Genomic DNA, 70,594 nt, shown 5'->3' with positions numbered 1-70,594 from the left:
CGGCCCCGAACCGTTAACGGCCCACCGGGAATTCTCCCGACTCTCCCGATTACCACTCCGCCTGTGTGTGTGTGTGTGTGTGTGTGTGTGCGTGTGCGTGTGCGTGTGTGTGTGTAGGCGTTATTCAAAAGCCTGGTAATGTGTATAGGCCTACGTACGGTAGGAATATTCATACTAGTTTAAATAATAAATGTTATAGTATTTCCCATCTTTGCTGAGCAAGAGTTTTGTTCGAAAGTTCAGTGATTGAAACAAATAAAAGCCCGGGCTATTGAAGTGTTACGGTACCACTGTCATGCACCTACCCGATGTCAAGTGGACCGGGTTGAACTCACTGCGGGTCTCTCTTCTTATAACCATCTTACCAAATATATTTTATTACTGTCCTTCTCAACACTCTCTGATCTCACTAAAAGGCTAGCAGCACAAAATCGAGGGATATTTAGAATAGACAAAAATGTGTGATTAATCGCGAGTTAACTATGACATTAATGTCATTAATCGCGATTAAATATTTTAATCACTTGACAGCACTAATGTATAAACATATATCCAACCCTATTATATACAATGGGTTTGATCTCACAGATGCATGCTGGGATTGGGTGTCATCGAGTACAAAATTGAGTTTCCTCTCATTTGTTTATTGGTTCTCTTTCTTTCTCCCTCCCTCCCCCCCTCCCTCAGTGGCAGGGAGCTCATCCGCTCAGCAGGAAACAACCTCAGACTGCTGGTGGCCAGCAGCCACTCCAGGAGGTCCAGCGAGGACACCATGATCACCAAGTGCTGAGGGCTGGAACCATGGGCTGCTGGTGGGGGTGGGGGTTGTGTAGTGGTGGAGGTGGTGTTGGTGGTGGTTCTGCTTGTTCTGCTCACCCTCAAGTGAACTCGGACCCAGCAGAGGAGCGAGAGGGGGTCTGCAGCACGGTCCGCTCCCTAGGGTCCACGTCCGCTGTTAAATGTTCTCCTACTCCTCACTCCGATATCCTCCCAGAAGGAGAGAAGGAGGAGAAGATCTCAGCAGCTGGGAAGGAAAGGAATGAAGGAAGGTAGGAAGGAAGGGAGGGAGGGAGGGAGGACGGTAGGTCGCCTGAGGTCCTCAGCTCTGTTTCCCTGGAAGCTTTTCACTGTATTGTATGTTTTCCATGAAGCTGACTGGGTATGGAACACATGCCTCTGTGTGAGGGCCTCTGAGGAGTTACTGAACCAAAGATTGAACCACAGAGCAGGGGGACCGGGTGGTTCTCAAACCAAGTTCCGACTCGCGCGTCCTGCCTCACATTCGACAACGTCTGCCTGGCGGGAACTCAAAGGCCTCCTGAAGAGCAGAGCGACGGCTGGCCCTCCTAACCCTAACCCTATTTTGGGTCTCCTAGAGCCACTGGCCTGTTGTCACAACCTGAACGGAGCCCTAACCTATCTATAGAGAGAGACACAAACACACGCACACACAGTAGAATCACCAAATATACCTGCCAAAGATATTTATATTTAATTGGAAGTGGGAGCCGATCAATCTTTAGACGTGTTTCTAAATACCTTCTGAAGTGTCCAGGACAGCATATGAAGACTTATGAGCTGTTCTTTTTGGGAGAGAGTTTGTAGAATGATTTTAAAAGAACAAAGCAGTGACTGAAAGACAAGAAAGGAGTGTAAACTGAAAGAGTGTAAATCCTGGAGGTTTCCGGTTCCACAGAAGACCAGCCCTCAGCCAATCAAACGACTGGAATAGAAACATCTGAATCCGGCAGAGTAAACTGGACATGGATGGACCGTGACGATTAGTTTAAGAGTTGGGGTTAGGGTTAACCCTACAACTTGTGTATGGATGCGGTTATTTGAAGCGCTTCCATGGATGGAAATGAAGGCCTATTCTAAGTATTCGGCTGAGGTCTGGTGCAAGACCTTCGTTAAAATACTGTAAGCCTGATACCTGATGAGCATCGAGGCCATCAGAACCATCACAGACACATGGATGCTTAAACAAAGCATCTACAGCAGCCAAAGCCGACGTATTCTTCCTGAAGCCAAGCAAGAAACCAGTTGGACACTTTAATGTCAAGAGAGGCCGAAATATTTGACTGTATTTATCTGTAACAAGCGGTTTAACGCCATACTCTGTCATCGTGAAGTCTGTCATTATCTTTCCATTTTGTAATATTTATATCGCTCCGTATTGTATTATTTTTTTAAACATACTGAATAAATTCAGTCTTTGGAGCTCATCAATTTTTGTTTGTTGTCCTTCTTCCTCACGTTTCTCTCCTTCCCCAACACAGATGTTCACACACGGCGCTTTACGAGCAGAACAGGAGTCTGTTGACAGGCTCGTCGGTGGGGGGGGCGCATGTGTGAGCACACCAGGAAGGGCGTGGCGGCGACCCAGGCAGAGCTCAGCCGCCCGCTGCTGTTTATAGCTCTGTGGTTTAGGGGTTCCACTACTGCTGTTCAACTGCACCCTTAGCCCTGTTCTGCCCCTTAGCCCTGTTCTACACCCTTAGCCCTGTTCTGCAGCCTTAGCCCTGTTCTGCCCCTTAGCCCTGTTCTACACCCTTAGCCCTGTTCTGCCCCTTAGCCCTGTTCTGCAGCCTTAGCCTGTTCTACACCCTTAGCCCTGTTCTGCCCCTTAGCCCTGTTCTGCAGCCTTAGCCTGTTCTACACCCTTAGCCCTGTTCTGCCCCTTAGCCCTGTTCTGCAGCCTTAGCCCTGTTCTGCCCCTTAGCCCTGTTCTACACCCTTAGCCCTGTTCTACACCCTTAGCCCTGTTCTGCAGCCTTAGCCCTGTTCTACACCCTTAGCCCTGTTCTGCCCCTTAGCCCTGTTCTGCAGCCTTAGCCCTGTTCTACACCCTTAGCCCTGTTCTGCAGCCTTAGCCCTGTTCTGCAGCCTTAGCCCTGTTCTGCCCCTTAGCCCTGTTCTACACCCTTAGCCCTGTTCTGCAGCCTTAGCCCTGTTCTGCCCCTTAGCCCTGTTCTACACCCTTAGCCCTGTTCTGCCCCTTAGCCCTGTTCTGCAGCCTTAGCCTGTTCTACACCCTTAGCCCTGTTCTGCCCCTTAGCCCTGTTCTGCAGCCTTAGCCTGTTCTACACCCTTAGCCCTGTTCTGCCCCTTAGCCCTGTTCTGCAGCCTTAGCCCTGTTCTGCCCCTTAGCCCTGTTCTACACCCTTAGCCCTGTTCTACACCCTTAGCCCTGTTCTGCAGCCTTAGCCCTGTTCTACACCCTTAGCCCTGTTCTGCCCCTTAGCCCTGTTCTGCAGCCTTAGCCCTGTTCTACACCCTTAGCCCTGTTCTGCAGCCTTAGCTCTGTTCTGCAGCCTTAGCTCTGTTCTGCAGCCTTTGCTCTGTTCTGCAGCCTTAGCCTGTTCTGCCCCTTAGCCTTGTTCTGCAGCCTTAGCCCTGTTCTACACCCTTAGCCCTGTTCTGCCCCTTAGCCCTGTTCTACACCCTTAGCCCTGTTCTGCAGCCTTAGCCCTGTTCTACACCCTTAGCCCTGTTCTGCCCCTTAGCCCTGTTCTGCAGCCTTAGCCCTGTTCTGCAGCCTTAGCCTGTTCTGCCCCTTAGCCTTGTTCTGCAGCCTTAGCCCTGTTCTACACCCTTAGCCCTGTTCTGCAGCCTTAGCCCTGTTCTGCAGCCTTAGCCCTGTTCTGCACCCTTAGCCCTGTTCTACACCCTTAGCCCTGTTCTGCCCCTTAGCCCTGTTCTACACCCTTAGCCCTGTTCTGCAGCCTTAGCCCTGTTCTACACCCTTAGCCCTGTTCTACACCCTTAGCCCTGTTCTGCCCCTTAGCCCTGTTCTGCAGCCTTAGCCCTGTTCTACACCCTTAGCCCTGTTCTACACCCTTAGCCCTGTTCTACACCCTTAGCCCTGTTCTGCACCCTTAGCCCTGTTCTACACCCTTAGCCCTGTTCTACACCCTTAGCCCTGTTCTACACCCTTAGCCCTGTTCTACACCCTTAGCCCTGTTCTAGACCCTTAGCCCTGTTCTAGACCCTCCTCCAGCCCTGTGTTAAAACACCCCCCCACCCCACCCCCCCCATGTTTAAACCGACCCCCCATGGTGCCCTTTCAGTTCAGCTCTTAATGGTTCATTTCTAAGGGTAGGATAAATGTTTAAACGTGACGGGAGTGCTGAGCTTGAAGACTGATCGCTGTATATGTCTTACATAAATGTTTTGGGGTATTTCTCTAAGTATTTATTTTTGCTGGTTTTGTTGTGAAGACGTGTTTGGATAATTGTTCCCAGGTTAGACTCCTAAAGCAGCACAGCTGGACCTCCATCTCCAAACCTCTGGTTCATCAGAGCCTAGAGAAGCAGTGTTCCCCTGAGCCGCGCCACCCGCCCTCACAGGCAGTGTGGTGGGAGAGGAGACCTCTGGCCCAGTCCTCTGGGCCTCCAGAGAGGCCCCACCCTCTGCTGGATCCTCTGTGGGCAGAGAGGAACGCTGTGTGGGCAACAAGTCGCTGAATCCCTCCCTTCTGGAGCCAAGGGTGGAGCATTTGATTTGACTGAATAGAAATCCATTGACTTCACTTTGACTCTGATAAATGTAGTTCACTTAAAGCAGCTGTGGGTAAGACTTAAGAGCTGTTGGTTGAGGATCATTTGTAAGAAGAATCATCGCCGTCCTTCAGCGATGAGGGAGACCTGATCTGTGGGAACAGTCCTAGCGCTGGAGACCTTAACGTGAGACCAGCGCTCGCTTTATCTGGCCAGAGGCTCTCAGTTGGAGATGTTTGGTCAGCAGTGCCAGGTTGTATTTAGATCGGTGTTTGGACCCCTTGTATTGCATGTTCTCTTGCTTCATGTGCATCAATCACCCAGCTAAATACAACCCCTTAGGTCTGCATGTTGCCAGCTTAATGGTGTCAGGAATAACTGGGTGAACCACAGAGCCAGTTTTGTTAACATTTGTGGCCTGCTCTCCCCACACACTTAGATTGTGTCGCGCTCTGCCCTTTCCTCGGTGCCACCTCAACCAGAGACGTTTGTGAAACAATTCCGCGGTGCAGACAAATGTCAACGCAGTCTGGCGTCGCTGGGCTCTGGGACGGCCTCTGGTCGTCGCGTGGAAGCCTGAAATAAACCTCTGGAACGGATCAGTCAGCGTCAGCACTGCGGCCAGATGGATGTGTTTGTGGTTGTTGTGAGGGCTGCTCTACACCGAGGCATAACAAGGGATGTTGGAGAGACTTCTTCTGGGACATGTCTGGTGGGTCGGGGCCTTGGACCCACTGTGAGGACCCATCAGGGGGTCAACACACACCTGGACCCAAATGGTTAGGCCGTCTTCAGCAAAGGAGCAAGTAAGGCATAGGTTCCCCACGTGTGCAACAGGCTACTGCAGGTATTCCACCAGATGTGGAGGTGGTGGTGGAAATATAGGACTATCACATAATACAGATGTTTCACCATGCTAGAGGTGGAGGTGGTGGAGATGGTGGAGAGGGGGGAGATCAACACCATCAGGTCCACGATGAAGGAGCATTGGAGCACCTCCCCTCTCTCTACCATTTGAGAAGGGAACCAATGAGATCACGGGTAGGGATCCAGTGCTCTGTTTCCACACGAGGTAGTGGTACTGAATAGTCATATCCCTTCCTTCATTTCCTTAGTAAGATAATGATGTTCTCATTCACCGTTTAGTCATATGAAAACTCATATAAACATACATTGTTCTATTAAATTCCACAGTCTGCTTTATTAACATTTTTTCCCCATGAGGTAACTGCTGCCTTATTTACAACTGTATAAATCTCCATTCCTCGTCGTCGTCATGGTTACATCACGATGGCTCATCCTTCCTGTTCTCCTCGGAAACAATGGAGCCGGAAAACCATGACAACGTGGTGACCCCTCCTAGCTGAAGGGCTTACTGAGCTAGCAGAATGGTGGTGGTAGAGATGTGGTGGAGGTGGTGCTGATGGAGGTGGCGGGGACTTCCTGAGGCACCCTCCCACAGACAGGACATCCTGTCTGCCAGGGGCCAGAGACTACAGTCACACACGTTCTTAATAACAGATTCACAACTGCTGCTGCTCATTCTATGAAGATCGGTCGTACAAAAAGTGCAGCAAAACTTTGAAGAATGGAAATATGGAAGAATAAATTTGATTCTCGAAATATTCTCAGGAAACTTCTTGAGAATGTTCTTAGAAGAATGAGTCCAGGATGGATGAGGCCGGAGGTTGGTCTCACTGACGCTGGGTGAGAGTGATGAGGTACGGTGGTAGAGAACCAGACGGACAGACACACAGACACACAGCGAGACACCGTCAAATACCAGACTGGGACTCCGCTCAGGACAGGAAGTCGATTCCAGGAAGTCTAATCTATGCACTTATGAGAAGGCTCACGATGCAAGGGTTAGCTACGCTCACAAAGCTAGGGTTAGCTACGCTCCTGATGCTAGGATTAGCTAGTTGTGTGACGAAGCTAGCAATGGCTTCCCATGAACCCTGACCCACACGCGGCCCGCTTCATTCTGTTCCTCCCATGTTTGTCGGCTGCATGTCCGGCAGAACCAGAGATCTGAATTTTGGATTGAAATCAGCAAAGCAGAGACACAAAACAAACACCTTGCAGACCATGAGAGAACGCTGAGGACCAGCAGGGAGGAACGAGGATATAAGAATCCGCAATGAGGAGGAGGTGATAAATACTGTGCAGTACTACAAGTGGAATCCTTATCCTCATAGTAGATCCAAACAGACCCACACTCTCAGCAAACAAACAGCAGTAAACCAAGTATACACTATATCAACTCCTGATGAATAAATATGAGATGAGATGATTATTATGAGATAATAATGCAAATAAAACCTGGTCCATCCTAAATTAAAAGCAGGGTGCAGGTTAGGCCTGGCAGTCTGAATCGTGTGTCTCTCCCATGGAAATGTTAACAATCTAATATCAGAAAATAAGAAAATACATTTATCCGGTGCATATATTTTGTTTTATTATCGACTAGAGTCGTATAACAATTTCCTAAAGTCCTATTTAAAAGAGAAGTCTGATCCGTATAGTAAACCAATAGCTCCTTCCTAGACACAATAACAATGAGTGAACAACGTACGGTTTGGTTTTAGCGCCATCTAGAGGATAAGTAGAGCATGTCGGATGTTTCGCCTGCTTGGCTCTATTGAATTGCATTGTAAGTTTCCAGCATCTATCTTTTGTAACTGCATTAACTGTAACCTCACATGGAGCGTTCAAGCGACGCGGATGTGAAAGGAAAGAAATCCCTCTAAAGATGATTGTTCAAGGTGTCCATGCGCCCTCTGTCCAGTAGATGTCCTCGTTCAGCCACGATCCAAAGAGACGGATTGGAAATATCGCGCTAATGTCTAAAGTTTGCATAAAGAAAAAGCAGATTTTAAATTTGTCTTCGGAATTGTATGTTTGATATTTTGTATGTGGTTGATATTAACTAAAGTAATTTATCTTAAAGTAATACACCAACTTGTTTAGTTAGCCATGCCCTATTATAATCACAGCACGCTTGAAAACATGCATTTAGCTTTTTCTTCAGCTATTTTTATTATTATTCTCTACGTTGATCTCTTAATCGGCATTGTCGGTTCTAATATGAATACGTATTTCCGTGGGCGTTAAATAGTGATAAGTCCCGTCCTGCACGGTATCATTGAGCTCACGCCCCTTCTTGTCCTCCCCTCTCTGGGTCCCAGGGTGTCGCTTCACCCCCAGGGTGCGCTGCACCCCAGGGTGTCGCTGAACCCCAGGATATGGCTGCACCCCAGGGTGTCGCTAGCCTGCACCCCAGGGTGTCGCTGAACCCCAGGATGTGGCTGCACCCCAGGGTGTCGCTGCATCCCTGGCTGCCCGCGCCTCTGCGCCCCGTGACGTCACCGCATAGCCGCGCTGGACCCGAGACGCATCTCGGTCTGAACTCAGTCAATAACGGGCGCTGTTTGAATATAGGCGCTGTTTGAATATAGGCGCTGTTTGAATATCGGCGCTGTTTGACTATAGGCGCTGTTTGAATATAGGCGCTGTTTGAATATAGGCGCTGTTTGACTATAGGCGCTGTTTGACTATAGGCGCTGTTTGAATATCGGCGCTGTTTGAATATAGGCGCTGTTTGAATACAGGCGCTGTTTGAATATCGGCTCACTCTGATATTTTCTGATCCCACTGATTGTTTGAATGGCGGACGCCACTATGGAGAAATACAGAAAGAGAGCATCTACAACCTACGGGTCCGCAGAACACACCGAAGCCGCTGACAAAACGGGTGAGAAATGAATGTTTATTTTTCGTTAATAAATATGTGTATGTATGTACGTATGTATGTATGTATGTATGTATGTATGTATGTATGTATGTATGTATGTATGTATGTGTGTATATATATAACGCTATATATAGCCCTATATTTAAATATTTATATAGAAATGTATATTGGTTTATACAACTATTCAAGATCCAAAAATATAAAGCGCAAAGCACATTATAGGGCCTTTCGAAGTTTGTGAAAGTGTCCAATCTTGTGTTCCCGTGAAGACGTTCAGTTATTCATTGTCTGCATTTCATCTAAAGCCAGGTATCAACAACAGGCCGACAGTCACCTTCAACATGGAGTTGATAGAACCAGAGAATACTTCATAAAACAGTCCTGGTTAATGCAACCTTTAACACAACACTGCATTATCTACCAGCGACTCACCCACTATTAGATCCTTCACTCTATACGTACCATTCACTTTACATGTTTTTAAAGAAGACTCCTGTAGTTTATGAAATGGTATCACAGAAATGTAAAATAATAACCTAAAATAATTCAAAAAACACCTTGTAGTCGCAAGACATGAGGCAGCGGAGACGTTCAGAGATAAGGGGAACATAGCGAACGAAGGGGAGGAGATAAAATCCTGAGGAAACAAGAGCTTATTGGGCCGTGTGTGTGCGTTTGTGTGTGTGTGTGTGTGTGTGTGTGTGTGTGTGTGTGTGTGTGTGTGTGTGTATATAATACTGTGCAGAGGTGAATAAGGGTTTTGTTTCCACCCAATGGCTGAGTGATTATGTGAGTGTTGATGTGTGCGCTTTCATGTGCATGTGCGTGAGTATGATTGTGTGTGTGTGTGAGTGTGTGTGTGTGTGAGTGTGTGCGTGTCTGTGTTTGATTTCGTGTGTGTACGTGCGCATCTCGTCTGAATGATTCCTCGCCAGTCAAGGTCCACTCATGAGGACCCAGACCACCACAGAGTCTAACCCTAACCCTAACCCCCCTAGACCAGCGGCTCATCTCCCCGTTCTGACGCAGGACGCTGGCGGTGATGAGGTTAGTTGGTTAGGGTTAGTTTGGTGATGAGGTTAGGGTTAGGGTTAGTTTGGTGATGAGGTTAGGGTTAGGGTTAGGGTTAGTTTGGTGATGAGGTTAGGGTTAGGGTTAGTTTGTTAGGGTTAGTTTGGTGATGAGGCGTTCAGTCAGACATCGCCCCCTGCTGACATCACACCGCAGTCCAACCAATAACTCTTTGTTTTGTTTATCAGAAACTTCATCATCGTCATCACCATCATCATCATCTTCGTCGTCTTCATCTTCATCTTTTCCATAACAACAATATTAATAATAATTGACGGTAAATAACATTGTTGTTATGAAAGATGATGATGATGATGCTCATCATCCTCATGATGAAGGTGCTGCAGGGCTGGTAAGAAGAGCCTCACCCTCTTTTTCCCTCTCCCTTGTCTCCCAGTAATGCTGGAGTTCACTGGTCTACGACCAGTATGACCCCCCCCCCACACACACACACACACACACAGCTGCAGGCCTCCTTAATGAGACAGCGCTTCTCTGGTTTAATTAACAAGCGCTAACACAACTCATTATAGATTCACATGAACTTGCCTGTGAAGGATCTTCACACCACTGAGTTTCCTGCACTATGAGTCATCACCATCATCAGCACCACCTTCGTCTTCGTGGCCGTTCTGCCAATTTCCTTCTATTCAGGGTTAGGTTTAGGATTAGGGCTAGGGTAAGGGCTAGGGTTAGGGCTAGGGCTAGGATTAGGGCTAGGCTAACCCTAACCCTCACCTCCTATTCATCTCCCTCCTCTCCGCGAAACACTTTTCATTTTTCTCTCATTCTCTTTCTTTAACGTGCAGCCATATTTATCAGAAGAAGCGAGCAATTTCCCAGTTTGAGCAGTTGAACCAAGTTCCCAATACATCACATCCCTGCTACTCCAGCAGAAACAGATGAGGAGAGGAGACGAGAGGAGATGAGGAAGAGAAGAGAAGAGAGGAGGAGACAAGGGGAGGAGACGAGAGGAGGAGAGGAGAGAGGAGGTGAGGAGAGGAGGAAGAGAGGAGAGGAGGAGACGAGAGAAGGAGAGGAGGAGACGAGAGGAGGAAGAGAAGAGAGGAGAAGAGGAGGAGGAGGAGAGGAAGAAAAGAGAGGAGAGAAGACGAGAGGAGAGGAGAGGAGGAAGAGAAAAGAAGAGAAGAGAGGAGGAGACAAGGGGAGGAGATGAGAGGAGAGGAGACGAGAGGAGGAGAGGAGCAGGAGGGGAGAGAGGGGAGGAAGGAGAGAGGAGAGGAAGAGAAGAGAGCAGAGGAGGAGACAAGGGGAGGAGAGAGGAGAGGAGGAGACGACGAGGAGACAATAGGATAGGAACATCGTTCTCCAGTTCAGATGAACCCCAGCGCTTCACGTTGGTTCTCTTCAGCTCTGTAGCGTTTTAAACACTACAGAGCTGCCCGTACCATCTTCTAAAGACCTGCTGTTTAGAGACCATTAGGATTAAGTAGCAGGTCTTTAGACAGTGGTACCAGTAGCTCTGTTTAAAGACCATTAAGATTAAGGAGCAGGTCTTTAGATAGTGGTACCAGTAGCTCTGTTTAAAGACCATTAAGATTAAGTAGCAGGTCTTTAGACAGTGGTACCAGTAGCTCTGTTTAAAGACCATTAAGATTAAGTTGCAGGTCTTTAGACAATGGTACCAGTAGCTCTGTTAAAAGACCATTAAGATTAAGTAGCAGGTCTTTAGACAGTGGTACCAGTAGCTCTGTTTAAAGACCATTAAGATTAAGTAGCAGGTCTTTAGACAGTGGTACCAGTAGCTCTGTTTAAAGACCATTAAGATTAAGTAGCAGGTCTTTAGACAGTGGTACCAGTAGCTCTGTTTGAAGACCATTAAGATGAAGTAGCAGCACCTTTAGACAGGTGAGGAGGGGGGAGCCAATACGACACATAGGACACGCCTACTCGGTATTAAAGCAGGGCCTGGAGCCAACGAGATCAGAAACATCCGGCAGTCCATACTAGGGAGTTAGGTAGAGAGGCCTGCTGTTTGTCGCTCACACGCGTGCCATACAATTCCCCTCCTTTTGCTTCATAGTTACCATACCGAAATACTTTAACAAATAAAGTGAGTTCAAAGCGATCCTGATTAGACTACTTTCTTCAAGATCGCAACAAAAGTTAAAGTAAAAACAAGTGTTATCTGTATTATGTTATTTCGTCTTTGGCAACATGAGCCACCTGCCTGGCCACCTGCCAGGCAGGTTTTTTGAAACCTGCCTGGCAACGGACAATCGTGTCGATGACGTTATGTTTCGAACGCGGGTTACGTAGGTGGTACAATTTTCGGCCCCGGTACAATTTTGGTGTGACAGTACCCGTAGCTCTGTTGAAAGACCATTAAGGAGCAGGTCTTTAGACGATGGTACCAGTAGCTCTGTAGTGATGGTATAGACGTGTGTTGCATGAGTCTTAGAACAAATGTGTATTTTCCTCGGGCAGGTGTGATTCAGTCCTCAGTACGGGAATGATAACGAGTATCCCTTCGTCCCCCGACCGTTCATCCTAAAGCTGTACATCGGTTTTCTGTTCAGAACATTTGGTTTCTGTCTCCCGGGGAGCGCAGTAGCATTCTGCCTCCCGTTACCGTGGCAATGTTTTGATGACAGCACTGGGTACGCACGGCGCATGGCGAGGTGTGGAGGGATGGAGGACACAGGAGGGCATCTGATTGGCTGAGCAGCAGCGGGCCTTCTCTCTATGGAATCACAGGGAGGAGGTCTGCTCCTTGGAGGCACGAAGGCAAGGAGTCATGGAGGAGAACTGTAAAGATCATCCAACGCAGGGTGGAACCTCCTCAGTGGACGGAGAAGGAGTAAGGCTGTTGAGGAAGGTTCTCAGGGCTGAGGCTCAGCAGGAGAGGGTTGAGTGGAGTAGGAAGTAGAGGATGAGTCTTCCAAGAATAATGACCTCTCCTTTTATGTATTTATTTATAGATGGACAGATAGATATTGATCATAGCATTACATTGTTTTCACATCTGAAATAGATCGTTTGTTTTGATCCAAACATCCATTAAGTCCGGAGTTTATTCTGATCAGAGGACATCTGAGTGTTAACAGCCTGAATGTGCGATCATAACGTAACACCAAGTGAATGGAGAGCAATCACAGCGTAACACCAGGAGAACGGAGAGCGATCACAGCGTAACACCAAGTGAATGGAGAGCGATCATAGCGTAATACCAAGTGAACGGAGAGCGATCACCGCGTAACACCAGGAGGACGGAGAGCGATCACAACGTAACACCAGGAGAACGGAGAACGATCACAACGTAACACTAGGAGAACGGAGAGCAATCACAACGTAACACCAGAAGAACGGAGCGCGATCACAACGTACCAGAAGGACGGAGAGCGATCACAACTTAACACCAGGAGGACGGAGAGCGATCACAACGTAACACCAGGAGGACGGAGAGCGATCACAACGTAACACCAGGAGGACGGAGAGCGACCACAACGTAACACCAGGAGGACGGAGAGCGATCACAACGTAACACCAGGTGTTCTGACTGTGACCTTGAGTGACTCACCCTGTGTTGACAGTTTCTATGGTTACCACTACAGCGTGATGACGTCAGGGGGCGCGGGGAATGCTGGGGAACACATTGGTTGTTGTGTGTGGTTCTTGATTAATAAAAGCTAACGGGTGCTACACCGTGACTGTTCACAGTCTTCCTCATTCATGCACATCTACATGGTGTCAGAAGTGAGCCGAATCTAATCTAAGATGGCACAAGGACTCCGCTGGATCGAGCCGCTCGTCTTTAACGAGGATATTGCTCAAAACTGGGAGAAGTTCAAGCGGGAATGGCATGTCTATAGCAACGCCGGGCTGACGACGGCTAGTACGAAAGTGAAAACCTACACGTTTCTCAACCTCGCCGGTCCGGAGGCACTGGATAAACTCGACACGTTTGATTTTGTGGCCGGCGAAGATCGCGAGGACCCTGACGTGCTGGTAAAGAAATTTGAGGAGCTATGCCTGCCGGTAAAGAACGTAATTATGGACAGACATGCATTCAACACAACTGACCAGAAATGGCACGAGTCAATCCAGTCAAACGTTTCCACGTTGAAAGTAATGGCCAAGAAATGTGACTTCGGGACTCTACATGATGAACTGATTAGAGACCGTTTGGTCTGTGGTATTCACCGTGACACTGTCCGTGCACAGCTTTTGAAGGAAAAGAAACTGACTGTAAATTCGGCCGTTGAGATCTGCATGCTGCATGAACAATCTGAGATGGGCAACTACTAAAAAAGGAAGCAGAGGTGTGCACAGTGCAATTCGACCCATGCACAAACTGTGGTGGCCAACACGCACCTGACAGAAACAGATGTCCAGCGCTCAACAAGCGCTGCAACACGTGTGGAACAATGAACCACTTCTCTAGATGCTGCAGATCAGGCAGACCGCTTGCCCCCAACAGGCCGGGGCAGGTTCCGCCCCCCGCTGCACGCAGGGGCAGATACACACACGTGAGTGAACCTGACACGCAGCCACTGCAGGAGCCAACTGATGTGTTTCACTGAGAGACTGTAGAAATGTTTTACTGTGAGAGCATAGACAAGCCAGAGGATGTGCATGAGCAAGATTAAATGTTTGCTGAACTGTCTGCATGCAGCACTGGCAGGCAACTGACTGTGAAGATTGACACTGGCGCCAAATGCAACGTCATATCCAGGGCTCTTCTACAGCACATTGATCCTACTGCTCACATCAATCTCAGCAAAAGAGCAAATCTTGTAGCCTACGGAGGTCATATAATCCAGTCTCTTGGTGCGGCAGACATGGCCTTTAGCTGCGGTTTGCTGCGATTCCAAGTTGTGGACAGAAACGTCAAACCACTTCTGGGTCTCAGAGACAGTGTCAGACTCGGCTATGTGACTTTTGGACCAGAGGTGCATGCCGTCATCCAGCAGGGAGCGCCAGGGCTGACAGAGTACAAGGACCTATTCGACACCAGCAGCATTGGCAAGCTGCCTGTGGTGTATCACATGCGCCTGGATGACACAGTGCACCCCACTGTATGTGCTCCAAGACGGGTGCCACTGGCCATGAAGGACAATATTGTGACAGAACTGCATAGAATGACCCGACTGGGAGTCATCACGCCAGTTCAGGAGCCCACTGAATGGGTCTCAGCCATGGTGGCTGCGAGCAAATGAGATGGTAGCGTGAGACTATGCATCGACCCCGTCAACCTCAACAAAGCCCTCCTCAGACCCCACCACCCACTGAAAACTGTGGATGAGGTGATCGCTGACATGCCTGATGCCAAACTGTTCTGCATTCTGGATGCTGAGTGTGGCTTCTGGCAAGTGCCGCTCAGCAGAGTCCTCAAAACTCACCTACCTTCTGACTCCTGTGGGCCGCTATGCTTTCCTACAGATGCCCTATGGCATCACCACGGGGAGTGAGGTGTTCCAAAGGTGCATGGAGCAGCTTGTGTGGACAGCCGTGTGCAATTGTGATCGATGACATCTTGGTGTGGGGCCGCTCGAGAGAGGAGCATGATCTACGTCTCCGCCAAGTCATGGACAGGATACGGGCTGTCAATCTCAATCTGAACCCTGAAAAGTGCAGTTTCAGGGTCACTGAGGTTGCTTATGTCGGTCACCTGCTCACCGATAATGGTGTTAGACCCCGACCCTGCCAAGACCGCTGCCGTCTGCCTGATTCCCCCGCCAGAGGACAAGCGCAGTCTCCAAAGGTTCCTGGGCATGACCAACTACTTGGCCAAATTCATACCAGACTACAGCGAGGCCACGGCACCCCTGCGCGAGCTGTTGCGCCAGGATGTAGACTGGTGCTGGCTGGAGCTCCACACAGCGGCGTTCACAAAGCTCAAGGAACTTATCGCAGGTCCCCCGGTGCTGTGGTACTTTGATGTGCACCAACCTGTTGTATTGTCAGCTGACGCTTCACAACACGGACTGGGTGCTGTCTGCCTCCAAAACGACAGGCCGGTGGCTTTCGCTTCAAGGGCCCTCACAGAGACTGAGTCATGCTACGCTCAGATTGAAAAAGAGCTCTGGCCCTTGTCTATGCCTGCAAAAAATTCCATCACTACATATATGGACGGGCTGTGACTGTCGAGACTGACCATCAGCCGCTCATTACCATACTACAGAAGCCGCTTCTCACAGCCTCTGCATGCATCCAAAGGATGATGCTCCGCCTGCAGCGTTACAACCTCAACGTCATCTACAAGAGGGGCAGGGAGCTCTACGTCGCTGATGCTCTCTCCCGTGCACATCTGCCCTCCACTGACCAAGCTGAGGAGGTGGAGGAGTATGAGGTCATGGTGGTGGACGTCCTCTGCTCACACAGGGTTGAGGAACTGAAGCGTGAGACGTTGGCTGATCCAGTGTGCCGGCATCTCTCTGAGGTTGTTGTTGCAGGCTGGCCCGATACATTTAGGGAGGTGCCACGTGACCTGAGGCCGTTCTACGCCATGAGAGAGGAACTCACGAGTGACAGTGGTTTGCTCCTCCGTGGACGGCGGTTCATCATTCCACACTTCCTCCAGCGCTACTACATGCAACAGCTGTACCAGGCCACCCTGGTCTCAAGGCCACAAAGCGCACGGCCAGGGAGACGATTTTCTGGCCGACCATCTACAGTGATATTGAAAGAGAAGTTTCCAGGTGTGCCCCCTGTAATGCTCTCAAGCCACACTAGCCTAAGGAGCCCCTTCAACTGCATGACATCCCTGACCTACCGTGGTCCCTCACCGCAGCAGATGTTTTTGAGTGGGAGGGAAAGGAGCTGGTGCTTGTTGACTCTTACTCTGGCTGGTTCGAGATAAACCGGCTCCCGGGCACAACAAGTGCCACATTGGTAGCCAAGTTTAAACGCCACTTTGCTACTCATGGAGTGCCACAGCAACTCATGACAGACAATGCTGCTTACTTCACAAGTAGGGAGTTCCAGGAATTTGCTCGCAAGTGGGATTTCTGTCATGTCACCAGCAGTCCGCTGTACCCTCATTGTACCCTTGCGGAGAGGGCTGTGCGCTCGGCAAAGCACCTGCTGGAGAAATGTGCACGAGATGGAACGGACATAGATGCAGCTCTCCTCAGCCTACATAACATGCCTAGGGACGGGCTGCCATCACTAGCTCAATGCCTGCTTTCTTGGCGCACCAGGGCTTTTATTCCCATGACAAAAGCCATGTACTCACACAGAGTGGAGACACAGGTCCAAATGGCCCTGACACAGGCGAGATAGAGATGAAAGGCCTACTACGACAAATCAGCTAGGCCGCTGGCTCCATTGCGAGCTAGGCAGACAGTCAGAATGCAGACATAGAGAGGACATGACAGGCTGGCAACAGTGCTAGGGGCAGCACCACAACCCAATAGTTACCAGGTCAAGGCTGGGGATGCTACATATGTCAGGAACACCTGAGACCTATGTTTCTGAGTCCACGGCAGGGGACCCACCTGCTGTTGTTGCTATCACACATCCATGAAGCCCACAACATGACAGTGTGGGACCAGAATTGTCACAGGGACAGCGGCCTGTGATTGTTACTAGCTCAGGGAGCGCATCAAGACCCAGCTCTCTCTACAAGGACTTTGTCACAGACGAGCTCTGTGATGTGCAGGCACACTGACTTTTGACCCCTCCTCATGTTTCAGCCTGTTCTGGCTGTGTGGACTGTTGGACACTCTTTCTAAAAAAAAAAGGTAACTAAAAAATAAATCAATAGAACCAGGGGGAGGACAACAGATATATGTTACATGTTCTGCATTAGATGCATGTATACCACGGATGGTGTTTCGTTATATGCAAGTCTGTGCTATTTTTCTGTTATGTGCTTCGTTGACATATAACTTAAGAAGGGGGATGTAGACTGTGTTGACAGTTTCTATGGTTACCACTACAGCTTGATGACGTCAGGGGGCGCGGGGAATGCTGGGGAACACATTGGTTGTTGTGTGTTGTTCTTTGTTAATAAAAGCTAACGGGTGTTACACCGTGACTGTTTACAGTCTTCCTCATTCATGCACATCTACACCCTGCATCTGCGAGTTCAACATAATAAATTAAGAACAATCAAAGAATTTTTTGAGGAACAGTTCACTGGTTCATTGAACTGTAGGTGCACTCGTGTGTACGTGAGTGCACATATGTGTGCCTGTGTGCGCACATGTGTGCGTGTGCTTGTTTGTGCGTGTGTGTGTGTGCGCGTGTGTGTTTGTGTATGTGTGTGTGTGTGTGTTTGTGTTCAGGACTCAGGTGTGTCCATGCTCCTCTGGTAACCCCCCCTCTGCTCGCCGACTTCTCCATCACCGCGGAAAACATCGAAGGCCAGCTCTTCATGTCATGGCTTGGTACACAGGAAACTAGGGTGACTCAAGTGCGAAGCAAAAACAGGATTGGTGTAAGGTATTTATTCCTCATTAATAAAGTTCCAAAAGCTCAGAAGATCCAAAACACAAAACACAAAGTCCAAGTAATCCAAAAGGCAAAAACACAATCAAAGTAAATCCAAAGGGTAATCCAAAACTCAGAGTATGGGAACAGTCCAGGGTCAAACAACAAGAAATCCAAAACGTAGAGTTCAAGACCAAGGTCTACTCACATGGGTTCAGTGAAGACTCAACAGAGACAGAGTGAAAGAACCAGGCTTAAGTACTGTGAGACAAACACGGCGGAACCAATCACATGACTAATTAACAGGGCCAGGTGAGTCTGCTTAACAATCGACATTAGGTGGAAACTACACAGAGAACAGAAAGACAGAATTGGCGCCATCTAGTGGTCTAAGACACAATAGTCCAACATTATGACACTTCAAGATCGAGAGGATCCGAGACATCCTGGTGAGGCGCGAGTCAGAGCTCAGATACATGTAAGAACCGCTCAGTGACACTTCAGATACATGTAAGAACCGCTCAGTGACACCTCAGATACATGTTAGAACCGCTCAGTGACACCTCAGATACATGTAAGAACCGCTCAGTGACACCTCAGATACATGTTAGAACCGCTCAGTGACACCTCAGATACATGTAAGAACCGCTCAGTGACACCTCAGATACATGTTAGAACCGCTCAGTGACCCCTCAGATACATGTAAGACCCCCCCCCCGTGTGTGTGTCACCCCTGCTGGTCTCTGAACCCAATCCCCCCCCACGGAGCTCAGTCCCCCCCTATGTGGGTGAACCGCTCCCCACTGGGATGGCTTCACCATGACAACGATCGGCTGGCCTTACGCAGTGCTTTCTCCAACCGTCAATATGGTAGTATCTGATCAGAGCAGTTTGCTGCACTGAGAGGCTGCTGAGGTACCGACCTGCTGGACACCACCTCCTCCACCACCTCCTCCATCCTCCACCTCCACTCTCCTGACCACCTCCACCCTCCTGACGGAGAGAGGCTGACACCACTGCCTCCACCTTCCTGACAGAGAGGCTGACACCACCGTCTCCACCCTCCACCTCCACCCTCCTGATGGAGAGAGGCTAACACCACCGCCTCCACCCTCCTGACGGAGAGAGGCTGACACCACCACCTCCACCTCCACCCTCCGCCTCCACCTCCACCCTCCACCTCCACCCTCCTGTTAGAGAGAGGCTGACACCACCACCTCCACCCTCCTGACGGAGAGAGGCTGACACCACCACCTCCACCCTCCTGACAGAGAGAGGCTGACACCACTGCCTCCACCCTCCTGACAGAGAGAAGCTGACACCACCTCCTCCACCCTCCTGACCGAGAGAGGCTGACACCACCTCCACCCACCTCCTCCACCCTCCTGACAGCTGGCCGCCTCTGGCTGGAAGCTTCACATCTCTAACTGTCAGATCCTTGTGACTCATTCGGATGTTTTGCCACTTGCTACACTGCAGAAGAAGTCTGCTAGGATGTCTCCTAGGATGTCTCCTAGGTTGTCTCCTAGGTTGTGTCCTGGGTTGTCTGCTAGTTTGTATCCTGGGTTGTCTCCTAGGATGTCTCCTAGCTAGTCTCCTAGGTTGTCTCCTAGGTTTTGAAATGTGTCACTTGGTTCTGAGGGATGTTCTTACAGCTTGTTTGCTTGTGTTTCCTTCCTCAGGATGGATGACATTCAACTGTGCAAAGAGATCAGCCGGCTGAAGAAGGAGCTGCAGACGTTGACGTCGGTCCCAGGTGAACCTCCTCCTGTGTAGCCACGTTAGCAAAATTAGCCATGTTAGCCTCGTTAGACACGTTAGCCAGTAGGATACTGTACTGTGATCAAGTATCATACTGTACTGTACTGTGATCCAGTCTCATACTGTACTGTGATCCAGTATCATACTGTACTGTGATCCAGTAGGATACTGTACTGTGATCCAGTAGGATACTGTACTGTGATCCAGTATCATACTGTACTGTGATCCAGTAGGTTACTGTACTGTGATCCAGTATCATACTGTACTGTGATCCAGTCTCATACTGTACTGTGATCCAGTATCATACTGTACTGTACTGTGATCCAGTCTCATACTGTACTGTGATCCAGTATCATACTGTACTGTGATCCAGTAGGATACTGTACTGTGATCCAGTATCATACTGTACTGTGCACATTTCTATTCTATAAAATACAGCAAACCAGAGCCTAATTCAGATCATAGTCCTCTTCCTAAATCCCCATTAAAGCAGTAAAGCATTGTTGACCCGCGTCCTAGATATAGCTTTAGCACTTGTCTTGTACACAAGACAAGTACACGTCCTGGCACTTAATGTACACACTTATTGTACACACTTATTTATAGTACTTAATTGTGTAGCATCTGCAGTAGCTTATATCACTGCTTTACACGGGGAATGGGTTAGCCTAGCAATTGTAAAACTTGCACTTGGTTCTATGAACATCTTTACTGTACCGACAGCGATATATTGTTTCACTTCTTATGACAAATGTACTTATTGTAAGTCGCTTTGGGTAAAAGCGTCTGCTAAATGCCCTAAATGTAAATGTAAATGTATACAACCAGGAAGTATCTGTGAGACGTGTTGTGTGATTGGCTGTCCAGACCAGGACAAGTCCCCTGAAGACAAGCAGAAGGAGGACGAGCTGCTGCAGCAGATCCACAAGGTGGTGGAAACCCGCGACTTCCTGGTGGACGACGTGGAATTTGAGAGGCTGAGGTGAGACCAATTAAAACCGTGGTGAACGGACCAATTAACATCATGGTGAACGGACCAATTAACACCATGGTGAACGGACTAATTAACACCATGGTGCACTAACCAATTAACACCTTGGTGAACTGACCAATTAACACCGTGGGGAACTGACCAATTAACACCATGGTGAACGGACCAATTAACACCATGGTGAACGGACCAATTAACATCATGGTGAACGGACCAATTAACAACATGGTGAACAGACCAATTAACACCATGGTGCACTAACCAATTAACACCTTGGTGAACTGACCAATTAACACTGTGGTGTTAATTGGTCCTGACCAATTTACACTGTGATGAACTGACCAACTAACACCTTGAACTGACCAATTAACACCATGGTGAACGGACCAATTAACACCATGGCGAACGGACCAATTAACACCATGGTGAACTGACCAATTAACACTGTGGTGAACTGATCAATTAACACTGTGGTGAACTGACCAATTAAAACCATAGTGAACCAACCAATCAACACCATTGTGAACTGACCAATTAAAACAATAGTGAACCGACCAATCAACACCATGGTGAACGGACCAATTAACCCAGCGACATAGAAAGAAGAGGAAGAGAAACCAATAAGGACCTTCGGCCGAGCACTCCCAGTAATAATTTGGATTGGTCCTGCAGGGAGAGGGAAGAGGACAGAGGCATGGCAGACTTCCTTCAGTCCAGGTTCCCCAGGAGACTGGACAGGAAAGGTGAGCCTGGGCGGTTGAGTTGTGCTCCAGAAACAACTAAAGTAATAAAAGGAAAGTCATGATTATTCACGTAATAAACAGGTTAAGTGGGAGTCAAATTAATATTCCACCAGATTCACCTTTGCAGTCATACCCACTTTATTTTTATCATGATAGTCAAACTGACCATTGAGATAGACAGATAGAATCCAATTTGTATGCCTTGATCATGTTTCTGTTTTTCAGGTGTTTGTCGAGCCTCTGGGGATAAGGAACCTAAGTCCTCCGTCACAAAGACGGGCCTGGCACTGCTGAGGGAATGCTGCGGCCTCACCTGCTCCGTCATGTGAACGTGGTGTGTGTGTGTGTGTGTGTGTGTGTGTGTTTTTGTAAATGTATGACTTGGTGGTTTGTATGCTTGCGTGGTTCGGTTGTCGTGTGCGCTGTTTATTGTGTAATATAAGAGGCTGAAATGTATGTTCAGATCTGCTGTGATATTCTGTGTGTTATGCATTAATGGACAACTTGAAGATGGATGGATTGTTTTAGTTTTTCTTCAATATCTAAGAATATAATATCATTATTTTTGACAAATAAATATCTGAAAAATAAGAAATACTAGTAGTCCTCTCTGTGTTGAAATGTCAGATAAAAGTAACTGGGCAAAGTGATCCTTCCTCTCAAGATGAGATGCTTGGAGCACTGGTCATGACACACCAAGCCAGTTTAACGGCTCTCTCTCTAGCTCCCCATGGAACAGATCAGAGCTGTGACCACATGTTGTACCGAATGTACCCTCAGTGAGCTGAGACAGCACTGTCAGCCCAATGCTGTTCGGTTCAAAGTGAACCAGATGTAATTCAATTAGTGTCGACAACTTTGAGCTTCATATTGGCCAGAGAGAGTTGAACATGGATGCAATTTAAATTCCTCAAATACTGGGATGGATTTAGAATACAGCGTCTACAGCGTTTAATTTAAATACAGAACGTTTATGTATGCAAAATATAATAACGTGTGTGTGAAAGTGTGATCATGTTGCCGTGTCATCAGGTATGCAAACTAAAGACCTAGACACCTGTAGGAAACTGTTTGACTTATTGATCCTGAACCTCTGGAACACCTTGCTGCGATTGAACCAAACTTAAAACACGCTCACCACACGGCCAACTAACACAGCCAGCTAACCCTAACCCTACCCCGGTCATTAGACTGAACAGCTTCACTCCCACAGATCAAGGGTTGACGCAGAGTCCTCCTAACACCACCTCTATATCACATGTTCACATGTGTAATACGACAGGAAACTCCCCATCTCATATGCAGTTATTCGATTTTATGTGTGCCATGATGGGCACACACACACACACACACACACACACACACACTGAGTGAAGGTGTAGAGTCTCACTAGCCCTGCGCTGCTGTGACCTTTTCTGAAGAACATTCTGCCGGGTGATGAGGTGTGGGGCTGCCATGACAACAGATACAGGGGACCACTGTCATCACAGAGAACCAGCTGTTTACACTGTCACTGTGGAGGAGAACCAGCTGTTTACACCGTCACTGTGGAGGAGAACCAGCTGTTTACACCGTCACTGTGGAGGAGAACCAGCTGTTTACACCGTCACTGTGGAGGAGAACCAGCTGTTTACACCGTCACAGTGGAGGAGAACCAGCTGTTTACACCGTCACAGTGGAGGAGAACCAGCTGTTTACACCGTCACAGTGGAGGAGAACCAGCTGTTTACACCGTCACTGTGGAGGAGAACCAGCTGTTTACACCGTCACTGTGGAGGAGAACCAGCTGTTTACACCATCACAGTGGAGGAGAACCAGCTGTTTACGCCATCACAGTGGAGGAGAACCAGCTGTTTACACCAACACAGTGGGGGAGAACCAGCTGTTTACACTGTTACTCTGAACATACTCGGAAAGACAAAAAGGCACACACACACAGACCCAGTGCAGGAGAATGTTGCGCTGTGATGTGTTGTGTTGTGTTGTGTTGTGATGTGTTGTGTTGTGTTGCGTTGTGTTGTGTTGTGTTGCGTTGCGATGTGTTGTGTTGTGTTGTGATGTGTTGTGTTGTGTTGTGCTGTGCTGTGATGTGTTGTGATGTGTTGTGTTGCGTTGTGTTGTGTTGTGCTGTGCTGTGTTGTGATGTGTTGTGTTGTGTTGTGATTAGTTGTGTTGTGTTGTGCTGTGTTGTGATTAGTTGTGTTGTGTTTTGCTGTGCTGTGCTGTGATGTGTTGTGTTGTGCTGTGTTGTGATTAGTTGTGTTGTGTTGCGTTGTGCTGTGCTGTGCTGTGATGTGTTGTGTTGTGCTGTGCTGTGTTGTGATTAGTTGTGTTGTGTTGTGCTTTGCTGTGATTAATTGTGTTGTGTTGTGTTGTGCTGTGCTGTGTTGTGATTAGTTGTGTTGTGTTGTGTTGTGCTTTGCTGTGATTAGTTGTGTTGTGTTGTGTTGTGCTTTGCTGTGTTGTGATTAGTTGTGTTGTGTTGTGCTTTGCTGTGCTGTGATTAGTTGTGTTGTGTTGTGTTGTGCTGTGCTGTGCTGTGATGTGTTGTGTTGTGTTGTGATGTGTTGTGTTGTGTTGTGCTGTGTTGTGATTAGTTGTGTTGTGTTGTGTTGTGTTTTGCTGTGCTGTGCTGTGTTGTGTTGTGTTGCGATGTGTTGTGTTGTGCTGTGTTGTGATTAGTTGTGTTGTGTTGTGTTGTGCTGTGCTGTGTTGTGTTGTGCTGTGTTGTGATTAGTTGGGTTGTGTTGTGTTGTGATTAGTTGTGTTGTGTTGTGTTTCACTGTGCTGTGCTGTGCTGTGTTGTGTTGTGTTGTGATTAGTTGTGTTGTGTTTCGCTGTGCTGTGTTGTGCTGTGTTGTGTTGTGTTTCGCTGTGCTGTGCTGTGCTGTGTTGTGCTGTGTTGTGTTGTGTTGTGTTGTGTTGTGCTGTGTTGTGCTGTGCTGTGTTGTGTTTTGCTGTGTTGTGCTGTGTTGTGTTGTATTGTATTGTGCTGTGCTGTGTTGTGATTAGTTGTGTTGTGTTGTGTTTCACTGTGCTGTGCTGTGCTGTGTTGTGTTGTGCTGTGTTGTGTTGTGTTGTGCTGTGCTGTGTTGTGTTTTGCTGTGTTGTGCTGTGTTGTGTTGTATTGTATTGTGCTGTGCTGTGTTGTGATGAGTTGTGTTGTGTTGTGTTTCACTGTGCTGTGCTGTGCTGTGTTGTGTTGTGCTGTGTTGTGTTGTGTTGTGCTGTGCTGTGTTGTGTTTTGCTGTGTTGTGCTGTGTTGTGTTGTATTGTATTGTGCTGTGCTGTGTTGTGATTAGTTGTGTTGTGTTGTGTTTCACTGTGCTGTGCTGTGCTGTGTTGTGTTGTGCTGTGTTGTGTTGTGTTTCGCTGTGCTGTGCTGTGTTGTGTTTCACTGTGCTGTGCTGTGTTGTGCTGTGTTGTGCTGTGCTGTGTTGTGTTTTGCTGTGTTGTGCTGTGTTGGCCTTTCACGGGGCTGTAATCTAAAGCCAACAGCAGGGGGCCTGGGTCCTGGTATGCACACTGAACGACCCACCACCACACCAGAGGACGGTCGCTGAGCAGGAAGCTTGCTGCTGTGTTCTGTGTGTTGAACATACAGCAAGCTTGTTATCCTGCACATCACACATGCTATTTTTACTGCCTGTGTGAAGCTGGCTGCGCTGCTGCCACGGTGATGCTGCTGTCTCCAGCAGCACCACCAGGGGCTGCGTGAGGCGCTTCTGTTCTTCTACTGAAAACAACAAACACAAGCTTACAGATAGATGCTCCAGAAAATATAAATACTAATTTCTGTGACACTAATGCAATTAATTTTCCTTTGGTCCAACTCCACTTTGTAACGTAATAAAGGACAGATTCTGTTATTACACTAGGATACAGATCAATGAATACCTCCTGCTGCAGTCTCCCTCTCCCTATCTCTCTCCCCCTCTCTCTCTCTCCCCCTCTCTCTCTCTCCCCCTCTCTCTCTCTCTCTCTCTCTCTCTCCCCCTCTCTCTCTCTCTCTCATTGTTCCTCTCTCTACATATCCCTGAGGGTAAATTTGGTTAATCATATCATATTATTTAATTGTAATGTTTTTATACCATTATGCCGCCCATGTGCCCTTGGGGGTTCAGGGTGAATATAATATCGTAATACCGGCCTCTGAGGCCCTTTGAGACTTTAGGGTTAGGGTTAGGGTTAGTTAACCCTCTGAGGCCCTTTGAGACTATAGGGTTAGGGTTAGGGTTAGTTAACCCTCTGAGGCCCTTTGAGACTATAGGGTTAGGGTTAGGGTTAGTTAACCCTCTGAGGCCCTTTGAGACTATAGGGTTAGGGTTAGCGACCCCTCTGAGGCCCTTTGAGACTTTAGGGTTAGGGTTAGGGTTAGCGACCCCTCTGAGGCCCTTTGAGACTTTAGGGTTAGGGTTAGGGTTAGTTAACCCTCTGAGGCCCTTTGAGACTTTAGGGTTAGGGTTAGGGTTAGGGTTAGTTAACCCTCTGAGGCCCTTTGAGACTATAGGGTTAGGGTTAGGGTTAGTTAACCCTCTGAGGCCCTTTGAGACTATAGGGTTAGGGTTAGCGACCCCTCTGAGGCCCTTTGAGACTATAGGGTTAGGGTTAGGATTAGTGACCCCTCTGAAGCCCTTTGAGACTTTAGGGTTAGGGTTAGGGTTAGGGTTAGTTAACCCTCTGAGGCCATTTGAGACTATAGGGTTAGGGTTAGCGACCCCTCTGAGGCCCTTTGAGACTATAGGGTTAGGGTTAGTTAACCCTCTGAAGCCCTTTGAGACTATAGGGTTAGGGTTAGTTAACCCTCTGAGGCCCTTTGAGACTATAGGGTTAGGGTTAGGATTAGTGACCCCTCTGAAGCCCTTTGAGACTATAGGGTTTGGGTTAGGGTTAGTTAACCCTCTGAAGCCCTTTGAGACTATAGGGTTAGGGTTAGGGTTAGTTAACCCTCTGAGGCCCTTTGAGACTATAGGGTTAGGGTTAGTTAACCCTCTGAAGCCCTTTGAGACTATAGGGTTAGGGTTTGTTAACCCTCTGAAGCCCTTTGAGACTATAGGGTTAGGGTTAGGGTTAGGGTAAGTTAACCCTCTGAAGCCCTTTGAGACTATAAGGTTAGGGTTAGGGTTAGGGTTAGTTATCCCTCTTAATCTTTTTGAGACTTTAGGGTTAGGGTTAGGGTTAGTTAACCCTCTGAAGCCATTTGAGACTATATGGTTAGGGTTAGTTAACCCTCTAAAGCCCTTTGACACTATAGGGTTAGGGTTAGTTAACCCTCTGAAGCCCTTTGAGACTATAGGGTTAGGGTTAGGGTTAGGGTAAGTTAACCCTCTGAAGCCCTTTGAGACTATAAGTTAGGGTTAGGGTTAGTTAACCCTCTGAAGCCCTTTGAGACTATAAGTTAGGGTTAGGGTTAGGGTTAGTTAACCCTCTGAAGCTCTTTGAGACTTTAGGGTTAGGGTAAGTTAACCCTCTGAAGCACTTTGAGACTATAAGGTTAGGGTTAGGGTTAGTTAACCCTCTGAAGCTCTTTGAGACTATAGGGTTAGGGTTAGGTAACCCTCTGAAGCCCTTTGAGACTATAGGGTTAGGGTTAGTTAACCCTCTGAAGCCCTTTGAGACTATAGGGTTAGGGTTAGTTAACCCTCTGAAGCCCTTTGAGACTATAGGGTTAGGGTTAGTTAACCCTCTGAAGCCCTTTGAGACAATAAGGTTAGGGTTAGGGTTAGGGTGAGTTAACCCTCTGAATCTTTTTGAGACTTTAGGGTTAGGGTTAGTTAACCCTCTGAAGCCCTTTGAGACTATAGGGTTAGGGTTAGGGTTAGTTAACCCTCTGAAGCCCTATGAGACTATAGGGTTAGGGTTAGGGTAAGTTAACCCTCTGAAGCCCTTTGAGACTATAAGTTAGGGTTAGGGTTAGGGTTAGTTAACCCTCTGAAGCCCTTTGAGACTATAAGTTAGGGTTAGTTAACCCTCTGAAGCTCTTTGAGACTTTAGGGTTAGGGTTAGTTAACCCTCTGAAGCCCTTTGAGACTATAAGGTTAGGGTTAGGGTTAGTTAACCCTCTGAAGCCCTTTGAGACTATAGGGTTAGGGTTAGTTAACCCTCTGAAGCCCTTTGAGACTATAAGGTTAGGGTTAGGGTTAGTTAATCCTCTGAAGCCCTTTGAGACTATAAGTTAGGGTTAGGGTTAGTTAACCCTCTGAAGCTCTTTGAGACTTTAGGGTTAGGGTTGGTTAACCCTCTGAAGCCCTTTGAGACTATAAGGTTAGGGTTAGGGTTAGGGTTAGTTAACCCTCTGAAGCCCTTTGAGACTTTAGGGTTAGGGTTAGTTAACCCTCCGAAGCTCTTTGAGACTATAAGGTTAGGGTTAGGGTTAGGGTTAGTTCAAGGGTAATTCCGGTGTAAAATGGATTTCGGATATGTATTGTATGATAACGAGTTGAAACGTTCGTTTTGGAGCACAAAAACCGCATGTAGACGCTTTCTTCAGTTGGCTGTTTTGAGCCGATTCTATCAAAACGCTATAAACTTGGAACGATGGGGGCACTGGTTATGGTAAAAACTAAATCGCTATTTTAGACCACTTAAAAGGCTAAAAGTAGCCCGACACTTCTTTGGTAGTATAATAAGTGTCTTAACATATAAAACGAGGCATTGAGAACTTTGTTAGTGTACAGATTGTTTATTAAAAAGGACATTTTATACACACAATACCATCAGTAGATCACACGTCGTGGTTTAAAATAGCGATTTAGTTTTTACCATAACCAGTGCCCCCATCGTTCCAAGTTTATAGCGTTTGATAGAATCGGCTAAAAACAGCCAACTGAAGAAAGCATCTATATGCGTTTTTTGTGCTCCAAAACAAACGTTTCAACTCGTTATCATACAAAACATATCCCAAATCCATTTTACACCGGAATTACCCTTTAACCCTCTGAAGCCCTTTGAGACTTTAATTCTGAAATCAAACATATTTCAACTCTGACCTTTAGCAGGACCTTGAGTGACTCAACATTTGACTTGAAGGTAAGAAACCATCTGAAGGTTTTAAACTAGCAAACCAGTCTGGAAAATGTGTAGAAGGCTTGCAGCAGGTGACCGTTCTTTAAGAGTTGTCTGAATTTCCTCATGAGACAGAATCCTGTCCGGCTCTTCTGTAGGAGACCAGAGCTTTCCTCGTGTCTTTTCTTCATAACATTTGTTGTTGGAAAAAGCAATTTGATCGAGTGGATGCCAGATTGGTTTGTGATTCCCCTCCTTTACAGCAGCAGACTAGAGAGGGCGAGTTCTTGCGGCTAAGCAGTGGAGCGAGAACAGCAGGGTTAGCATTCGGGTTAGCGTTAGTGGTTAGGGTTAGTGGTTAGGGTTAGGGTTAGATTTAGGGTTAGGGTTAGATTTAGGGTTAGGGTTAAGGATCAATGAGAAGGATCGAGCGTTGGTGCAGATATGAAGCTGATACCATCAGAGCCCCTTTCAGACCTTGTGTTGCATCGGTCTCTCATATGAAACACTGTGGATCCTTCTATGGTGATTGTTCTGTAGTATCTGCTGCTTTCAATGTCCTGGACCTTTAAATTAACTAATATATAAATACAATAATGCAAAAGAAGAGACACTGTATACACCTGCTCCACATGCAGAGTTGAGACATCTCCACAGCATCTGAATCAAACATCAGGGACAGCATATCATTCCTAATGTACCTCAGAGAGTCACACATTTAAACGCTGTGTTATCAAATGCCTCAATCTATTCAAGACTAGATCGATGTACATTAAATATTCAGAGTCAATCATTTGTTTAGAGTTTTCAGTTTACAGCCTGTTGGCCTAGACAGTGTTGAGTGAAATACTGTTTTGAGAAAATTGCTTTCCCTTCTCTTATCTTTCATCCGAATATCTTACAAACATTACGCAATGTGATATGAAGTGAAACAGCGTCCCCGTGTGCAGATATATATACGTGCCGCACTGTTTATTGCGATTTACAGAGGTAAAAAGGATCCAAATAATTAACTAAATGTGTTGATACATCAATGTGATGTTCATCACATTGATTTGTTTATATTCGCAGACACTATATTATAATGCAACAATTTTCACTATAAGTCACTCAATAAATATAATAGAGCGAATGCCTTCTCTCTTTACCTTGTTAGATCCAATTGGGCTTCATACATATAAGGAATTAATTATGCTAATAAAAATGCATAATGTACGACCTTGATCAAATCAGATGTCATTTAACTGGGTGGACTGGTACTGGTAAGAATGACAGCATCACAGTGCGTGGTACTGCCCCTTTAAGGAATGACGCAACCCGGTTGAACTGGGGCTCTGGGTTGTGTGTGTGTGAGCGGACTCTGAATCAACCGCATCTATTGTCGGGACGGGACTCTGGCGCTGGCCGCTCCGGTTCGTCTTCGGTCGGTGGTGCGAAGGAGAAGATGGAGTTTTTAATCGGGAACCTTTTCAGCACGCCGATTGGCACTCGGATTGGTAAACTGCGTTAATGGAGCACTAGTGTCAGTCTGTTATCCTGGGAGGCACACAGACGCCCCTCACAGCCCGGGGAACACCTTCCTGTTACCCGGGATCCTCCAGTTGCCCCGGGAGCCAGGGGCGCGTTTAGGGAAATGGGTTTAAATCCATGAAACGATATTTAATGCATTGACAACCGAAACGCGTCCGAGGCAGGGCTGTAATTATGCAGATCGACAGCTCAACGCATGTTAATTGCTTGACTGACGCGTTCACGACACAATAGCAACACTTCTGGGGCGGGACTGAGAGCTGTAATCCCCAAATTGATTGGCTGTAAATCCGTCCTAGTGGGACCGAGCGAATGTGGCACACATCCTCACGATTCAAACTGGGTCAGGAAGATGGACCGACGTTGGTCCGTCCAACAGATACCCACGAAGTGCAGTCATTGGTTGAAATGTGTTTATAAATTAATTGTAATGACTGCCCACCATGTAATGAGAATATAATAATTAATTAAGTGACGTGGTGTGTGTTCTCCAGAGCTCGCCACCAGCTCCAGCCTGCAGTCGGAGAACTGGGCCCTTACCATGGAGATCTGCGACCTGGTCAACGGCTCGGAGGAGGGGTGTGTGTGGACTGCATTATGCATCATGCATCAGCTGATCATGGATCTGCAGGATGCATTAATAACGGGTCAGGACGCTAAGTGTTGTGTGAATCCACAGGCCCAGAGACGCAGTCAAAGCAGTTAGGAGGCGGATTGTGGGCAACAAGAACTTCAAGGAGGTTATGTACACACTGTCGGTGAGCATTCCTTTAACTCATAATAATGGCTAATCACTGTTCTCCTGTACGACCTGATTGGTTTAGCTGCCCTCTCCTGTAAACCCTGATTGGCTGATCATTCTGCTCCTGTAAACCCTGATTGGCTGATCATTCTTCTCCTGTAAACCCTGATTGGCTGATCATTCTTCTCCTGTAAACCCTGATTGGCTGATCATTCTGCTCCTGTAAACCCTGATTGGCTGATCATTCTGCTCCTGTAAACCCTGATTGGCTGATCATTCTGCTCCTGTAAACCCTGATTGGCTGATCAGCTCTTGTGAATCTTATTGTTTCATGCTGTGTTTCCATGAGCTCTATTGGTTGGCCCGACTCCGTCTCTCCTTGGCGGCCTCAGGTCCTGGAGGCCTGTGTGAAGAACTGCGGCCATAGGTTCCACGTGCTGGTGTCCACGCGGGAGTTCATCGAGGCCGTCCTGGTCCGGGCCATCATCCCCAAGAACAACCCTCCGCTGGTTCTGCACGACCGCGTGCTCAGCCTGATCCAGGTGAGCCACGCGTCAAGTGACCTTAGTCACATGACGCTTAGTCATGTGACCTTAGTCACATGTGAGGTGATATGTAATGCATACACTGACAATAAGTTCTAGTGTGTCTGGTGTGTAATGCTGACGTCTGAGGTGAAGAACCTCTCAACATAGCTGCTCCTTATTGCACAACGTCTGGTCAGATGTTGTTCCAGCTGTTGTTTTGAACAGGGTTCTGGGTTCTCTTCTCACTGCCTCTTCCTGATTTTCTTCCCGACGGCGTTCCGGGTGAAGGCTTGGGCCGATGCGTTCCGCAGCTCCCCCGACCTGACCGGGGTGGTGTCGGTCTACGAGGACCTGCGGAGGAAAGGCCTGGACTTCCCCGTGGTGCAGCTCGAAGGGAACTCAACCAGCAACCCCGCGGCGCGCAAGGTGACCGGAGAGACAGCCTAGCTGTTAGAGACGTGCTAGAGACACCTGACACAGAACCCATGACACAGAACCCTGACACAGAACCGATGACGCAGAACCCTTACTCTGAACCCATGACACAGAACCCTTGCTATGAACCCATGACACAGAACCCATGACACAGAACCCATGACAGAGAACCCATGACAAAGAACCCATGACGCAGAACCCATGACGCAGAACCCATGACACAGAACCCATGACGCAGAACCCTTACTCGGAACCCCTGACACAGAACCCATGACACAGAACCCTTACTCTGAACCCCTGACACAGAACCCGTGACACAGAACCCTTACTCTCAACCCATTACACAGAACCCTTACTCTGAACCCCTGACACAGAACCCATGACACAGAACCCATACCACAGAACCCTTACTCTCAACCCATTACACAGAACCCTTACTCTGAACCCGTGACACAGAACTGTGATCTGGACCTGCGAACCAGCTGTGAGCTTTGTTTGTTGCAAGCTTTGTATGATGGGGGGAGGCAGGTTGTGTTACTGGTTGAAGAGTGGAGCATGACAGCCACTATCCTAAAGAGCTGGGGAGGAGCTAATGTTTATGAGACCCACAGAAGAAGAAAGTTACCCAGAACTAAAATAAAAGGGTTTGGTTGGAGGTGATATGATGAAGTAGAGGAAGTCCTCAGCTCTCCGTCCCATGGTGTCTATAACGCATGTCCCGGGAGGGGGTCTGGTCTAGTCTGGGTTCTCCTTTCTGGTTTGGGTTCTCCTGTCTGGTCTGGTGCGGGGTTCTCTGGTCTGGTCTGGGTTCTCCTGTCTGGTCTGTTGCCAGGTTCTCCTGTCTGGTCTGGGTTCTCCTGTCTGGTCTGGTCTGGTCTGGTCTGGTCTGGGTTCTCCTGTCTGGTCTGGTCTGGGTTCTCCTTTCTGGTCTGGGTTCTCCTGTCTGGTTTGGGTTCTCCTGTCTGGTCTGGTCTGGGTTCTCCTGTCTGGTCTGGTCTGGGTTCTCCTGTCTGGTCTGGTCTGGGTTCTCCTTTCTGGTCTGGGTTCTCCTGTCTGGTTTGGGTTCTCCTGTCTGGTCTGGTCTGGGTTCTCCTGTCTGGTCTGGTCTGGGTTCTCCTGTCTGGTCTGGTCTGGGTTCTCCTTTCTGGTCTGGGTTCTCCTGTCTGGTTTGGGTTCTCCTGTCTGGTCTGGTTTGGGTTCTCCTCTCTGGTTTGGGTTCTCCTTTCTGGTCTGGGTTCTCCTGTCTGGTTTGGGTTCTCCTGTGGTGACTCTGTGCTTTCGCTCACCAGAGCTTGCCTGTGAACGGGGCTCTGTCCATCCCCCCCCACCGGCCCCCCTCCCAGCAGGACCACCGTGTCTTCAGCCCCGACCAGGTGATGGTGCCCTCAGGTCCCTCAGACGCCCGGGTTCGATGTGTGATGAAACTGTTTTGACTCTGAGACGGGTTGACCGTCTGAGGCCTTCAGCTCTTTCTCTAAGGTTTCTTACTTGGTCGTCGTTCTCTCTCTGGCTCGTTTGCCGTTAGCCTAAAGGTCTGTCATGGTTTAGCGGAGGCACCCTGAGTTGGGTCCATTGTGCTCAGACTCTACGTTCTGCGCAGGTAAAGAAGCTGAAGGCGGACATGGGGGGGGTGCAGAGCGACCTCACCGTCATGGCCGACATGATGAGTCAGCTGGACCCCGTCACCGCCACTCACGCAGACGTGGAGAGGCTTCAGGTAAGACCGCAGCGTTCTGCGGCAACACTGGTTCCTGTGTTTCCACCGTCAGACTGATCGATGCACTGGGCCCCGCCCAACTGGGCGGACCACATATCTGAATGTGGTCCAGCCTGCTGGGTCAGGTTCTGTTGCTTACGTTCACGCTGAAGCTTTTGCTAAACTTAGTGGCCCTTGTGACTCCGCCCCCGGCCTCCTGCTGGTCCTCAGGTCTTCAGGCCCTGTGTCTGAGGTTCTTCTGTGTCCCAGCAGCAGCTGTTCCTGGTCCTCAGGTCTTCAGCTTTTCAGGCCCTGTGTCTGAGGTTCCTCTGTGTCCCAGCAGCAGCTGTTGCTGGTCCTCAGGTCTTCAGGTCTTCAGGCCCTGTGTCTGAGGTTCCTCTGTGTCCCAGCAGCAGCTGTTCCTGGTCCTCAGGTCTTCAGGCCCTGTGTCTGAGGTTCCTCTGTGTCCCAGCAGCAGCTGTTCCTGGTCCTCAGGTCTTCAGGCCCTGTGTCTGAGGTTCCTCTGTGTCCCAGCAGCAGCTGTTCCTGGTCCTCAGGTCTTCAGGTCTTCAGGCCCTGTGTATGAGGTTCCTCTGTGTCCCAGCAGCAGCTGTTCCTGGTCCTCAGGTCTTCAGCTCTTCAGGCCCTGTGTCTGAGGTTCCTCTGTGTCCCAGCAGCAGCTGTTGCTGGTCCTCAGGTCTTCAGCTCTTCAGGCCCTGTGTCTGAGGTTCCTCTGTGTCCCAGTAGCAGCTGTTCCTGGTCCTCAGGTCTTCAGGCCCTGTGTCTGAGGTTCCTCTGTGTCCCAGCAGCAGCTGTTCCTGGTCCTCAGGTCTTCAGCTCTTCAGGCCCTGTGTCTGAGGTTCCTCTGTGTCCCAGCAGCAGATGTTGCTGGTCCTCAGCTCTTCAGCTCTTCAGGCCCTATCTCTGAGGTTCCTCTGTGTCCCAGCAGCTGCTGTACCTGGTCTGCAAGGCTATGCAGGAACGCATCCTGGAGATGGTCCCTTGTCTCAGCGAGGAGCAGCTGATCGAGGAGCTGCTGGCAGTAAACGATGAGATGAACACCACCTTCGCCCGCTACCAGAGGTCCGTGTTGGGGACAGTGGAATGTTTTTATATTATTAAAAAGAAAAGTTATTTATTTTTATAAATATGTTTTTAATTGTGTTCAGTAACTATGAGTCCCATCTTCACAGGTTTGAAAGACAAATGACCAACGGGGAAAGCACAACGCCAAAGGTAAGTCTGTTCCGGAAATGCGTGTTAAATCCACACGTTCCCCTGTAATGCCACGCATCATTTAATGTGTCATTATCTCTCAGACCCCCACTTATGTCAACTTGACTGAACTGGGGCTGGCCAGCAACTCTGTCGACCAATCAGACGTCTTTAACCAATCCCCGGTTGAAGCTGTGTCCAGCCAGTTTGTTAACCTGAGTAAGTAGCTACAGCTAACATGTTCGTAGCCACATCTCCCCCACCCAGAGGACTTATCTGGCAGGTTTGGCACTTTGCTGCACAGAAGTTATTTTATGGCCAATGGAATGAATCCCTGAATTCCTAAGTAAAAGCTTAACATCTGGACCCTCTAGCTGTAGTTGGCATGAAGAAACCATCCCTAACATGTTTAGTCACCTCTAGTGTTCATATAACTAACTACTTACTACTTACTAACCCTCTCTGTACAGGTACCCGGGAATCGGACTCAGATGCAGATTTTCCTCAAACAAACTCTGAATCTCATCTCAGACGAAGGTAAACATCTTGACACGTTTCAGAGACCCCGAGAGAGATTGAATGGTTCAGAGAAATACAGTAATGATAAGTTAATATAGCTGTAACTAACATTATCGATGAATCACTTTCATTCCAAACTCTTCCCTCAACAAACTTTAAATGATGGCATTCCAGAAGATTCTGATATCGTATAGTCGTGGAATGTTGACGTGACTTCATTTGAAGCACATCATCGCAGGACTTCTGCGGTGCGGGCCGCTGGCAGACTGGTTCTAAATGATAACAGGGCCTATGACTACATCGGTACTGATGCTGGCTCCACCTGTGTTGCCATGGTAGCTGACCCAGTGTGTGTTTCAGTGAGCCGGGGGGAGATGCTGTGGAGGGCGTGGCCAGCGCCCACGCTCACTGCGTCCAGACTCACGGAATGGTAAATAGACAACCTCAAAACCTTTTCCTCAACATGTTCTGTTTAGATTGATGAATGTTGCGCTTCTAGCGGGAGGTTAACCGAGGTTAGAATTGGAAACGGCTTGGGTTATTTTACAGAGAAGAGCAAAATAAATGCTTCAAATAATTTTCCACCCACAAAATGTGAACGTATCAAGAGAATTGCGGGTTTGTATGAAAACATTTGAGCTTATCTGTTTGGTACACGCTGCTGTCACAAGGCAGGATAAATTAATTATCACGAGTAATGATGGCTTTCTCAACCGCCATGTTGCAGAATCTGATTATAAGCTACTATTTACAACGGTAAACGGGTCTCAGTGCCGGTATAAAGTATGCATTCACAAACAAACTGGCTGGTTTGAAACTTAACTGGAGCAAAAGTTCATGAATGAACTAAAAGAATTCCTAAAATGGGAAGTAGATGCAAATGCATGATATGGATAGCAAGCAGCGCATTAAGGTCAAACACGGACACACGCTCAGCTCAGTAGGTCCAACATAGGGGCAGCCCTATTGAAACAACAGTGATATAGGGTTAGGGTACTATAGTAACTATAAGGGTTAGGGTTAGGGTACTATAGTAACTATAAGGGTTAGGGTTAGGGTACTATAGTAACTATAAGGGTTAGGGTTAGGGTACTATAGTAACTATAAGGGTTAGGGTTAGGGTACTATAGTAACTATAAGGGTTAGGGTTAGGGTACTATAGTAACTAAGGGTTAGGGTACTATAGTAACTATAAGGGTTAGGGTACTATAGTAACTATAAGGGTTAGGGTACTATATTAACTATAAGGGTTAGGGTACTATAGTAACTATAAGGGTTAGGGTACTATAGTAACTATAAGGGTTAGGGTACTATATTAACTATAAGGGTTAGGGTACTATATTAACTATAAGGGTTAGGGTACTATATTAACTATAAGGGTTAGGGTACTATAGTAACTATAAGGGTTAGGGTACTATAGTAACTATAAGGGTTAGGGTACTATAGTAACTAAGGGTTAGGGTACTATAGTAACTATAAGGGTTAGGGTACTGTAGTAACTATAAGGGTTAGAGTTAGGGTACTATAGTAACTATAAGGGTAAGGGTACTATAGTAACTATAAGGGTAAGGGTACTATAGTAACTATAAGGGTTAGGGTACTAAAGTAACTATAAGGGTTAGGGTTAGGGTACTATAGTAACTAAGGATTAGAGTTAGGGTACTATAGTAACTATAACGGTTAGGGTTAGTAACTTTAGTAACTATATTACTGTTGTTTCGGCTGGCCCTAAGATTAGCTGGGGGAGAATCTACAGTCTCCTACAGAGGCAGACATCAACCAGAACCTGTATTCACTCAGGGCGGGAAACTAATTGATTCATGTAAGAATCGTCACTCTTATCTTAACTAAATCTATTTAGGTTTGTCTTTGTGTTTTTACGTTATTGCAATTGGTTAAAATAACTAAAACAACAGAACACTTAACCTGCTTTCATGCCATAATTTGGGACTCTGCCTTTTAAGTTCACAGCGGACGGGAGTTGGTCCTGTACGCGCCCCTACGAACTGAAACTAACCCTAACCCTATGAACTGAAACTAACCCTAACCCTATGAACTGAAACTAACCCTAACCCTAACCCTATGAACTGAACAGAATAGTTTGGAATCGATTCAGATTCTAATCGTGACCCCATCGTAGATGTGTCTAACGGTGACCTGGTCACCTGATCGAGTGTCTAAGCCTGACCTGGTCATCTGGTTGAGTGTCTAAGCCTGACCTGGTCACTAGCGGTGACCTGGTCACCTGATCGAGTGTCTAACCCTGACCTGGTCATCTGGTTGAGTGTCTAAGCCTGACCTGGTCACTAGCAGTGACCTGGTCACCTGGTTGATTGTCTAAGCCTAACCTGGTCACTAGCGGTGACCTGGTCATCTGGTTGAGTGTGTAACCCTGACCTGGTCATCTGGTTGAGTGTCTAACCCTGACCTGGTCATCTGGTTGAGTGTCTAACCCTGACCACCTGATTTGTTTGAAGGACCACAGCCGCAGCCTGTCTCCGTACTCTGACTGGATGGTTAGGAGGGGAATGGTGGGTGCTGTCGGGGAGCAGGGTGCTGTGGGCGTCTCATGGCTGCACCCGTTCTGATCAACTTGTCTTGTTTTTATTTTGCGTGGTTCATACTGGTTCCCAGTTTATCCCTGCTGCTTGGTGGAAAGCATGCGTACGTGTTCTGTGATTGTATTATTATTTAGAGTTTGGTGTTGGAGGATCCTGCATGTGGTGGTGACTCCGCCAGACCTCCCGTGACCTCTGACCTCCAGACCTAAAGGTCATCAGGGCTCCTGTGACCTCTGACCTGCAGCTGTGATGACATGTGACCTTATTTAGCCCAATGAGGAAGAAGCATCCCACTGTTATTGCCCCCCTGTGTTATCCTCCTGTCGACTGCGCTGTGTAGATATCTATATCTATAGATTGATAGATATAGATCAATTATTTTACTTTTTAATTTGAAGTATCATTATTCCATATCTAATTTTGTGCAGCGTCCTTATGGTGTAATTGCATGTTCTGCAGGTGTTTTAAAGGCATTCAGTTATGCATCATTGGTGTTTGTATGTGCTTGATGTTCTGGTGTAAGCAAGGTTTCACTCCATTACACTATACAGTATGTACACTATGCATTACACTATACATGTGAACTATATATTACACTATACAGTATGTACACTATACATTACACTATACAGTATGTACACTATACATTACACTATATATGTGAACTATATATTACACTATACAGTATGTACACTATATATTACACTATACATGTGAACTATATATTACACTATACAGTATGTTAACTTTATTTTACACTATACATGTGAACTATATATTACGCCCAGGTAGGTAGCAACACAAGCTAGCTAGCCTCATGTGGACACAGAGCAGGAAAGCTAATCTCTAACCCGACTTCTGAGTTGAAACTCTGAACTCTTTTTCCTCAGATTCCTCTCAACCAATCGAACATGATGGATGACATCGAAAAATGGCTGGATTACGATGACGAGGTCAGTGATTGGTTCTTAGGATTAAAGATGACACACATTTTGGAACGTTATTGACCAATCAGGATGGAGTATTTAACATGCTGTAGTATAAAACAGTGTGATCTCTTGATTCCCACAGAATGCTGACTTTGACGACTCGGAGGGCGTGACCAGTGCAGGTAAGGGTCAGGGTTAGCCTCTCTGGTCCCCTGGTCCTCTGGTCCCCTGGTCCTCTGGTCCTCTGGTCCTCTCCCCTGGTCCTCTGGTCCCCTGGTCCTCTGGTCCCCTGGTCCCCTGGTCCTCTGGTCCCCTGGTCCTCTGGTCCCCTGGTCCTCTGGTCCTCTGGTCCCCTGGTCCCCTGGTCCTCTCCCCTGGTCCTCTGGTCCCCTGGTCCTCTGGTCCTCTGGTCCTCTGGTCCTCTGGTCCTCTGGTCCACTGGTCCTCTGGTCCCCTGGTCCTCTGGTCCCCTGGTCCCCTGGTCCTCTCCCCTGGTCCTCTGGTCCCCTGGTCCCCTGGTCCTCTGGTCCTCTGGTCCACTGGTCCTCTGGTCCCCTGGTCCTCTGGTCCCCTGGTCCCCTGGTCCTCTCCCCTGGTCCTCTGGTCCCCTGGTCCCCTGGTCCTCTGGTCCTCTGGTCCTCTGGTCCCCTGGTCCTCTGGTCCTCTGGTCCTCTGGTCCTCTGGTCCCCTGGTCCTCTGGTCCTCTGGTCCTCTGGTCCCCTGGTCCTCTGGTCCTCTGGTCCTCTGGTCCCCTGGTCCTCCGGGGTCTCTGACCGGCTGTGTCTCCCCAGAGTTTGACAGGTTCCTGGCTGGCAGGGCCCAGGCGGCCGAGCGCCTGCCCTCGCTGCGGACCCCCTCCCTGGACCACAGCCCCCCCGGGACCTGCAGCCCAGACCCCCAGGACCCCCTCTGATGGACCTGCAGCCCAGACCCCCAGGACCCCCTCTGATGGACCTGCAGCCCAGACCCCCAGGACCCCCTCTGATGGACCTGCAGCCCAGACCCCCAGGACCCCCTCTGATGGACCTGCAGCCCAGACCCCCAGGACCCCCTCTGATGGACCTGCAGCCCAGACCCCCAGGACCCCCTCAGACTTTCGATGGCTGGCCAGAGGAATGGAATCTGCTGCTAGCCAATTAAATGAGAAGAGGAATTCTGCAACGGTGTGTGTGTGTGTGTGTGTGTGTGTGTGTGTGTGTGTGTGTGTGTGTGTGTGTGTTGTATGGAATAAGTTATTTTGGACCAAGAATATTTTTAACCAATTGTGAGTAAGTACAAATACTATGAAAATATTTTTTTTAAACTAAATTTGTTTCCTTTCTGCTAATGAAACAAAAACTAGCGTATATTTAATTCAATGTCGTACGTCACGACAAGTAAAGAAATGGGGCTGACATGAAGAGCAGGCACTAAAGCGCTGCTCATACATGTTGTAGAGCTTTAAGTAGAGCGACGATGACAATTTAACTTACTTAACTTTGTCTGAGAAGGATATCCCATTTTTACACGTCTGACACTATAGTGTGCTGAATACTATTAAACTGATACTCGAGTATTCATTTATACATTTTCATTCTGTGAGGGTTTGTCCATTAGCCCTACAAGTGTATGATTAAAAATGTAACGTAGTTTGACATTTTATAAGCTTATGAACACGTAAGCGAGAAGTTTAAGATGAGCCTAATTCATGGAGGGGTTGTGATTGAAGAAATATGCTGCTGTTTCACTCACATTGCTGTTTAATTTTCTGCTGGTTTTGTAACTTAGCTTGAGCAGTAGGGAGGGTTTCTGCACTGAGAAGAAGGTGAAGGTTAGGGTTAGGGTTAGTAACTAACCCTAACCCTAACCTCAACTCAATGTTAGAAGAACCAAGCTTCTGCTGATGGATCCAGACACTGATCCTGGATTCAGACTGATCCAGTCTGAATCCTTTTGTCATGTTGTGTAATAAACTGTTCTGTCCTGCGTATGCCAATAAAAAGTGCCACCATGTGCTCTGACTGCATGTATAGCCTGGCTGATCTTCACAAGTCCCACACATGAAGAAACAAAGAAATGCTCCAAACATGAATGATGCCGCTTCACAATGTTAGCTGTGAGTTAGTGTGTCGGTTTGTGTGTGTGTAATGTGTGAGGACAACAACACAACTTAACTACTTAAATTACAGATTACAACAGTGGTACGCACAGTTGAAAGAAGACACCATTTTCCATCCCATGAGGGCACAAGGAGTGCAGGGATAGACCCTTTTGCACACCGCTGGATAATGGGAAAATAGGTTTGAATCAATAAGGAATCCAAAATATAACAATTGTTCAATATAGGCTCTATAAGGAAGTCGGTGGGGGAAAAGTATGAATACATGATCACTTTTATTTGAATTATATTATATCATTTGGTAGTATTTGTTGGATCCTTTTTAGGTTCCTGTCAATCTAATAGTGGACACTCCTGTCCAACGGGGGGCAGTAAAGCAACGATAAAATGAGGGATCCCAGCTTTAGAAATAAAAGAAGAAGTCTCTTCATCCACGTTTGATTGGCGCTTCCAGCGACGCCCTCAGATTGCGTGCGTGGTCACGTCGTGCGTGACGTTCATGCATAAGCGTGGAGTGTTTGGTAACAGTTGCCCACAACAGTCTGACAGCTTCGGACCATGTCTCTCCTGCCAGCCGTCCGGGGTCTGCTGAGATCCCTCAGGTGCGTCCTGACGACCCCCGCCGCCCCGCGGCGCGGCCACGCGGCTCTCGCCGACGCGAGAGCGATTCTGGAGAGCGAACTGGAAGGAATCCGAGTGGCAGGAACCTGGAAAGGAGAACGGATCATCACGTCGAAGCAAGGTCCCAGGATCAACGTGGGCGGCAGTCGTGGCAGTGAGTAGGAGATCAACTTGAGAGCATTAAGCATACATTTATGAATCATTTTCAATCCGCTGCCTCGCATCCACAGTGTTTCCACAGCTTTGGAGTAAGGACTCGTCCATGTTCATACTTTGACTACACTGATCTTATAGCGTGTGTGTGCTGATCAGATAAGTGCTGAACTCGCCCCCTGAGCCGGGCTCCTATCGCCTGATCTGTGCCGTGTTGCTCTTGTTCATTCTTCGTTAAGCCTTGCGGATGACGTGCTGATGTGTGAACGGTCTATTGGCTCTGTCCTGCTCACTCATGTGTTGATACTATGTCGACCCCACAATCTCCACAAAGTATCTCCTTTTAATGTCAGTTTTATGTGATTGTACGTCTGTTTCTGTCTCCGTTACTCTCTCTTCTCCTTCCTCACCCCAGCAATCTTGAATTTCTGTGCCAACAACTACCTGGGTCTGTCCAGCCACCCAGAGGTGGTTCAGGCGGGGGTGGATGCTCTGAACACCTACGGGGCCGGTCTGAGCTCCGTCAGGTTCATCTGTGGCACCCAGGTACAAGGTTATACTCACTCACTCACTCACTCACTCACTCACTCACTCACTCACTCACCCTCTCACCCTCAGCCATCCCATGGGGCAGCAGGTGCCCTCACCATGACTCTCTGAACTCCTCAGGATCTCCACAAGGAGCTGGAGAGAAGGCTGGCTGAGTTCCACGAGAGGGAGGACTGCATCCTGTACGCCAGCTGCTTTGACGCCAATGCCGGCCTGTTTGAGGTCAGGGGTCAACGCCGGCCTGTTTGAGGTCAGGGGTCAGGGGTCAACACCGGCCTGTTTGAGGTCAGGGGTCAACGCCGGCCTGTTTGGGGTCAGGGGTCAACACCGGCCTGTTTGGGGTCAGGGGTCAACTCGGGACTGTTTGAGGTCAGGGGTCAACGCCGGCCTGTTTGGGGTCAGGGGTCAAGGTGGGGCTGTTTGAGGTCAGGGGTCAACGCCGGCCTGTTTGAGGTCAGGGGTCAACGCGGGCTGTTTGAGGTCAGGGTCAACGCAGGCCTGTTTGAGGTCAGGGGTCAACGCCGGCCTGTTTGAGGTCAGGGGTCAACGCCGGCCTGTTTGAGGTCAGGGGTCAACGCGGGGCTGTTTGAGGTCAGGGGTCAACGCCGGCCTGTTTGAGGTCAGGGGTCAACGCGGGGCTGTTTGAGGTCAGGGGTCAACGCGGGGCTGTTTGAGGTCAGGGGTCAACGCGGGGCTGTTTGAGGTCAGGGGGGGGTTGGGGTCCTCTGTTTACCGGGGGGAGTTACCAGCCCAGCCTTGACCCCCCCTCCAGGTGCTGCTGGGGCCGGAGGACGCCGTGCTGTCTGACGAGCTGAACCACGCCTCCATCATCGACGGGATCCGGCTCTGCCGCGCCAAGAGGCTGCGCTACAAACACATGAGCCTGGAGGACCTGGAGGCCCGCCTGCAGGAGGCCCAGGTAGGGTCAGGGTTAGGCCCCCAGGTAGGGTCAGGGTTAGGCCCCCAGGTAGGGTTAGGGTTAGGCCCCCGGTAGGAGGCCCCCGGTAGGAGGCCCCCGGTAGGAGACCCCAGGTAGGAGGCCCCCGGTAGGAGACCCCCGGTAGGAGGCCCAAGGTAGGAGGCCCCAGGTAGGAGGCCCCCGGTAGGAGGCCCCCGGTAGGAGGCCCCAGGTAGGAGGCCCCCGGTAGGAGGCCCCCGGTAGGAGGCCCCCGGTAGGAGACCCCCGGTAGGAGGCCCAAGGTAGGAGGCCCCAGGTAGGAGGCCCCCGGTAGGAGGCCCCCGGTAGGAGGCCCCCGGTAGGAGGCCCCCGGTAGGAGACCCCAGGTAGGAGGCCCCCGGTAGGAGACCCCCGGTAGGAGGCCCAAGGTAGGAGGCCCCAGGTAGGAGGCCCCCGGTAGGAGGCCCCCGGTAGGAGGCCCCAGGTAGGAGGCCCCCGGTAGGAGGCCCCCGGTAGGAGACCCCAGGTAGGAGGCCCCCGGTAGGAGACCCCAGGTAGGAGGCCCCAGGTAGGAGGCCCCCGGTAGGAGACCCCAGGTAGGAGACCCCAGGTAGGAGGCCCCCGGTAGGAGACCCCAGGTAGGAGCAAGCAGCTCCAATGATGAGGGCTGCTTGGAGTACCAGGGTTGGCGAGGAGTTAGACTGTTCTTGTAAATCCTTTTTTAAGAAATGGATCATGCTTCTTCTTGGAAGATTTTGTAATTTTCCTATTCCCACCTTCATAAGATGTGTCACTGCAAGTCCTGCAACCTTCTCCCCCAGACCCAGGGGGCGGGGTCCTTCTGAGGTCACAGCTGTATTGCCGTCCACTATTCACTAAATGAAAAGTGGGTTAGGGTTAGAGTTAGCCTTAACCCTAACCCTCCATGATCATGAAGTCCAGCTTTTATATTCTTTGCTCCGCTTCTTAACTGCTTTTGTGCCCCGCTTTTTCACCCCCCCCAGTCGTCCCGCATGCGTCTGGTTGTGACCGACGGGGTGTTCTCCATGGACGGGGACGTGGCCCCTCTGGAGGGGATCTGCGCGCTGGCCGAGCGCTATGCAGCGCTGGTCTTCATCGACGAGTGCCACGCCACCGGCTTCCTGGGCGCCCGAGGCAGGTGGGCTCAGACCGCAGACCCTTAGGGTCCTCTTAGGGCAGGCCTGTCAAACTCAAATACCCAGTGGGCCGAAATAATAAACTGGGTCCAAGCCGTGGGCCGCACATATCAATATTTATTATGAACTTAAGTTTTACCTATATTGAATCTGAAAGTGGCCTAAAGCTTAGGCTTATTAGCTATTGCAATAAGATCTATTCATTTGTAGGCCTAAACATGAACTCAGCCTTAGTTTTACACATACATATATAATCTGAAACAAGGAGTCTAACTCAGATCAAATTTCAAAATATAATAAAGAAGACACTAATTCTCATGCCTCTCTCATTGAAAATCCAAACAATAAGATTTATTTATTTGTAGGCCTAAACATGAACTCAGCCTTAGTTTCACACATATAAATAGATATGTAATCTGAAACAAGGAGGCTAACTCAGATCAAATTTCAAAATAAAATAAAAAAGACACTAATTTCACATGCCTCAATTAATATCCAAACATATACAAAAGTGCAAAAATGAAACCTATGCTACATTAAAGCTCAGTTTACTGCACTGTGATTTGCCCTGGTGCCTGAACCAGATACTTGACATCTCTTCTTCGACGCAAGTTCCTCAATGTTTGGGGTCAGGCTCTGAGCTGAGGAAATCCTCAGGACTGAGTGAAGGTGTTCATCAGTGAGACAACTCCTGTGTGATGTTTTGTTCAACTTCATTACAGAGAAAAGTTGTTCACATAGGTATGTGCTACCAAACATAGAGAGCATTTGAGCAACTTGAGCACGCAGCTGGGGCATTGCGTCAGGGATGAAACGTGGAAAATGTGCAGCACCAACAGAGTCATACTTCGACTTGAGTGTGTCGCTACATTGGAGTTCGATCAGCTCCATTTGGAGGTTAGTTGGTGTGCTTTCCACGTCTACGGCAAACGGATTACTGAGCAGTTCAAACCTACTCTTTTGGGCTTCAAAGTCGGCAAATCGGCGTGTGAAGTCGGCGCTAAGTATGCCGAGCTTTTCAGCAAATTGTGCACTTTGGAACACAGAGACCTGCTCTTTCATAGTTTGGCAGCACGGGAAATGGCCCAGGTTTTCTCGCAGGATTTGCATCTCCCACAGGCGCAGTTTGGTTTTAAATGCCTTCACCGCAGCGTGCATGTCAGTGATCACATGATCCTGCCCTTGAAGCTGCAGGTTGAGCGCATTGAGATGGCTTGTAATGTCACACAGAAACGCCCATTCACACCAAAACCCTTTGTCCCGGAGCTCTGTTGTGTCTTTCCCTTTGCTTTCCATGAACTGACATATTTCCTCACGCAACTCGAAACATCTGTTCAGCACCCTCCCCCAGCTTAGCCACCGCACCTCTGTGTGATAGACCACATCACCATATTCCGAACCAATCTCCACCAGAAAGGACTTGAAGTGACGGTGATTTAAACCTTTGGCTCTAATGAAATTAACTGCTTGTGTTACAGTTCTCATTACGTGATCCATTTTCAAAGCTTTGCCACACAACGATCCCTGGTGTATGATGCAGTGATACACTGTCAGCTCACCTGCGCCGTTCACCTCCAGCATCTTCTCCCGAATCCTGCCCACCAATCCATTCTTTTGACCGCACATCGCAGGCGCCCCATCTGTTGTTAGTCCCACAAGTTTATCCCAAGGCAGACCCATTTCATTCACACATTTGCACACCTCATCAAAGAGATCCTTCCCGGTAGTTGTGCCATGCATTGATTTCAGTCCTAAAAGTTCCTCTGTAACGCGCAGGCTCGAGTCAACTCCGCGGATGAAGATTGACAGCTGGGCCGTATCTGATGTGTCAGTGCTCTCATCCACAGCGAGGGAGTATGCGATAAATTGTTTTCCCTTTTCCGTCAGCTGTTGTTGTAAATTGGTGGAGAGCTCACATACACGATCAGCAACGGTGTTTCTGCTCAGACTGACGTTTAAAAAGGCTTGTCTTTTATCTGGGCACAAGACATCGCAAACTTTTAACAAGCAGTTTTTTAGAAATTCTCCCTCGGTAAAGGGCCGGGCGGATTTAGCAATCTCCTCCACCACAATGAAACTGGCCTTTACAGCAGCATCACTTTGTATTTTGGCTTTAACAAACATAGTCTGCTGTGACATCAAACTTCGTTTCAACTCCAGTACCTTCTGTAGCTTCTGTTGAATGTTCATATCCTTGTACTTGTCTTGATGTCTCGTTTCATAGTGCCGTCTTAAATTGTATTCTTTCGTGACAGCCACATCTGCTCCGCACACAAGACAGATGGGTTTGCCCTTCATATCGGTGAACATGTATTCAGCCTCCCACCTCTCTTGAAAAACCCTGTTCTCAATGTCCACCTTCTGTTTAGCCATTTTTTTTTCGGGGAAAGCGACAGGTAGCTAACAAAAAGTTAGCTAAAAAACCTAGGCTACTTCAGGTGATAAACAGTATGCGGCTGCTGCAGTAAACATTCTAGACTAGAGCGCTGCAGGTAGTGGGGGCTGGGCTCGCGCTTGCGGGCCTCGATTGACGTATACCAGCGCAGCGGCAGTGCATTGTGGGACTTGTAGTTTTAACGCTGAAATGCGATAAACCGGCGGGCCAGTTCTGATAGACATTAGATATTATCTGGCGGGCCAAATTAAATTACACCGCGGGCCGGATTAGGCCCGCGGGCCTTGAGTTTGACATCTGTGTCTTAGGGTCTCCTTAGGGTCCTCTCCGTCCCCTAGGGTCTTCTGAGGAGACAGGAGGTAGGAGACAGGAGGAAGGAGACAGGGACCTATCCTTAGGGTCCTCTGATGGGGTCCTCTGAGGAGGTAGGAGACAGGGACCTATCCTTAGAGTCCTCTGATTGGGTCCTCTGAGGAGACAGGAGGTAGGAGAGGTCATTCATTCATCTTTTTTTTTTTTCTCTCTCTCTCTCCCAAAGTCCACACTGCAAAGTCTCTTGACCCTGAGTTTTTCCCCCAAAACAGCCCCACAGTCCCCAGTGTCAGTATCAGCTACCTCTGGAGTCACCTGGTCAGAACTCTCACAGACAGGCCTAGACTGCAGGGGGCGTCTGTTCCTCCTGTAGCGCTCACTAGGGTTGGATTTAGTGATTCGTTTCCGCGATTCAGTTCGCGTCATTCAGTTCGCCAAGAGGAGTCGTTCGCGAATCGTTCGTTCGTTCGAGTTTCCGGTAGCGGTGAATCGAATCATGCAAGGTTCTCTGAGTCAGTCAGACTCAGCCCCTCCCTCGTTCGTTCGTTCAGTCGAGTTTCCGGTAGCGGTGAATCGAAACATGGAATGAACGGCTCAGACTCAGCGCCTCCCTCGTTCTCATTCTCATACGTCAACATTGCGACTTTAACCAAACGCAGCGGGATGGGGGGTGTAGTTGATTATTGGATGTTTAACATATCAGCAAAAGAATAGACTTGATTTAGCAATGATGGTGGGTGTCCCGGGTATTTTAGGCTCTCATAAACAGAACCCTGTGCAGCCCAAGACTAAATCTAGCTGCCAAAATTAACACTGCCTTCAAAACGAGAGCTGGTTAATTGTGAAAAATGCATTAAACTGTCATCAGACAACGCAGTTATATGCTATTGTAATGACCTCGCCAGTGACATAACGATGTCCAGTCATGAGTACTTGAAAGAACTTTAATGTAACAAACCAGGTCACTGAAAACCCGTAACCAACGGCAAAAAGCCACACTAACAACAACCGGTTACCCGGGCAACCCCCCAACCCAGTCCCTTCAACCTGCAAGCCCCCACCCTCCTGTTCTCCCAAGGCCCTCCCCCAGCTGACCTGATGATTCGCCCCCCACATTGATTGACAAGAAGAACAATCCAATGCATGCACAGAGAACAACTGGCATAACGGACAACGAAATACAATGCAACACATAACACACAAACTCTTTAAATGTCCCAAGGTCGCTACACTATAGACTCTAGAGTTTCTGGTATAAAGGCTGGGACGAAGTTCAAATGATAAATGTGTACACTTTATGTTGAAAGTATACTGTCAGTATTCCCATTTAAACGAATTGCGCAGTGACTAGTCTTCACAACGAGAGCTGGTAGGTTGTGAAAAATGTGGTATAAAGGCTGGGACGAATTTCGAATTATAAATATGTACAATGCATCCTTTAAATATGTCCATGCAACAGATGGCCAATGTGAATAATAGATAGCTGGCTCACTAAGCCCATTTGTTTTTTCCCCATTAAACCGGTTGATTTCAAAAATTCAACGAGAGCGTCCTAGACTCAGTCCTAGAACAGCATACGATTGGCTCTCGTGAGTCGTGACATCTCTCAGTCGGTCCCTCCTCACCACTCACACAGTGAGTGAACGAACTGTCAGCGAGTCAGCGACTAGTGGGTCTGGGAGGAGTCGAGTCTGAGAACGAACGAGACGAACGAGACAAATGAGAGAGAGGAACCAATTCGGTTCGTTCATCTTAAAGATTCGTTCATTCGAACTGATTCGTTCGCGAACGAGTCAACACTAGCGCTCACCTTGTGCTGTCTCCACGATATAGGACCTTGGAGTGGAGCTAGAGCTATACAACAGCAGGCGTTGTCCACTGTTCCTGTCCATCCAGTTCCATTAGTGTGGAGGCCCCCGGGCTCAGGAGGGTAGGATCTTGACTCTTAGCTAGCTTACTCTTAACTTGACTTGTAGAAATAGGCCTGCCGCTGCTTGGCTGCAGCGTCAGCCTGCCTGATCCCATCCTCGTTGGGCCAGTTAGGTCTCAGATTGTCCTGCAAGATGGGCAAGCTGGTCCTAATTTTCCTGCCCATAAAGAGTTCTGCTGGACTGATTCCTGTCGAAGAGGTGGGTGTGGCTCTGTATGTCATTAGGGCCAGGAGGGGGTCTTTCTGTCTCAATATAGATTTAGCTATCTGAACTGCCCTCTCTGCCTGCCTGTTACTCTGGGGGTAGTGAGGGCTGGATGTGATATGTACAAAATCATAGTCCTCACTAAACTCATCCCTCATCTCTGCTGAAGCTAGCTGGGGCCCATTATCACTCACTATCACCTCGGGGATACCGAAACGTGCAAATGTGGCTTTCAGCTTAGCTACAACCTGGTGGGTAGTAGTTGTAGGCAGATTCAAAATTTCTAGATATCTGGAGTAATAATCTGACACTACTAAGTAGTTGTGCTTCTTGTACTCGCACAGATCTATAGAGTGTTTTGGTTCTCTCTACAGAATGTACACTGCTGTACTGTTCTAGTTATCTCCTCAGCTATTCCAGGCCACCATACTGATTGGTAGGCTCTTTCCCTGCACTTCGCCAAGCCTTGGTGACCATCATGAATTATTTTTAGTGTGACTTCTCTCATTTCAGTTGGAATGACGATGTGTTGGCCTCTAGTGACTAAACCTTCTACCTCTAATAGCTCTCCTCTCACTTTGTAGAAGTCTTTAACTGCCTCCGGCACCTTACTTTCAAAATCGGGCCACCCACTCCTAATGAAACCTATGACTGTCTGGAGCTGCCTATCATTTGCAGTGTGCTGTCTTAGCGCTGCCATTCGGTGTGGTGTGGCTGGGACCTGGTCCATAACAGCCTCAATGTGTGCTGCTACCTCCTCATGACAAACCCCATCCCCCTGACACTGCTCTGGGCCCCTAGACAGTGCATCTGCTACTGCTAATGTCTTACCAGGTGCATGCTCTGCGGTGGCATTGAACCGCATCAGTCTCATCAGCAGCCTCTGGTACCTGTTTGGGACGCAGTCCAGATCCTTGCTGTTCATGAGGGGTACCAGTGGTTTGTGATCGGTCACCAGTCTAAAACTGTCCAGTCCATACAGGTACTTGTCGAAGCGTTCACAGGCCCAAACGCTGGCAAGGCACTCCTTCTCGATCTGCGCGTACCTTTTCTCTGCGTCGCTCAATCGTCTGGAGCAGTAGGCCACGGGTTTCCACCTCTCTCTATGCTGCTAGAGTAGGACGCCCCCCAGCCCGTCGCTGCTGGCATCTGCTGACACGATGGTGGGCTTGTTGGCATCATAGAAGGTAAGTACCGGGGCTGTGGCTAATGCAGTCTTTAGATTTCTGAAAGCTTCACACTGTGCAGGACCCCACGTCCACTCTGTATCTCCCATCAGTAGCTCATACGGTGGACGGGCCACTGTTGATAGCTCTGGGATGAACTTGGCTAAATAATTCACCATGCCTAGGAATCGCTTGAGTTCTGTCACATTTTGTGGTTGTGGAAAGTTCTCTATTCCCATCACCTTACTTGGGTCGACCCTGACCCCTGTCTCATCGATCACGTGACCCAGGAAACGAACCTGTCGCTGTTTGAATTTGCATTTTGCTTCGTTGAGCTTGAGCCCCGCCGCCTTGATGACCTTCAACCCTTCATCTAAGCGTCGGTCGCGCAGCTCCTCGGTCTCAGCATGGACCAAGATGTCGTCCATGAAGATCTCTGTTCCTTCCAGGCCGGCCAAAGTCTCCGCCATTTTCCTCTGAAAGATTTTGGGCCCTGATGTTATTCCGAATGGGAGACGGTCGAAGGCATATCTCCCAAACAGAGTGATTAACGTAGAGAGCATCCTGCTCTCTTCATGCAGAGGAATTTGATAAAATCCACTTGCTGCATCCAATGACGTGAACACTTTTGAACCAGCGAGCCTGGGCATTCTCTCCTCCACTGTAGGTAGGACGTACTTCTCCCGCCTCACTGCTTTGTTCAATTTCCTGAGGTCTGCGCATAGCTGGACCTCTCTCTTGTTCGGCTTAAGCACCGGTACCATGGCGGCGCACCATTCGGTCGGCTGCGTCACCTTTTCAATAATGTCCTCATCCTCCATGCGCTGTAGTTCCCGCTTCACCAGCAGTACCAGTGGCAAGGGTATTCGTCTGGCTGTTGGCACTGCATACGGCTGGGCATCATCATGCAGGGCTATTCTGACTGGCTCAGTTTTCAATAGCCCACTCGACCCAAACACACCGCTGACCTCATCCATCCTCTTAACTAGGCCCATTTTCACTGCTTCCTCACAGCGCAATAAGCAGCTTGTTCCCTCCATCACATACACTTTGAAAGAAAACATTTTCTCTCTGCATCTGGTGGTGCCTTGGAACACGCCTGCACATCTGAGGTCACCTCCTGGGCTTACAAAGCGTGTGTCTGGAGGCCCTGACTGTGTTTTAGGACTCATCTTTTTGAATGTCCCTTGATCGATAATGGGAGCGTCAGCTGCTGTGTCGATTTTGAAGGCTACTACCACATTGTTTATGGTTAAGCTCACAGTCCATTTATTTTCTGCATTCTTATGATCAACAGCGCCAAGGAAATATGTTTGTTCAGGCTGTCAACTTGTGACTTCCCTGACTGCTTTAGACTGACATTTACGTTCCCAGTGTCCATTCTTGTGACATTTATAGCACTTACTTTTTAATGCAGGGCAACGTTTTTCATCAGAATGTTGTGGCTTACCACATCTCCCACACTCCTCCTTTGTGTACTCTCCCACACTCCTCCCTGGCTGCTGGTACCTCGTCTCATGTTGTCATGGCTTTTCTTTCCATACTGTCCACTTTTCCATTTCACCACGTTAATGTTGGCAAGCTGAGGTTCCGGTCTGTTGGCTTGAAGACTGACTTGTTTCGTCACCACCTCTGCGTGGCGCCCCCGTTCAATAACCCGCGCAAGAGTCAGGTCTGCTTTGAGCTGGAATTGGCGCGAAAGTTCTTTTTCTGCAATTCCTACTACAAGACGATCCCATATATGTTCATCTCTCGTAGCTCCGAACTGACAGTGTTCTGCCATTTCATACAATGTCCTAATGTACATGTCCGCCGATTTTCCGGAATGCTGGCAACGTTGGTAGAAGCATACACGTTCATGTATGACATTGCGTCTTGGAATAAAGTACTCGTCAAACTTTTCCATGACCACCTCAAAGTCGTCTTTACTGTCTTCCTCCTCAAACTCAAACGAACCGAATATCTTTTCAGCTTCACTTCCCATCGCATAGATAAGTGCACTCACTTGAATCTCACCATCTTCTTGGTTGAGCTTCGTGGCTAGCCGATATCGGCAAAACCTCTGTTTCAACTCTGGCCATTCAGTTCAGGACTCTCGAACTTAAATTCGCTCGGCGCTCTAAACTTCGCCATAACGTCCGTACCGACACACTGTCTGACTATTCTGACACCATGTAATGTCTGTAGCTAACTACTAACACGCATATATATTTGGACACAACTACACGTGAGTTCTCAGTTTTCGGTTTAATCCAGAACTGCCAAACGGAACAACGCAATGCATTAATGTGTATCCTACTTCATCTACTTGGCACAGACCAATGCCCTAGGCTATGACACTGACCTGCAGTGGTCACTACCTGTCATTACAAACCTCATCCTCAAACAACTTGAGGGCAACAAAAATCATGCCAGACAGTTTGTGGACTTCTCGTCAGCCTTTACCACCATTCAGCCCCTCCTGCTGGTTGAGAAGCTGCTGCATCAGTTCAAATTGGAGGCCAACCTTGTGGATATTAGACTTCCTCACTAATAGATCCCAGCGAGTTAGAGTAAATGGTCACCTTTCTGACATGGCCCCCACATCAACTGGCTCTCCACAGGGGTGTGTTCTCTACATTCTGTACACCAATGACTGTCGCTCTGTGACTGATGACCGACACATTGTGAAGTTTGCTGATGATATGGTTACTGTCAGCTTACTGAACAATGAGGAAACTTCACACGGTCCGATAATCAACCACTTTGCAACATGGTGTCAGGATGCATCTCTTGAACTCAATGCCTCAAAGACTAAGGACATGTGTATTGACTTTAGGCGTAATTTTATTAACAAGGTAAAAACTAGTATAAATGGTCAGGAAATAGAGGTTTTTAAAGAGTACAAATACTTAGGATCCATTATCGATGACAGGTTGTCTTTTGAACAAAATACCAGCTTGCTTTGCAAGAAAGGCCGGCAGCGCCTCTATTGCCTTAGGAAGCTGGCCGAGTTTAATGTGGACAAGACCCTGATGACCCTTTTCTATCGGTCCTTTGTTGAGTCAGTTGTCACCTTCTCCTTAATCTGCTGGTATGGGACTATCACCGTAAAACAAAAAAACTCCCTTTCCAAGTTAATTAAGGTGAGCAGCGGTATCACAGGTTCTGAGCAGAAAGGCCTGGAGGAACTTTATAGAAGCAGATGCTAAAAAGGGTTGGATCTATCCTGCCAAATAGTTCTCACCCCCTACAGGCTGAATTTCAGATGTTTTAAACACTTTAAACTCCCACGACTCAAAACCAACAGATATAAACACTCTTTTGTTCCCGCAGCCACTCTACTTCTAAATTATAAAAAGAACCGTAGATAACTCCCCCCCCAACACACACGTTTGGATATGCTGAGCATCTACCTTTCTATATATATATATATATATATATATATATATATATATATATATATATATATATATATATATATATATATATATATATATATATATATATATATATATATACACACACACACACAGTGGGGCAAAAAAGTATTTAGTCAGCCTCCAATTGTGCAAGTTCTCCCACTTAAAAAGATGAGAGAGGCCTGTAATTTTCATCATAGGTATACCTCAGCTATGAGAGACAAAATGAAAAAAAAAAAATCTAGAAAATCACATTGTCTGATTTTTAAAGAATTTATTTGCAAATTATGGTGGAAAATAAGTATTTGGTCAATAACAAAAGGTCATCTCAATACTTTGTTACATGCCCTTTGTTGGCAATGACAGAGGTCAAACGTTTTCTGTAAGTCTTTACAAGGTTTTCACACACTGCTGCTGGTATTTTGGCCCATTCCTCCATGCAGATCTCCTCTAGAGCAGTGATGTTTTTGGGCCACACGGACTTTCAACTCCCTCCAAAGATTTTCTATGGGGTTGAGATCTGGAGACTGGCTAGGCCACTCCAGGACCTTGAAATGCTTCTTACGAAGCCACTCCTTCGTTGCCCGGGCGGTGTGTTTGGGGTCATTGTCATGCTGAAAGACCCAGCCACGTTTCATCTTCAGTGCCCTTGCTGATGGAAGGAGGTTTTCACTCAAAATCTCACGATACATGGCCCTATTCATTCTTTCCATCATACGGATCAGACGTCCTGGTCCCTTGGCAGAAAAACAACCCCAAAGCATGATGTTTCCACCCCCATGCTTCACTGTAGGTATGGTGTTCTTTGAATGCAACTCAGCATTCTTTCTCCTCCAAACACGACGAGTTGAGTTTTTACCAAAAAGTTCTATTTTGGTTTCATCTGACCATATGACATTCTCCCAATCCTGTTCTGGATCATCCAAATGCTCTCTAGCAAACTTCAAACGGGCCCGGACATGCACTGGCTTTAGCAGGTGGACACGTCTGGCACTGCAGGATTTGAGTCCCTGGCGTCATAGTGTGTTAGTGATGGTAGCCTTTGTTACTTTGGTCCCAGCACTCTGGAGGTCATTCACTAGGTCCCCCCGTGTGGTTCTGGGATTTTTGTTCACCGTTCTTGTGATCATTTTGACCCCACAGGGTGAGATCTTGCGTGGAGCCCCAGATCGAGGGAGATTATCAGTGGTCTTGTATGTATTCCATTTCCTAATAATTGCTCCCACAGTTGATTTCTTCACACCAAGCTGCTTACCTATTGCAGATTCAGACTTCCCAGCCTGGTGCAGGTCTACAATTGTTTTTCTGGTGTCCTTTGACAGCTCTTTGGTCTTGGTCATAGTGGAGTTTGGAGTGTGACTGTTTGAGGTTGTGGACAGGTGTCTTTTATACTGATAAGGAGTTCAAACAGGTTCCATTAATACAGGTAACAAATGGAGGACAGAGGAGCCTCTTAAAGAAGAAGTTACAGGTCTGTGACAGCCAGAAATCTTGCTGGTTTGTAGGTGACCAAATACTTATTTTCCACCATAATTTGCAAATAAATTCTTAAAAAATCAGACAATGTGATTTTCTGGATTTTTTTTTTCATTTTGTCTCTCATAGCTGAGGTTTACCTATGATGAAAATTACAGGCCTCTCTCGTCTTTTTAAGTGGGAGAACTTGCACAATTGGTGGCTGACTAAATACTTTTTTGCCCCACTGTGTGTGTGTATGTATGTATGTATGTATGTATGTATGTATGTATGTATGTATATATATATATATATATATGTATGTATGTATGTATGTATGTATGTATGTATGTATGTATGTATGTATGTGTGTATATGTATATATATGTGTGTATATGTATATATATGTATGTATATGTGTATATATATATATATATATGTATATGTATATATATATATATATATATATATGTATATGTATATGTATATGTATATATATATATATATGTATATGTATATGTATATATATATATGTATATATATATATATATATATATATATAATGTGTGTATTATTATTTGTATATATTTATTGACTACTATTAATTGATTGTATAGTGTTTTTTATTGTGTGTGTGTGTGACTTGGATTTGTATACTATCTACTGCACAACAAAGTGCCCAATTGGGGGACAATAAAGTCCTGTCTCCTGCCTCCTATCTCCTACTCACTAAAGTGTGTTGTACTCTCCAGGGGGACTGACGAGCTGCTGGGCGTGATGGACCGAGTCCACATCGTCAACTCCACCCTGGGGAAAGCCCTGGGAGGGGCCGCAGGTACGTCTCCCCTGCCTCCTGCCTCCTGCCTCTTGCCTCTTGCCTCCTGCCTCCTACCTCCTGCCTCCTCTCCCCTGTCTCCTGTCTCCTGTCTCCTGTCTCCTGTCTCCTGTCTCCTGCCTCCTGCCTCCTGCCTCTTGCCTCCTGCCTCCTACCTCCTGCCCCCTGCCTCCTGCCTCTTGCCTCCTGCCCCCTGCCTCCTGCCTCCTGCCTCCTGCCTCTTGCCTCTTGCCTCCTACCTCCTTCCTCCTATGTCCTGCCCCGTCTCCTGCCTCCTACCTCCTGCCTCTTGCCTCCTACCTCCTTCCTCCTGTGTCCTGCCCCCTGTCTCCTGCCTCTTGCCTCCTGCCTCCTACCTCCTGTCTCCTGTATCCTACCTCCTGCCTCCTACCTCCTGTCTCCTGCCTCCTACCTCCTGCCCCCTACCTCCTTCCTCTTGTGTCCTACCTCCTGTCTCCTGCCTCCTGCCTCCTACTTCCTACCTCCTGTCTCCTGTATCCTACCTCCTGTATCCTACCTCCTGTCTCCTACCTTCTGCATCCTTTCTCCTATCCTTTTCCACTGCCTAACCCTCATCAACAAATTCTGGCTAAAAGCTGCTTCAGCAGATCTTGGGGGGGAAACCACACCCCCTGTTTGAGCTAGGCTCTGCCCACTAGCAACATATTTAAATGGCCTTCCTGCAGACTTCTGGTAGACCCTTAATTTGGAGGCGGGGCTATATGTCTGCTCTCCTGCCCAGGCCCCTCCCCCTCAGCTTAATCCCACTTTGCTGTGCAGCCGGACTGGCTGGCCGACCGGAACTGAAGAGTAACTGAAGAGTAACTAAAGAGTAACTGAAGAGTCCGTATTCCGAACAAATCCTGTGTTCCTGAAACAACCCCCCCCTCCCCCGCCCCCATTTAAATACAGCATACACCAGACCGCCGCCATAATACTGATAAACACAGAGGAAGCCGGCAACATCAACTGATGAAGGTTTCCTGTCCAACATGGACTGGGTTCTCTTCAGTGTGGTGTTTTTACCTCCCAGTTCAGTCAGTGGTCCGTAGCGCCCCCCAGGTATCTGCCCCCCCCAACCCCCTGTGTGTCTCAGCTGTCCCTCTCCCCCCAGGTGGCTACACCGTGGGCCCCAAGCCCCTCATCGACCTGCTGCGCCAGCGCTCCCGGCCCTACCTCTTCTCCAACTCCCTGCCGCCCCCGGTGGTCGGCAGCGCCCTGCGCGCCGTGGAGCTGCTGCTGGCCTCCAGCCACATCTCCCAGAGCATGACCGCCAAAACCATGAGGTGGGTGACTTCCTGTCAGAGGACTTCCTGTAAGGGGGACTTCCTGTCCGGGAACTTCCTGTAAGAGGACTTCATGTAGGGGGACTTCCTGTAGGCGGGACTTCCTGCAGGGGGACTTCCTGCAAGGGAACTCCCTGCAAGGGGGACTTTTGTGTGCTCCTGTGAATACTAAGTCTTTGATTCAAGCAGCTTTATAGTAACTTAATCCACCCTGAACATGCACAAAGGTATGGGGCTTTTTATTCCCCCCCCCCGGGCATAGAGCGTATCTGTAGTTAGGGCTGACCTTATCCTTCTGAAAGCTGACACCACGGTTATCTGAGGACGCTTTTGAACACAGGAATATGAGAATGAACTACAGTCTCTCTAGGCAGGCTATTCTACCCCTAACCCTCCCTAGGCAGGGTATTCTACCCCTAACCCTCTCTAGGCAGTGTATTCTACCCCTATTCTAACTAGAGCCCGACCGATAAAGGATTTCTTTCCGATATTCCGATATATCGGCTGATATATATTTAAAAAATAAATTCCAGAAACGCATAACAAAACATAAACAGATTTCCCTAACATTGGTTATTTGTAGTTATTTATGAGTCCTCACTAAAATAATAAGCTACTGCAATTTACTAATAAACTTTATTTTATTGTTTCATTGTCACAACAGAAAAGTCAAAATCAAAATTTATTAAAGTTCTGATAAATAAAATGTATAAAAATACAAACTTAAAATATGAAACTCAGTCCTCCTCTAAAAAAAAAATAAATAATTTTTTTAGATATTAATAAATCGTCCGATACCGATAGTTTGGAAAATACCTAATATCGTCCGATAATATCGACCCGCCAATATATCGGTCGGGCTCTAATTCTAACCCTAAACCTCTCTAGGCAGGGTATACTACCCCTAACCCTCTCTAGGCAGGGTATTTTACCCCTTTCTTACCCTAACCCTCTCTAGGCAGGGTATTCTACCCCTAACCTCTGGGAGGGTTGAGCCATGTCAGGTAGAGCTCAGCCTCCTCTAGTTTGTATCCTAGAGTCTAAAGCCTGGATGCGTGTGGTTTTCTCCTCTGCCACCCTGGAATAAACCGGTTTCTCATCTGAACAAGTCGTTTAGTCAAGATGATGTCTAGGCTTTTTCTCCACCACACCAACGGAGAGTTGAGTTGTGTTTTATTGGGATAAGGGGATGAAGGTCAGATTAGTTTGTTATTAAGAGCTAGAGCAGAAGAGATTCAAGATTAAGAAACTAAACAACCCAACAGAAACGTCTCTCCCTTGGCGTTGCATTCACACAGCTTTGATTGACAGCCAAATGGATTACCTGAACCAATCAGGGAAGAGATGCCCTGATTGGTCCGAAATGAGCTGGGGTCGGTTTAAAATCCATTTAGTCTCAGTTATCCGACTGTCGGCTGTGGCATTTCTAACAGATACATCTGTTAATAGTAGCTCTTAAATCGTACCTGCAGCACCTTTTTTAATATGAATTTCCGCTCCTCCAGGTTTAGGGACCAGATGACGGAGGCAGGCTTCACCATCGCCGGCTCCGCCCACCCCATCTGCCCCGTCATGCTGGGAGACGCACGGCTCGCCTCGCTGATGGCCGATGACATGCTCAAGCTAGGTGTGTGTCTAATAAGCTAGTATCACAGGGACGAGAAGCAGACCTCCTCAGGGCCCGCGGGCTAGCTCGGGGCCCGCGGGCTTGCTCAGGACCCGCGGGTCTAGCTCAGGCTACGCTGGCTAGCTCAGGCTACGCTGGCTAGCTCAGGCTACGCGGGCTAGCTCAGGCTACACGGGCTAGCTCAGGCTACGCAGGTCTAGCTCAGGCTACGCGGGCTAGCTCAGGCTACGCAGGTCTAGCTCAGGCTAAGTGGGCTAGCTCAGGGTACGCGGGCTAGCTCAGGACCCGCGGGCTAGCTCAGGACCCGCGGGCTATCTCAGCAGTCATTACCCCCCATCCCCTCCCCTCCCTCCAGGTGTGTATGTGGTGGGGTTTTCCTTCCCGGTGGTCCCCAAGGGCCAAGCCAGGATCCGGGTCCAGATCTCGGCGGCCCACTCGGACCAGGACATGGACCGCTGCGTAGAGGCCTTCATCCAGACGGGCAGGAAGCACGGCGTGGTTGCGTAGGACAGGGTCACCGGAGGACACGGAGACGGCTGTGTTCTCCAACAGACTGTTAGACTGTTGCAGACTGTTACACACAATGTTCTGCTGTAAGATCTACACGTGACTTAAAGGGATCCATTGGCATATTATGTATTTTTGGCTGCTTTTGTCCGATGATTAAAGTTGTTTTGCTAACAATTGGCTTCTTGTTTTTCGTACATTGTACGCTTCTTTTCTTTGGATACCTTTTGTACGTTTAAACAAATTTAGTCAATTAAAATACGCACGCCTGCAGCAGAGCCATTGTCTCTGGGAACGACCAATGGAACTGGATTCATCCCAGGGTGTCGGGGTGCCGGGGGAAGGATGAGATCCTGTTCCCAGTTCCCAAAATCCTGTCGGCACCAGCCGGACTGAAGGGGACAGATGCCAAACAAACCGAGTATGAAGGGAAAAGGCTAATGAGGGTGAGGGTTAGGGTTAAAACCCCTCATTAGCCGTTAGGGTTGGCTAACCCTAACGAGCGGCTCCTGCATACGTTCTGATCCATCCTCTGTTTAAGCTTTGATGCAGAATACATCCGTCTACCAGCCTGTCGCCATAGTGGGGTCACGTGTTGTCATCAGACCCATTAGTTAGGGTCTCGTGTTGTCATCAGACCCATTAGTTAGGGTCTCGTGTTATCATCAGACCCATTAGTTAGGGTCTCGTGTTGTCATCAGACCCATTAGTTAGGGTTAGGGTCTCGTGTTGTCATCAGACCCATTAGTTAGGGTCTCGTGTTGTCATCAGACCCATTAGTTAGGGTCTCGTGTTGTCATCAGACCCAGTAGTTAGGGTTAGGGTCTCGTGTTGTCATCAGACCGATTAGTTAGGGTTAGGGTCTCATGTTGTCATCAGACCCAGTAGTTAGGGTTAGGGTCTCGTGTTGTCATCAGACCCAGTAGTTAGGGTTAGGGTCTTGTGTTGTCATTAGACCCAGTAGTTAGGGTTAGGGTCTCGTGTTGTCATCAGACACATTAGTTAGGGTCTCGTGTTGTCATTAGACCCATTAGTTAGGGTCTCGTGTTGTCATCAGACCCAGTAGTTAGGGTTAGGGTCTCGTGTTGTCATCAGACCCATTAGTTAGGGTTAGGGTCTCGTGTTGTCATCAGACCCATTAGTTAGGGTTAGGGCCTCGTGTTGTCATCAGACCCAGCAGTAAGGGTTAGGGCCTCGTGTTGTCATCAGACCCAGTAGTTAGGGTTAGGGTCTCGTGTTGTCATCAGACCCAGTAGTTCTGGGTGTTCTGAGAGCCCTGTCTGGACCAGGTGGAAGGCCTCCCTATTATGACCAGGGTTAGGGTTATGTGTGAGTGTATTCAGGCCAGGTGATTTAACATCAAAAGTAATGGTCATCAACAGGAAAGCTGTCTTTATTTTTGTAATAAGGTGTTAATTCTTAAAGACGTCTCTATGGTGATAATCAATGCATTACACCCGATGTTTAGACGCCACCAGCAGGGGGCGCTGACTCCCTCATAACTCCCGAGAGGCACAGCGGTGCCGCAGCTGTGTTCAGTTATTAATTAGTACGTTTTTTTTAAGTGATTGGCTCACCTGTTACTGCTCACCGGTGGCTGCTCGCTTAGCTTTGGTTCAGCTCAGTAAAACAAACCGCACGTTGTTCAGGCGTCCGAGGTTTCTTTCACACGGTAGTAAACCTAACATTATTTTAGGAAACATCTATGAACATGTATTCACTTTCTAGTTAGCGTGTATATGACTTACTAAGCTAAATCTGTTCCTTTGTTCACAGGTTAATTATGAATTATTTTCGAAGTAAAACGGAACAAACTTATCTGGAGCTGCTGGAGTATAACGTCTATCCCACTGGCCTTGTAATTAATGAAACGTTTTAAATTTTTATGGGTGTTATTTCACGTTAACTGTTTAAAACAAGAAGCTTTTGGTTGTCACTGGATTGTAAACGTATAGTTTGTGCGGGCTTGTATCAGCCTAATTGTTTATTACTAACGGATAAATTGGCAGGTGTTCTGCTTCTAAGTGGTTGTTCAGAGCCTGTTTGTTGTTGGCTGATTTAATCCAGGCTGCTATGCAGTGGTTGACGTTTTGAAGTTGTAGCCTATATAGGTCTTATTTTTCCTAGTTCTGATTGTACAGGTAGCCTAATCAAGAGGACAATTTTAATAAACCGTTGCATTGGTGGACAATCTTTCTGTATTCATCCCAAGGGCCCACTGACTTTCACCGTACACAAATAATTGTCTAGTAAATGTGTATTGGAACGTAAAGCAGCATTCTCCCTGTTTAGTGACTCATTTGAATTTAAACTATCTGTGTGGTACACACCTTTTACAGCTCAACTATGGAGGAAAAACTGCGGTTCTGTGAGTTACACAACTGAACTATGAACAAGAAACTGCGAGCTGTAAGTCACTCTTTTTATTAACGAGCGTTAACGTAGATCTGATTCCTTTGGATTAACATGTTTCAATACCAAGTTTGTGTTGGTGGATTGATATGTAAAAGTGTAGTTTGAATCAGGATTATTGTGTTAAGGTAGAGTACCTTCAAGTAAACAATGGGTGTCAAGTGAGTAAGACGAATTTGCTTCGTGGCCAAAATGTACTTCAGGGTTATTTCTAGATTCCTTGTATCCACTTCACCGCTACTTCTCTGAACTCTGCATTTGTCACAATATTTGTCTGAGTGGGCAGAGAATGCATGCTTGGATACGGTGCTGTCCCAAGGCTGCTGTTCTCCTCACGAGAAGCTAAGTGCTTAAGTGTCATATCAGGTGCATGAACTGAAATGTCCAACAAGACTGGGACAGGGAGCCCACTGAGGACCTCTGAGGGCAAGAGGGGGCTTCATCTCTTGGCAACTGATACACAGCCTAGGTCTTGCACCAGAGAACCATGGAGGACATCTCAACATTCCTCTCCTACACATCTGGAGGCCTTGGTGACAGTTTCTTGAAGTTTCCAGCAGGAAGTGAGCACAACTTCAGTTCGGAAAATGAACTGGTCCAGGTCTTGAAGATGGTTTGTGATGTGAGGAGTCATCTTCCATGGTGAACTGGCCTCGTCCTTTGCAGATCAGCCAGAGAAATGCTTGCACCAAACACCGTCCACGGAATGTGTCAGTCTGAGCCAGCAGGAGTTTATCAATTTTGCTGCTCAAATGGGATGATGGAGAATCCTGCTCTTCAAGAACTCCACCACTTGGTTGTCCTTCTGAACGGAACACCTTCGGCTTACCCAAGTCCTGTCCCTGACGTCAGGCTTATCAAAGCTACAGCTTGCATCTGAAGGCTCCTCATCAGGAAACGACTCGAAGGCAGGAAGGGACTTCAGTGACGTTGAATCGGGTCAACTTTGATTACCGGCTGAAGACGCCTGCACCTCGACACAACTGAAGAAGGTTGTGCATCATTTGAATCTCTGAGGCAAGGGCATTGCAAAGGTTTAAAAAGAGACCCAAAGGCCCTGAGCTCAGCTTTTTCATCCTGTGTTCAGCTTTCACTTGGCCAGTGTTTGACCTGGTATAGGTTGCTGCATGTGACCAGTGTTTGACCTGGTATCGGGTGCTGCATGTGAGCAGTGTTTGACCTGGTATCGGGTGCTGCATGTGAGCAGTGTTTGACCTGGTATCGGGTGCTGCATGTGACCAGTGTTTGACCTGGTATCGGGTGCTGCATGTGACCAGTGTTTGACCTGGTATCGGGTGCTGCATGTGAGCAGTGTTTGACCTGGTATCGGGTGCTGCATGTGACCAGTGTTTGACCTGGTATCGGGTGCTGCATGTGACCAGTGTTTGACCTGGTATCGGGTGCTGCATGTGACCAGTGTTTGACCTGGTATCGGGTGCTGCATGTGAGCAGTGTTTGACCTGGTATCGGGTGCTGCATGTGACCAGTGTTTGACCTGGTATCGGGTGCTGCATGTGACCAGTGTTTGACCTGGTATCGGGTGCTGCATGTGACCAGTGTTTGACCTGGTATCGGGTGCTGCATGTGACCAGTGTTTGACCTGGTATCGGGTGCTGCATGTGACCAGTGTTTGACCTGGTATCGGGTGCTGCATGTGAGCAGTGTTTGACCTGGTATCGGGTGCTGCATGTGACCAGTGTTTGACCTGGTATCGGGTGCTGCATGTGACCAGTGTTTGACCTGGTATCGGGTGCTGCATGTGACCCGTGTTTGACCTGGTATCGGGTGCTGCATGTGACCAGTGTTTGACCTGGTATCGGGTGCTGCATGTGAACAGGTTTTGTCCTGGTATAGGGTGCTGCATGTGAACAGGTTTTGTCCTGGTATAGGGTGCTACATAGCTCTGTTTGGTTTGGGTCCTAAATGTGACCTGGCCAAGGTGGGGCTGTGCTTTTTTGACGCGACATGGGTGTAATTTACATGAGATGCACGTGAAACTTGCTTGTGAGAGGGTTGATGTGGTTAGTTTCTTCAACTTTTTTTTTTTACCCTAAAAGCGTGACTTGATCGGTATGTCCTGGTTTTGAGGCAGGTCTATTTCTTTTTTTTTTTTTTTGCCGGATGGTTCTGGATTGTTTAAGGACTTACACAATCAAAGGGGATGGGGAGGTCACCATGTATACTGGAGCAATCCAGAAGACCTCATGAGCTGGACCAATCCAACAGCTGGCTTTTATTCCAGCTCAACACACTCCAGGAAGATTGGATTTCAGTAAACCCCTTTGACTTGACCTGGGAGATGGGTCCCCATGAATCAAATTATCTCAACCCGGTTATTTTTAAACTGTTCCTTCAGCTGAGAAAGTAGAGAAACCCTCACTGGTGCTTTCAGATTTATGGAGGGGAACATTGATACGTGTTCCATGGTTCTCTGGGATAAGAATTAGGTTGCAGTTTAGTTGCCAAGAGAGGTACACCAGATCTTTCTCAAGGTGTTTCTCATTGGGATCCCAGTCTTTGTCTTGAAGGACATTCGAGTTCATGTAACTTAGGATACAACGGCCTCGTGAACACTTAATCTCCTGAGGGGGTACGCCTGCAGATTTCAGACAGCACCGTATCCCAGCATGCATCTCTACTCATACCGACCACACACCCATCAGTAAGACACTCGTGATGAGTTCAGGAAAGTGGACAAAATGGATCAGAGGACATTCAGATTAGACATGTCAAGGCTGTGTTTCTGGTAAAGTGTTTCCTTTTAAGCCCACATAGACTTTCCTCACTCCTTTCTCTTATCCAATGTATGTTAAATATCTGGGTGTTTACTGCTTAGGCATTGAAATGTAACTAACAAAAACCAACAGCAACAAAGTACTAGATCAACTCAAGGTAAGTCTGTTGGATGTGTTCACAATGAGAAGCTTGAAGGACTACAGGATCGTCCATTCAGCTCAAGGTGAGGTGCTGGTTATTTTCCTTATTGCTGGTTTGGTTACTACTGCGATGTAAGGATTCCTGCTTAGGATGGTAGTTAGAAGATGGATTGCGTTTGTTCCGTGTATGCTTGTCTTCATGCTGATGACATAAGTGAGGGCAAAATGGTCCCTTGATGTGTTCTGATGGCTGGAGTTTGCATTGATTTGGGAGTTAGCTGGATGGTGATTCACCTGAGGACACTTGGCAGTACCGTCAAGATCAGCCTTTGCAGAACCTCGTGGCATTAACTACATTGCAGGGGAATTTTTCTAACTTTCATTAACTAAAGTACTCGAGTAGCCATCGGCCATAAGCTGACCTAAATACTGTGCCTCTTCAGGGAGACGTTCTCTAAAACCTGACACGCATATTAATTTGCATTGTCCTGCAATTTTGGATACTAGAGCGGTACTTTGAACTAGCGGACGAACCCAAACTGCCTTCTACTTGCGTAAATATTTCGGTTGAAGGCTGCTAAATATTTTCAAGTGGCAACAATTTGGCATTTCTATCCTGGAGAGAGCTGTTTGGTGGCTAGATTTACCACAACCCAGCACCTGAACATGGCTTGAGTATCATTTTACTACTCTACTGTTACTCCTGTTTGTCCTCTTTGGTACATCTTCACCTTATGTCAATTCTAAATATTAGGGCAGTCAGAAGTTTATTCTTAACTAATTTTAACATAGAACTTGGATAGGTTTGCCTATCTAAATATAGAGCTGTACTGTCAAAATGTTGTTTGTCTCACAAGATGTCTGCTACCAGTGACTTAAGAGGCTTGCTAAAGGTAAACGCAGGACGGGAGGCTTTTTTTTTTTTTTTTTATAGGAAAACATTTAAATGACCCCATAACCTCCCGTCTCTGCTCTATTGCGATGGGTGGCTGTGTGTTGGAACCATGAAGTCTTTTTGAATGGATGGAGGTTTCATGTTTGCAGTAGGTGCAGACTCCAGTGCTTGCTGTCTTGATCCTGTCCAATGCCCAAGATGTCAGGGAGGACCAGAGGCTGATGCTGACCTGAGGGTACACTTTTCTTGCCACGACTATAGTAAATACATTGCAATGGGTAAATTACAAATGTCAATTTGTAAACAGTCCTTTCTACAATAAAGTTATCGGCTTCCCTTTACAATGATCCACCACATGCTGAAAGTATGCAGCTTTTGCGTCCCTGGTTTTGTCTTGACAAGGTCCCATAGTAGCACTGTTTGGTGCCAGACGTTGGTTCAAACTCCTGTTGTGTTTGGTACCAGGTGGTGGTGAGCTGACGGAGGAGGCGCGCTGAAGGAGGAGCCTGGAGAAGGTCCCTCCTGACCCTGGTATGGAATAGAGAACTAGTGCTAGCACTAGTGAGTAATCTACTAGTGATCAACCTGTTACTGCTGACGTCACTTGGAGCATATGTAGAGAAGAGTCCCAGGGTAATTTAAGGCGTGGGTCAGCAGGATTATTTACTGAGATTTTCTCCCTTAATAGGAAAGCTACAGTCTGCTATAATCTCTCTCGCAACCTTTAAAAGTTGTACTAACAAATGATGGTAGGTGACTGAGGAGGGAGACCTTTATTCATTTAGCAGGCCTGGTTTGTTTGTTGTGGCTAGATGGAGCTGATGACAACTAGGATCTGATGGGAGGACTGGGATGGACCAGTAACATCTTGGAGGTAAAAACCAACCGTTGGTCAACGTTTAGTAGAATAGAACAAAAGAGGTCTGACTAGTGTTGATAAATTATTGTTCACATTGGTGGGAGGAGCCACGTTGGAGGCGTTGTCTGGACGAGGATGGCCTAATGGTGTGTTGGGTTCCTGTGCACTACTTCACTAAAGGACCAGGTGTTTTAAAGGTGTGTTGGTTCCATCTAGAGGAATGAATTCTGAAAGTTTACATGAACTGAATAGTGTACCAGAGGGCTGTGTTTCTAACTAGATGTTTACCAACTACCACTGTGTTACCAGACCAGCCAATCTACAGCTGTGTGACCAGACCAGCCAACCACTGCTTTACCAGACCAGGGTGATGACGAGAGCTGATGCAGGAGCTGTATCTGGTAGGGGAATCTGAAGGACCATGAAGTCCTTGCAAGTTTGCATAAACTGAACACGTGGGGTTTTGCAGGGCAGGCTAAGGTAGTGAATCTATCCCAAAGTCCTCAGACTGTGATCCTTGAGGAAGATGTCCCTGCCCCCCCTGCTCCTGAATAACATGCATCTGAATTCATGTCTCTTTGGATAAAACGGGCAAATTACTGTTAAAGGGGACATCTCATACCACCAGGTGTGAGTGTGATTAGCCATTACAAGCCGTTTTCAAAATGTGCAGCATTGTGTCATCACAGGTTGGCGTGTCCATCTATCTGTCACACATCTAGATGGACACGCCCACCTGTGATGTCAAAATGCTGCACATTTTGAAAACGGCTTGTAATGGCTAATCACACTCACACCTGGTGGTATATGTCCCCTTTAAATAATCTTGGTTCTAAGACGCTGTGGAGATCCTAAGTTTGGTTTGGGGGAGACATCTCTGAGCGAGCCTCCCTGTATCCTGACGTACTTCTGGCCAGCCTCATCACAGGATTCATCTGATCATCCTGGAGGTTCTTCAGGTCAGTACTCCACTGAGTTCTATTAATAACAGTTGAAAAACTCAATTGATAAAGCAAGGCCTGTTGCGCCAAAGTAACTAACCTTATGCAAACATCTTTGTGTTTTTCTTGGGCAACATTTCAGAAGGACCAATGAGTGAAGAGCTAGCTGGAGTGATCGTTGGACTGCAGAATCATCTCTTCCATGCGCACACTAGTTCCCTGGTCTCCCATAGTCCTGCCGACTGCCCCCCCCCTTCCCTCTGTCTATTCCCTCCTCCACCTGTCTGTGTGGAGGACACCACCTCTTCCAATCTTGTCTCCCTCCTCCACCTGTCTGTGTGGAGGACACCACCTCTTCCAATCTTGTCTCCCTCCTCCACCTGTCTGTGTGGAGGACACCACCTCTTCCAATCTATTCTCTCCTCCACCTGTCTGTGTGGAGGACACCACCTCTTCCAATCTTGTCTCCCTCCTCCACCTGTCTGTGTGGAGGACACCACCTCTTCCAGTCTTGGGGGTCAGAGTTCAAAGTTAGGGCTTAGTGTTAGGGTTTAGTTTGAGGGCTTAGAGTTGGTCAGGTAGGGCTGGTTTCACCACAAACTTCTTCACTTGCTTTAAAAATTGTTCGGACGGCCGTCCTAAAATGTGCACTTTATTTTTTTTAACAAATTGTACAAAATGAAATGTATGATTGCTTTTTAAAATGCATATGTTTTAAAATAAAAACAGCCTTCCTGATATGACTTTTGCAACCGGTTTCTTTTAATGCCTTGTCTAGGTCAGGCTATAGCTCTCGCATCATGTAAAACTAATACATTTTTACTCTGACATACACATCATGGCATGCATATTACTATCAAACTCATCCACATATTGCTTTATTACAAATGACATTGTTACAATTAATAAAGGCATATGAACGTGGAGAGTGCTTTATATTGGTTTGTAAAGTTCTTAAATAATGGCATTAACGTATTTAACTTTATAAGCTATGGTTTGCGACTGTTGCAGAAGAGGGATAAGCCCGGAGACCGGACGAAGCGGCGAGCTTCTCATGTTCTTCCGGCTTCCCTTTAGATTATTGGCAGTCCTGGGTCGGACCAATCCAAACCGTTTATCCAATAGAGGGCGGGTTCCATGCCAGGTGTCAGCCACATGTCAACCATTAAGAGAAGTTATTAAAGAATTTAAAAACGTTCCTTCGCTCTATAAATAGTTATAAAACATCAGGATGTGAAGAACGCTCTTGGCTATCATACAAGTTCAGCAACATAATTCAAAAAATAATTAAAATAAACGGCAACATGATCTATTACCATGGTTATGTACAATGTCAGCGAGGCAGGTGTTTAAACAAACCGAAAATATTAGCAGATTGTACTTAAAACTAAACCTTTTGATCTTATTGCATACACATGACGGCCTCAACCCAGAAGCGTGATCTCAGTAACTGATTCAGTGTTTTCATGGAGATTCCAAAGAAACGAACCGAGGGAGCAGTAAATTAACTTATCCATTTGGATTTTGTTTGTCTTTGTTTTTTATTTAGTCTCCTCCCACCTACTTCCCTCTTGTTTTTTTCGCGCCAAACTCGATGGATGCCCCACCCTCATATCGCGGACATATGACGTCCGTTGACCAATCAATACTGCGCATGGGTTCTTTCCACCAATCAGACATTGAAGGAGGGGAAATCAACTCGCGGGAAGAAAACGGAAAGGAGTTTTGCCGCGAATCAGACACTGCTCGTCTCTTTGTAGACTCGGTGACATATTCTGGACCTTTTTTCGCTTTAATCAACAGAAAACTCACACGTTTAGCCCTCACCACAGACAGGATTAGGATGTCGGGGTTCGATAATCCCGGCGTTTTCTACAGCGACAGCTTCGGTGGAGGAGAGGGACACGAGACGGGGGCCAAACGCTCTCAGATAAAGAAACGATTCCGCGAGTTCCTGCGGCAGTTCCGAGAGGGAACCGATCGCACTGGGTTCACGTACAAATACAGGTACCTATCAATCAGTTTACGATCAATAACTCAGTGGATCGGTGTAGTAATGGGTTATAAAGCTACTATGTCGAACGGTGACCTAAGTCTAAGAATACAAAGTAATAAATGTATCTAATGAACGAATTGCTGATTCAACCACACAATATATTAAGTTGCTGTTTACCTAAGACATCAAACACGATATTGTCCGGTAAATGAGTTAAAATACCGATCCCTGTATCGGTTGACTAATACAGAGCCTCGATCCTCGTTGTGTTCTGCACTGCTTACCGCGCTGTAAACCAACTGATCAGTTGTGTACCACAAACTGATGGTGTTAACACACACTGATGGTGTTACCAGACACTGATGGTGTTAACACAATCTGCTGGTGTGTTTCCTCAGAGATGAGCTGAAGAGGCATTACACCCTGGGGGACTACTGGATCGAGGTGGAGATTGAGGACCTGGCCAGCTTTGATGAGGACCTGTCCGACTGTCTGTACAAGCTGCCCACGGAGAACCTTCCTCTGGTGAGAACACCGTCTGGACGGACTCACTGACCCTATGCTGTGTTCTCAGCTACCGGAAACATTCCACAAACAGAATATGAATCGTTGTACAATCTTGTGTACACTGACAATGGTAAATGGACTGCATTTATACCGTGCTTTTCTAACAAGTGGCAACTCAAAGCTTTAAACCTGCCTTACATTCACACACGGACGGCGGTGTCATCCATGCTGGGCGACAGCCAGCTGGTCAGGAGCCGTCGATGAGGCCAAATAATGATAAAGAGCTTCTGTTCCTGAGATCATAACATCGCCCCGTGGTTCACACACAACAAGGTGGGGTTAGTTTCTAACTCCTCTCTGACCTATCACAGCTGGAGGAGGCGGCGAAGGACGTGGCTGACGAGGTGACGAGGCCCCGCCCCCTGGGCGAGGAGACTGTGCAGGACATCCAGGTGCTGCTGAAGAGCGACGCCCACCCCTGCTCCATCCGCAGCTTGAAGGTACCCCCCCAACCCTAACCCCCCCTACCTCCACCCAGCACCACATGACACTGAGGGCTTTTATCCAGAGCCACTTCCAATCAGTCGTCAAAGGAAGAAATACAACACTATATCTGTCGGTACAGTAAGGATGTTCATAGAACCAAGCACTAACCATCACTAGGTTAACCCGTTCCCCGTATACAAGCACTAACCATCACTAGGTTAACCCGTTCCCCGTATACAAGCACTAACCATCACTAGGTTAACCCGTTCCCCGTATACAAGCACTAACCATCACTAGGTTAACCCGTTCCCCGTATACAAGCACTAACCATCACTAGGTTAACCCGTTCCCCGTATACAAGCACTAACCATCACTAGGTTAACCCGTTCCCCGTATACAAGCACTAACCATCACTAGGTTAACCCGTTCCCCGTATGGAGGATAACAACATGCTAAGTTCTGATGTCAAGTGCCAGGCCGTACAGCACACAGTAAGTGGTAGGAGTGTGGGGGGGTTCTGCAGAGTCCAGGTGAACTTGTGATGAACGCCCCGCCCCTCCCCAGTCCGAGCAGGTGTCCCGCCTGGTGAAGGTCCCGGGGATCATCATCTCGGCCACGGCGGTGCGGGCCAAGGCCACCCGGGTCTGCCTCC

General features: G+C 47.8%; 3 protein-coding genes and 1 pseudogene across 5 annotated transcripts in view; all 4 read left to right on the top strand.

The window, feature by feature from the left end:
- The window catches only part of LOC307082596 (ras-interacting protein 1-like), a 10,020-nt pseudogene extending 9,022 nt beyond the window's left edge, over positions 1 to 998 (top strand). The window contains exon 7 of the transcript XR_013812814.1: positions 688 to 998. The product of XR_013812814.1 is annotated as a ras-interacting protein 1-like (transcript). The remainder of the gene's footprint in view (positions 1 to 687) is intronic.
- Positions 999 to 29,569: 28,571 nt separating this feature from the next.
- Positions 29,570 to 40,262, top strand: tom1 (target of myb1 membrane trafficking protein). 2 transcript variants are annotated; one of them, XM_079746970.1, is made up of 15 exons: positions 29,570 to 29,717; positions 30,246 to 30,330; positions 30,431 to 30,509; positions 30,886 to 31,035; positions 31,309 to 31,446; positions 32,745 to 32,828; positions 33,056 to 33,172; positions 34,101 to 34,234; positions 34,345 to 34,387; positions 34,471 to 34,585; positions 34,837 to 34,903; positions 35,246 to 35,315; positions 38,337 to 38,399; positions 38,518 to 38,557; positions 39,167 to 40,262. In XM_079746970.1, exons 1-15 carry the CDS (start codon positions 29,666 to 29,668, stop codon positions 39,286 to 39,288), a joined length of 1,359 nt encoding a protein of 452 aa, XP_079603096.1. In that variant the 5' UTR covers positions 29,570 to 29,665; the 3' UTR covers positions 39,289 to 40,262. The 2 variants fall into 2 exon arrangements, with proteins under 2 accessions (XP_079603096.1, XP_079603097.1); XM_079746971.1 differs by lacking the exon at positions 32,745 to 32,828.
- A 661-nt stretch (positions 40,263 to 40,923) lies between these two features.
- Positions 40,924 to 59,136, top strand: gcat (glycine C-acetyltransferase). Its single transcript, XM_079745922.1, has 9 exons — positions 40,924 to 41,248; positions 41,663 to 41,793; positions 41,917 to 42,018; positions 42,569 to 42,715; positions 43,699 to 43,853; positions 55,468 to 55,550; positions 56,665 to 56,836; positions 58,342 to 58,463; positions 58,819 to 59,136. Exons 1-9 carry the CDS (start codon positions 41,032 to 41,034, stop codon positions 58,968 to 58,970), a joined length of 1,281 nt encoding a protein of 426 aa, XP_079602048.1. The 5' UTR covers positions 40,924 to 41,031; the 3' UTR covers positions 58,971 to 59,136.
- A 9,578-nt stretch (positions 59,137 to 68,714) lies between these two features.
- mcm5 (minichromosome maintenance complex component 5) overlaps positions 68,715 to 70,594 on the top strand; it is a 7,680-nt gene continuing 5,800 nt past the window's right edge. The window contains exons 1-4 of the mRNA XM_079747115.1: positions 68,715 to 68,960; positions 69,348 to 69,474; positions 69,828 to 69,956; positions 70,507 to 70,594. The exon at positions 70,507 to 70,594 is cut by the window's right edge and continues 85 nt beyond it. Coding sequence (XP_079603241.1) covers positions 68,797 to 68,960; positions 69,348 to 69,474; positions 69,828 to 69,956; positions 70,507 to 70,594 — 508 coding nt within the window. The 5' untranslated portion in view covers positions 68,715 to 68,796. The remainder of the gene's footprint in view (positions 68,961 to 69,347; positions 69,475 to 69,827; positions 69,957 to 70,506) is intronic.

The sequence above is a fragment of the Pollachius pollachius genome (assembly GCF_949987615.1).
Source record: "Pollachius pollachius genome assembly, chromosome: 11".
Classification (NCBI taxonomy): Eukaryota; Metazoa; Chordata; class Actinopteri; order Gadiformes; family Gadidae; genus Pollachius; species Pollachius pollachius.
This window is presented reverse-complemented; position numbering and strand designations above follow the sequence as displayed.

What these genes read in the sequence shown, in the direction of transcription:
- tom1 (XM_079746970.1), top strand. Translation starts at nt 29,666, where the DNA reads ATGGAGTTTTTAATCGGGAACCTTTTCAGCACGCCGATTGGCACTCGG. An exon ending in GCCGATTGGCACTCGGATTG is followed by an intron (nt 29,718 to 30,245) that starts GTAAACTGCGTT and finishes TGTGTTCTCCAG; the next exon opens with AGCTCGCCACCAGCTCCAGC. An exon ending in GCGTCCAGACTCACGGAATG is followed by an intron (nt 35,316 to 38,336) that starts GTAAATAGACAA and finishes CTTTTTCCTCAG; the next exon opens with ATTCCTCTCAACCAATCGAA.
- gcat (XM_079745922.1), top strand. Translation starts at nt 41,032, where the DNA reads ATGTCTCTCCTGCCAGCCGTCCGGGGTCTGCTGAGATCCCTCAGGTGC. An exon ending in CGTGGGCGGCAGTCGTGGCA is followed by an intron (nt 41,249 to 41,662) that starts GTGAGTAGGAGA and finishes TCCTCACCCCAG; the next exon opens with CAATCTTGAATTTCTGTGCC. An exon ending in AGCCCTGGGAGGGGCCGCAG is followed by an intron (nt 55,551 to 56,664) that starts GTACGTCTCCCC and finishes CTCTCCCCCCAG; the next exon opens with GTGGCTACACCGTGGGCCCC.